The sequence below is a fragment of the Astatotilapia calliptera genome, chromosome 5 (genome assembly GCF_964374335.1).
Source record: "Astatotilapia calliptera chromosome 5, fAstCal68.1, whole genome shotgun sequence".
Taxonomy (NCBI): Eukaryota; Metazoa; Chordata; class Actinopteri; order Cichliformes; family Cichlidae; genus Astatotilapia; species Astatotilapia calliptera.
Genome location: NC_137426.1, coordinates 21517657 through 21588254, shown reverse-complemented (window position 1 = coordinate 21588254; position 70598 = coordinate 21517657). Strand labels below are relative to the sequence as shown.

The window sequence follows — 70598 nt, the reverse complement described above, 5'->3', positions numbered from 1 at the left end:
TGTATGACAGAGAGAGAAGAAATAGAGACATAAGGCTTTGAAAAGTCAGACACTAAGTAGCTAGAAGTCATCGTTTTATTTCAAGCAGCAGCTACATTCATCTGCCAAAAAAGGAGCAGTTATGGCACCCAAAAGACAAATAAAGACATTAAAAAATCTTTCAGAATGACAATTTAATCACCAAACCTTTCTTAAAATTTATGTTGCTTGCATTTACCAATGGCTTTTTGAAATTAATTAGCGACTAATTTTAGCTCCAAGGCTGCAGTTATAATTAGCCTCAATTAAACGAGCAGACACAGGAATGTGTTTGTCTAACCAGAGAGCAACAGATAGGAAAGCCTTTAAGTTGATAAGTTTGGAGTATTAAAAAACGATAAGTACAACAAAAACGCATTATAAGCATTTCTTAAACAGCTGTTGTTTTATTCTCAGTCGCATGTTGTTTAGAGTTCAGAGCAGGTCAGTCTCAAGTTTGTTCTTGCTGTTTTTCTCCTCAGGGTTTGGTTACTCAAAGTATTATGCTTTTTAATAATGCCAGTTAATTGTAGATCAACGTCGAGTGGCACAGTGTACATGTGTTTTATTTATGGACAGAGGAATTTTCAATATTTTCCATCCATTTTACAGACCACTAAGGAGAGGAGTTGGCTGTAAAAGTTTGCAGAGCTGCGCAGTTTTCTCCGTCTAATTTAAGAGCACCGGCGTTTAAACGTCCTTAGATTCTACTTTGTGCATTAATGCCAACGCAGTGAGCTTCTTTGTCTACCCTTTAAAACAAGAGGCTGCTGACAGAATAGTTTTTTTTTTTCACTATGAATTAAAAAAGTGAAAAACTCAAATTATCACAAAAATACTATAAACAGAAATATGTTACACTGTCCATTACATTTATTTACAGGGCAAATACCTTCAGTACTTGCCGAGCCCCATTCTTAACAGTAGCATTGAACCAAGTCTTTCTAATGACTAACGAAGATTTGCATTTTTGTCGCTAGCAGTGTCTGTGTGAAATAACTAAATACAAGTTCAGGCACACACCCAAACTCACAAACTGCTGTGCTGACAGGAAGTTTGGGTTATTGGCCCTTGTTCACGTTTAAAATATGACTGTTTCTCCTCAAAGCTCCTGTGATGTTGTATAGCTTGTGTGTCGATACAGCTGTCCTCTTTTTTGTGGACAGTTTCATTCCTTGCCTTTTTAATCACTCTGGCATTGTTTGACTTGTGTTCATGTGAGCTTCTGCAGTAAACGTGGCCCTTAGGGGCAGCTGTGATTAAGGGAAATAACAAATATGTATGTGTCTCAGGAGAAAAATCCAGCTGGGGAAAATGCCTCCTTTAAACATCAGCTTCTGCGGGTCATCGTGCGTGTGGCTCAGTATCGTATGCTCCTCACGGGTGAGCCAAATTTTAATTAAATCAGGACAAAGCGTCCGTCCTACAGTATTTAGATAATATCTTACTCAACATTGTTGTCTTCTTTACTCTCTGGAGGAATTCATTTCTTTTCTTTCTCTTGCAGATTACTTGAACAATCTCTCCCCAGATTCCAAGGAATATGAAGACACTCAGGGTACAGTAAACATATCACAAGAGCAGGCAGCAGTGTGCACAGAGGCTGCAAAGTTCACACTCTCTTCTACTCACAGGAGAGCTTTGCCAGCTTCTGTTTGTGGCTGTGTGTTTAGAAAGAATTTATTCGTGCTCATTTGGCATGTAGAAATGGTCAAGAGAGAGCCAATTTAGATTTCTTTGTTTTTGGTGGTAACCCACCGAGGAGTCATTCGAAGTATTTTCTGCCTGAAGACAGTAATGTGTAATTCATGAGAAGGCACGTTGAAGCAACACTATCTCTTGCTGTATCTCCCATAAGGGAGCCACCTAGTCCAAACATGCAGACACTTCCAGACTCCTAACTTAATCACTTTGCACACAGAAGCAAGGAAAAAAGATCTCATGAGTTATACAAACCTTTAATGTGATTGTGGTCATGACTGAAACGAAATAAATCCAGTTCAGCTTTATTTATGCGAAGTCACAATAGTACTGACACCTTAACTTTATGATATTGTAGAAAGAAACCAAACAATCCTCTCTGACGTCTCTACCCTGATCCCTCTGTCTGTGTTTGTTTTACTCAGCTGCCGTAGTAATCATGTCTGACATCGCAGATCAAGTGAATGACAGCCTAAAACATGGGGTAAGGGTCACACGTTAACTCTTGTACACACAACACCACCTGTGATGCAGAATCACACTTTTTAAAAAATCTTATTAAGAGCACACACACACAAATGCAACATTCATACAGGAGTACAATCAATGATACTGGTTTATAGACCTAGTTGAGAAGGAAAGTTCACTGCTCCCTTATTAATAGTGTCACTTTTCAATGTGAATGCATTATTAAATGCACACATTTAATAATGCATTCAACCCAAGATATCATCAAAATCACACTGTTTAAACAGTTCTCTTCTTTCTCATGTTGGAATATGAACAAATATCATTTAATCCTTTCTTATTGTCATGAAGACATTTTGCAGCCACACTAAACTGAGACATATTTGGTGATTCCCAACCTTTCCAGCTTTTGGAAGGAAAAATCTGATATTTTCAGTCAGAAGCAAATAAGCTAAAATTTCAGGAAATCCCCCCCAAAAGAAATAAAACACGTTGTGTAGTATATATTTATTTATTTCTTCTAATCTACATCTACTTTATCCTTTTACCCTTTGTGAACCGTCTGAAAATACCTGAAAGTGCAACAACTGCTGGATGTACTGACAGGAAACTGGGCACACTCTTCCCCACCTTTAAAAGCTGCAGCTGCGCTTTGAGAGTGAAATCTTAAATCAAACATTCATAGTAATAAGAGTCATAAGTAGAGACTCAAATCAGCATCCAGCTACAACTGTGTAGTTGGAGTCACATGTCTGGCATAATGACATTTTTGATTGGGTATGGTCTAAAGCGAAACATATATGGTATGTTTGTCTGATTTAAGAGATAGCTCCACTCTGGAGTCAGACAAAATATAAAAATATCTTGATGTTGTCAGGAAAATGACGATAATGCCCTTTCATCCATCCGTCTCTTATTTTGGCGTCTCACCCCTCTCCTTTCTTTCTGTCTCTCAGGAGAACTTGTTGCGTCTGGTCAACATAGAGTACAGTGTTCGTGGCCAGCGGGACTTGCTTCAGCCTGGCAGGGTATGTGTCTGATAACAGTATTGTTTCTGCTTAAAGCTTGCCAGCCCACCCTGTCTGTGTTGCACCACTCCTTGCTGCCCTTTACACAATCATTCAGCTGGGAATCCCCACACCGCCTGGTTAAATAACATTAATTACCGCAGATGCCCTCTTTGTGTCAGGATTTGATGAGTTGTGAAATGCTTGGTTTGATTAAATCATGTTTGTTTTGTTTTTTTTAACCGTCAGATTTTTGTGAAGGAGGGCACGCTGATGAAGGTCAGCAGGAAGAGTCGACAGCCCCGCCATCTGTTTTTGGTAAATGTTGTTTCCTGTTTGCAGGACATTGGTATTAAAGACTCATGTACCAGTCTCTTATTATACCAACTTTTTAAGATATGTGTGCTATTTGCTTAATTAGAACTTCTTATTTTTATTAAATGTGTAAAATGTAGAGTGAGGCATTTTCTGTCTGGTCTATTTCCATGTCCAGACTGAGCTATTAAGAGCAGGGTTTCCTGACAGGATGTTTCTGAATGCTGGCTTCCTGAGCCAGTTCTTTACTGACAGCACAGGGAAGGTCAACAAGAGCTCCTTAAAAGCTGAGCGATCCATGTAGAGTTTTACAAGGCTAATTGTGTTTGGTAAATATTAGACTAGCATGCGTTTAGCTCCTTCAGTTGATCCTTATTAAGTTCATGCGATATGATGATAAAGAAGTAGAGAAGGATGTCATTGATGAAACAGAAAGCATAAACTTAGTAACCACCTTAATACAATTGCTCTGTTTATTTACTCTAAAAATTCAGTTTGAAAAATCAATACAAAGATATGAAATATGAAATACTGCAATCAAGAGAGGTTGGGAAATTAAACGCCTTCGCATATTATCCATAGAGCATGACCGAGGTGGATTGTTTTTCCCTCCTGTGGTGTTTTTGAAATTTGTGGTCTGAGCTCGACACTAAAAAAACCCTCGTAAATGTCTCTTCTGGAGGAATATTGATAATCATCACAGCATAACTTTTATTTCCAAGCTTATTGGGATTAATGTTGGGGAGAGCATAATAAAACAAGACTGCAGGAGCTGGCAGTTTCCTCAAAGACGGTACTAAAATGCAGAGGGACAGTAAATAAAATTATGTACTGGAAAAATAATAAAAACTTTAATGATGCAATTTGACACCGACTTTGATAACCGTTGTCTCAAATATCTCACATATGTATAATCATAAACATTTATAAGTAGGAGTTATCAATTCACAGATCCCCTGCAGACATGAAATAATAATCTGCATATTTTTATTGGTTGTCTCACAACTTTAATCCTGGATTTCCTCATTGAAAAATTGAAAAATTTGGTATTTCAAACTGCTGGATATTGTTTCATTAAAAAACACATTGGAAGCACAGGGAAACTTTCCCTGTTAGGAGATGAATCTAAAAATGATCTTCTACTGTCAAACTATGCATGTACGTTGGTGTTCTCATTGGAGGGCAAACATACAGGGGACATGACACATGAGACGCAACCTACATAGAGGGTGACTTCACAGTTTTATTTACCATGTTTCAGAATAACCGATAAGTTCCTAATGAAGTCAAAATCGATTATTGGTTTCTTTTAGAAGAGGGTCTGATTGTGTTTTCATGCATGAGAAATTATTGTTTGTAAGCATTCAAATACACTGTGACTGTTTTTACTTTGTGCAAGAAAACGGCTGATAATTAAAAGGGAAAAAAAAATCCTGTTCTTTTTTAAATGTGAACACGGTGGTCAAGTTTTGCATTAGAGTGACGCCTACTGGAGAAAAGCTGCATATACATGAACGATGAACTGCTCAGCTGACTGTTTTAACTGCTGACTATTGTTTTTATGCTTCTAACAAAGCCTTTCATCTACACTCACTAACTGTGTCTCATGTCTGCCTGTTGTCAGATGAATGACGTGCTTCTTTACACCTACCCTCAGCAGGATGGCAAATATAGACTGAAAAACACTTTGCCCCTCACTGGGCTGAAGGTCAGTCTTAAGATTAGAGTCAGTAATGCTCAATCGCCGGCTTACATGCAAGTTACATCTATAAAAGCACATGGATATTTCAAGAATGTGTTTGAATTTCTTGTACGTTTTTTCTTCATGTCTGGATGTCTGATCTTGAATGATTGCTCAGGTCAGTAAACCCATTATTGAAAATGTCCAAAATGCACTGAAGATAGAGGCAGCAGACATCTCCATCACTTTGTCTGCAAGGTGGGTCACAATATAGAGCATCCTGTAAAAATGATCGATAATATCTGTGGTACTGATGGTGGTGAAAAAAACAAACAATGATTTTGCTACCAAAGAAGTCTAAAACCTTTGAAACTAAAGAGATGAATGTGGATACTATCACATTAGGTGTCTAGTTGAATTGAAGCTTGTTTTGAGCTTGTCTGTATATTTTGCAGTTCCTTTTTTGAAAGAGAGGACTGGTTTTACACTCTTAATCGCGCTGTGACTGAACATATGAGAGGCTCTGTGACATTCAGCAGTTGCTCTGGAGAGGTGAGCAAACCCTGCTTCCAAACAACTGTGTTAATACTTTACTGATATTTCTTCAGTCATGCTTAACCGCACCAACCACAATGAGACTGATATATCTGTGTGCTTCTGTGTGTGTGTGTGCCAGGCCAGAGATCGCCTCCGGCTGACTCTAGGAGAGAAGGCTCCCACACTTGTTCCCGTCTCACAAGTGATGATGTGCATGAACTGCACCTCAGATTTTAGTCTCACTCTTCGCAGACACCACTGCCACGGCTGTGGACGGGTGAGCCACATACAAATAAAACACTGAGCTTTAAGATAGTTTAAAATCTACAGTTTAGACAGGATGCAGCAAACTGTAGCTTTCACAAGTGTTAATCGTCATTAGAGCTTGTTTTAATGCGCTTTGTGGTTCCTTCGTATATTTGTGTCACAGATTGTTTGTCGGAGCTGCTCCAGGAACAGATACCCTCTGAAGTACATGAAGGATCGCATGGCCAAAGTGTGCGATCACTGTTACAATGAGCTAAAGAAGAGAGGTGAGAAAAATGTGCTCAAATACATTTGAATATCATATATTAAGAATTTCAAACTCAGTTTACATCATGAGTCACATGCAGCCGACTTTGACCTCAAATGGATTAGAACAGTGAAGCCCCCCCCCTTTTTTTTTTAAGTATAAAGAAGTTTAATCACACATTAAATCCCTCAGTTATCTATATATAAGAAAAAGAAGTGCTATTTCAAAAACATGTCCCAGTTTCTCTACATGACAAAGAAATACTTACATTGAAATGTACTTTAATACTTTCTGTTGTAGTTAAGTGAATAATGTGAAACATTTCTTTCATTTAAATGTTCACCTATTACTTGATTACTGTGGTGTAGTACGAATGCCCCCATAGGGGCTGTAAAACTTCTGAAAATACAGTTAAAAGTAGAAAATCAATCGAACATGTGACGGTGCGGATTGGAGTCTTTGGCAGGCCGCTTTGGGGCACTGAGCCATATGTTTGACAACCATCTCCTTTGTCTTCACCTGTACATGCAGGTCCTTTTGATTAGTTAAGTTTATGCTCGGACTGAGTGTGAGTGGAGTCAAACAGAGCTGGAAGATTAAAATGTTTATTTTACCAAAGGTACAATACTGGGCAAGAGTCTTGAGTCGCCCCTCCTTTCTTTATATTTTGCCAGAAGATCTGAAATAGATGCATTGATTTAGTGAAACGTGTGCAAACAAACAGGAAAATACAGGGAAATATGTACCTTATAATATTGTTTAAAACTGCTGGTTCATCCCTTCAGTTAGGTGTCTTTGTATGCTTAAATGATTCATAGGTCAGTAAACAAACAAACAAATTAACAAATTCTCTCAAAAATGGTCAAGAACGTGGATGGGACTGAGTAAAAAGCTGCCAACATCCAAAGAACTGTGAGAAAGCCTGGAGAGCTAACCCCTAGCTCAAAACCACGACAAAAAACAAAAATCAAGAAAGTCTGGCTCCTCTGGAAGTCTGGAAGCAAAATATAAAGAAATGAAGCTCAGGACCTTTGAAATGTGTATTCGGAAAAGACAGGAAGTTGTACTATTGGAAAATAAAATAAACAATCTAAATTAAAGATGAAACTCCTGGGCTGCTATTATGTACAACAGCTTTTTTACTGTCAGCTGCACCACGGTACAGTTACCTGTTACAGGTAAGTGGTCAGACAAAATAATAAATGTGATTGTGTTATCATTGCATTAGTATATTACTTGAATTCACACAGTTGTTACTGTGCAGTTTTCATCGTTATTCGTGCACGTCTTCATAGTCACAACAAATATGCCTGTGCTGTGAGTTCTCATTTGATTGGGTTGTAGCAGCTGTCCTTCACGCTGGTTGAAAGAGTGTGGGCTCTCTCCACAGGCGGAGATGCTGCTGTGATGTCAGGGCAGACTAGCCCTCGGTCAAACCGCTCCAGTCGTCCGCTCTCCACCGTGTTCCAGAACATTCATCCTCCCAATATTTGGAGACATCGGAAAGGCACTGCATCCTTCACACAGGTAAATTCAACAGAGTCTGTGCATTATGAAGGTTAATGAATCGCTGGTAATGAAGTGACAGCTATGCCATTTTATTAAGTAAAACTGCCATTGTTACACAGGTGACAGTGTCGGAGGAGGGCTCAATCAGTGGCAGTCTACAGCGAAGCAAGAAGAGCAAAAGGAACTGGAAGAGACTGTGGTTCCTCCTAAAAGACAAGGTGCTTTACACCTACAGAGCCCAAGAGGTGAGGGGAAATATGCACTCCCCTTTAACCTAAACCACACATATTTTACACCTATACAGACTGCAATGGCGAGGTTTAATAACAAAGTGTTGTATGTTATAACCTGTTTAGTTTCCTCTGATTTATCTTCCATCTGCAGGAGAAGGTAGCGTCAGAGAGTTTACCTCTGTTGGGTTTCACAGTGAGGCTGCCTGACAAGCAGAGGGGAGATGAAGAGGCTAATGTCTTCCAGCTGTACCACAAAAACACTTTGTACTACACTTTCAAAGCTGAAGATAACAACACAGCCCAGAGGTGAGAAGCACATTTACCTGATAGCCCATAAAATGGAAAGAGGCTTAGCTCTTAGCCTGACTCAGTTTGAAACACAACAAGCATTACTGCTGTATGGATGCTGGTGTTGATCTTGGGAACTCACAGTGTCTTTGCCAGTAAAAATAACTAAATGATGGCTTCGCATTGACGGGTTGTTGCTTTCTGGGAGAACAACTTGACCTTAACCCACAGACCATCTACAGCAATTCTTCAACTCAGTTTAAGCATGAATAGCACCAAATTTGGGGAGAAAACAGAAAAGCTACCATCCTTGGCCAAGATAGACTAATATTAAAAACTGAGATATAAGACATAAAATTAGCTCAGTGAATAACGTAGCCACCCGATAGCCCTGGTTATTGTTAGGTGGTGCAGACTAAAATGACTCTTTTCTGATCTAAAATCTTTTCCTTGTGCAGATGGGCAAACGCCATGGAGGAAGCCACAGTTTTATAGAATAAGCTGAAAGAAAAGTCTGCCTTTCTCTTTCTACACACTTGCGCCCCTCAAAAAACTTCTGACTGTGAAACCACAGCGAAGAGGAACAAACACTGTTTTATTACTGCAGGTTTACAAGTTATAACTTGCCAGCTGGACTGAAGAAAAGAAGACATTGTGTTCTTTGAGAAGGGACATGATCACCTACTTTGTCAACCTCCAAGTGTTCCCTGCCTGCTGGTAGAGCAGGTGTGATGCTGAGAACCACGAGATGCACTGGCCCAGATACCTGACAGTGTGGAACATTACAATGATGTGACCTGTATTTCCCCCAGCAGCTGATCAGCGTCACTCCTCCAAATTGTGGTGAAATGCTGTCGATTATTTCCAAGTTTTATTACTAACAATATTTTGAATATGTTGAATACTTCAGAAGAGGCTGAAAAGATAATAACACCTGTCAGCTTAACTCAGAAATGGCCTCATCTTTAGTCAAACATGCATTATTTATGCCTTAATTTCAACATTTGTTCTTGCACTGGATCTCCATAAATATGCTCTGAAGCACAGGCTGCATCAAATAGGGAGTAACTTTATATGTATAATAGTGTCTATTGCTTTGCCATGTACTGTATTGTGGAGATGAACGTGAATAAGTAGTTTCTATGCCTTTTGCACTGATTTGAAAAAGAAATGATTGTACAAATGAGTGTCATTCATTACTGGGACCAAAAGGTTCAACTACTGTACTTAATATACTAGCTACTGGGAAAATGTGGAAAACTATGTCTTTAACATTTTAAATCCCTATAATAAGTATATTATAAATCCATGTTTGTATAAGACTCACTGAGCTGGAGCGGATCTGCAGACGTGGACTGAAACATGAATCACTGATTGCACTGATCTACATAATCAGTGTTTTGGACTTTGTACTGTACTAGATGTTTTCTTATGTTTATTTACAAGACAATAATTTTAAAACAAAGTAAAAGATACTATATGATCATACAAAGAGTCAGTGTCTGTGCTTTCTCTTCATTCTGCTCGTGTCCTCTAGATGGCAGGTGGACTATATTTTAAAGCAGGTGGCAGGCTGTCATTGATTTTCTGTTACCGTGTCCTTGCTCGTGGTTTACAACACATACTTTAGATTAAAATAGGAAAAATTCAACATGCAGCAGCTTCTAAATAAACCTAAAGGTGCCTGGGCTGACAAATAGTCCATGTGACGCTTGTTCCGAGACCAAGCTGGTCAGTTTTTCAGCTCACGTGCAGAGCTTCTCGGGAAGACACAGTGGGACTAAGTGATACACAGACCAGTGTGCTGTTGGGCCAAAGACAGGCCAGGCCTGTTCTGCTTCTCATCTACCCCTGAGGCTTCCTGACCCAGAATAATATCAGGCAGAAAGTTTGCTTTCTGGGGCTACTGAAAAGTTGCAGACACCTCGTCCTACATAAAGGAGAGACCATTCATCACTGTGTTCTTCCTCTCTAGCCCCAGTTCTGCTTTCTCCCTACTCTGTTTGCTTTCATCACATATCTTCAGTTGGGACTTCTCTGCCTACGTTGCATAGCAGTTGCCAGATGCCACAAGGAAAGCAGGGTACAAACCTAGTTTACCTAAATGTAGAACTTCTCTGTCAGCTTCCAAATGCAAATTTAGTGTGTCCGTATTTAAAATACTTCCCCTTAACTTTTTTTCCTTCTTCTAAAAACAGGAACTCATTGCAAGGGCATATATGAGGGCATATATGACAAGAACAGGTATATCCGGTGGCACTTTTAATGATTATTTATGTGCTAGTTAAGAAGCACAAAAAGAAAGCCTTCTGTGTGCTTGACGTGTCTTTTTCAGTGAGGCAGGAATGGTGTCATAATCCGGTCTTACTTCCACATTGCTGCAGGCGGGAGCAATGCAGAGTGAAGCAAATAATCAATCGTACACACAGCCTACTCAATAAGGTCAGATGCAGGCAGCTCTGTTATATGTGGTCTGTTACCATTAACAACTGATGCTACGGAGCCGCTTGAAATCTATTCTGAGGTGAGCTTCCTTACCTGTGGCTTTTTACTCACAACGCACCAACAGCACACACTCGACTTTATTTAACGACAAACTCACACTGACACGCTCGGACCGCCAGTCTTTGTCTGAGAAGGGAATGCAGCGTTTGCATTGATGTCGTGAGCTACAACAGGATAGCTTCTCATCTTTCATAGTGCTGTGTGGGCAGCATTGCCTCAGGGGAAAGGAAAAGAGTTTATTACGCAAGAGCTGGATGTTTAATAAAAAGAAAGACTCCGTCCCCTTGACATTGGCTTGACATTTCTGGGTTTGCACCTTGTGTTTCTCGTTCTCACTCAGAGATGGGGAGAGGAAGTGGAGAAAAGAAAAGATACAGAGAGGCTGGAAGAATAGAGGGACTCACTCTTATGTCCCACTTTGCAAACTCTTTGCAGCCTACACTGCCAAGTCAATGTTACACCTATTCCACCTCCCCTAAAGCTTTAAATAGCCCGCTTTCCCTCAAAAGGACAAACCAGAGAGAAACACACAGCCTTCAGCACACTCTGCACCTCCGACTGAACATACATTATTCCTGCTGCCTAAACGGGTAGTCTGCATTGTGCCTTCTGTTCTCTGGTGATCAGTGTGTCATAAACATTTAGAAAGAGATAATTAAACATATGTCAGCAGGACCAGCATCCAACAATAAAAGGCTTTGAGATATGACATCTCAGAGGAGGCTTTTGCAAACTCCAAACACTTTAAAAAATGCTTGTTATTTGGTGACCAGGCTTTAGAGCTGTGTTAATGAGAGTTAATTTAGAAGACTGACATCACACTCGGGAATTTCCATTTAAAGTGGATCTTGTTTTAGTTTTTTTTAAATTCTGACCGTAGAATCACTTTATTTGAACCATTGTAATTAATAAAAATAAAGAAAAGCCTGATAGGTTAAAGAGTGTGACGACTGGGGAACAAATAGATTTTCAAAGCAAACAAATAATACCTTTCAAATCTATGGAGCTCACTAACAAGAAATGCAGAAGTGAAAAGGTAACCTTGTCAACAAACATCACAATGTTTTACCCTCATGCCCTTCATCCAGACGTGAAGGCTTTATTTTTTCTTTTTGTGCACTGCACTTCAGGTGTAAAAACATCAAGTTGTAGTTTGCTTGGAGTTTATTTAGAAGACCATGGGAATCAAACATAAGCTTCGGTGGCCCAAATAGGACTGGGCCAACACTCCACTGAACTGAATTTGTGCTTTTAATAGTATTTTTTTTTTAATTTTTTATAAATAATGCAACAGTTTTCCAAACAATTAATTGCCAGTGACAGATAAATTCTTGTTTTTCACTATCTACTATGTAAATGGCTGAGCAATGAGTAATTTTAAAATGTAAGCCCAAAGAGTAGTGCTGGCAGATTTCTTTCATTTACCACAGTACCATATCTGCATTATGCAGAAAAACTAAGACATACTGGTCAAATTTCACTTATTTTTCTGATATTAAGATATTTCAGGGAGCAGATGTGTAGGTAAAATTCATTACACTGACAGAAAGCAGAGTTTCACTGGTCCAACCCAGATGGTGAATTTTGGGTTGTATGAATCAGACATCTCTGTAACAGACAATATATTAGCTGGAGGAAATTGCAACCAACACAGAGTTCAAGCACCCGCTGGTTTATTCTATATAGCCTCCATAAAAACGATGAAGCACTGCTTTCAAGTCAAGTTGTGGTGGAGTTTCCGCCACAAAAGCAAGAAAGCTGATGTTACACACTTATCCCTTAAACATGGGAAACGATCTGTTTATCCTAATACTTGTAAATGGAAATGCTCTAAATGTCTTTTCCACAGAGCAATCGGGAGATGCTGCTGTGTCTCTCTAGCATTATGCATGAAACTAATTCATCACACAGTCTTTATCTGCAACTGTCAGGCACCCCCAAATTTTTTTCTTCCTATTTTATAGCTGATGCTATTCTGCTTAAATCAGCAGTTGTGATGTGCCTTTTTACATTTGATTTTTTGAATTGTACAAAATAGAGAAAATAATATTTTCTAAATTTAAAATTCAAATGTATCCTCTATTTACAGCAACAAAAGAAGCAGCTTTGAATAACCTGACGGCCAAAACAATTAAAAAAAAAAAGTCTAACACCTGTAGTTGACCATAATAAACATTTAAATAATAAACTCACAACTGAGTATGCACTAAAACCCATGAAAGAAACCTCAGCTTCAAATGACGAAGCCTCTTCCTTAGCTTCCTAGCCCACAGAGCCACATAGCCATATGCATTCATCTGCATGCATAAGGAGTTTCTATGTAGATGATCATTCTCTCTTCCATCTCTGCAGGCTCAATTTAACATCCGCCTGTTCTCCAGCCTATGAATCCCACTGGTGGATCATCACAGTGTGTGTATGTGTGCATGTGTGTGCTGGAAAAAGAACAGAATAACAGGGTTTCTTGAGCTTTGAGGGTGCCTCAGTGAGAGTCAGAAGAGTCGGTGAGCATTGAAGTCTTTAGTGCACACACCTAGTCTGCAGACTTCCTGTGTCTACCATGAGTCAGAATCTGCTTGTTATGTAAATCCACAGAGAAGTGAGGGGGACACCGGCACACCTGTGCCCTGCCAGCCTGCTCCTGTCCAGGTTTTTTTTCCTTCCCTTTTGACACAGAGCAGCAATTACTTATTGCTCCCAGTCATTGAACTATGACTCATCCTGGAGGAATTAGGCCCTCAATCAGCCAGTATGTTCTATAGCTGCCTCTAATCAGATGACGATGAATACCAAGTTGGGCTTAACCCCCCCTTACTTGTGCTGACATACAATTATTTAGATCTATGTGTGCGTGTGTGGGGGTGAACACAGGCATGAAACAAATAAAGAGTGTGGATAATCTGGAGTGCCTGTTTAGAACAAGAAAAGATCCTTCTTGGTACCGGAGCCAAATCTGCCACCTCCTCACCAGCAAAACCTAGCGCAAACCTCAAAACTACCCCCGCAGCCTACAGTCCCAGCCACGTGACCCCACCCCCTGCCACACAAACACTTCACGTGGAAAAAAAAAAGACTCTTCCCCCACATACTGTAATCTAGGGCATACTCACCAGCAATGCGGATCTTTATGCACAGTTATAATGTGTTGGGTCGCTTTTTCATATTTATAACTCATATAGCCTCATATATGATCAACAGGTCTGCTGTGACGAACACGCCCGTTAACTTCAAACAGGCTTACATGTCAAGTGACACGCGTGACTGAAAAGTGATAGACTATGTGTGTATTTGCCTGCATCTGTGCTGTGTTTGTGTGTGTTAAGGGAATACTCCCACCCCTGAGGGGGGAGAAAAAAAGAAAAAAAGTATTATGGTAAGTGGCACGGCCCTAAATTCAATGAGGGCAGCTAAGTGTACAGTGCCCCGCCACCGCTTCACAGACTACCCTGTGTGAGTCTGTGTGTCTGAAAGAGAGAGAGAGGGGGGGAGTGAGTGTGTGTGTCTCTGTGTGTGTTTGTGTGCATACCAGGTAAACGTCACAGCTTGCAAAGAAAGCCCCTGCGCTGCGAGCGCGCGCCACACTTCCTCAATCGACGGAATCACAGAGAGAAAAAAAACACTAGAGGAAGAAAAAGAGCAACTTTCGTCGAGAACAACCGCCTGGTTTGCAGGACAAGGTGAGTCTGCCATTACAATCCTTTTCAGGCTTCAGTCGAGTGGGTTTTTAGTAGCAGAGTACGGGTTTTACGTCTAAACTTTACAGAAAGTTACAGAAAACAGTACCGTTTCGTCTGCTTCTTTCATCCTTTGGAAAACCTCACTGTGAGGGTGAGGCGAGTAACGCTAAACCCTGGCTAACTGGTTACAGTTTTTCTTCCTCGCTGAAAGCGTTAGCTGTTGTAGCGCAGTGAAAGTTTAGCCAGACACGTTTCATTTCTATGAAAAGTCAACAAGGCAGCTGGCACTACACAGCTGTTTTGGTTAAAATAATAACCCCTGACAACTTTTCCGAGTAGCGACTGGAGCTGCTTCAGTGAAACAGTGCACAGGAATCCGTGACCCCGTCACACTTGCTGACGCTACGGGGTCACAAAAGGTACTGACAGGTGAATTATCGCGACCTACTGATCTATACCCACCTGGACTGGAACATCTGCAAGCATCTGCGGCCCTGTCTTAACACAGTCGGTAACTGCATGCAGTATGTCGGTAATTCTGCTTATGTGGAATCCGTTAAGTGACAGAATATCACCAGGGATGAGGAGGAATGTGAGCAGGTCTGGACAGCAAGGATGGAGGAGTAAAGATAAAAAGAAGAAAAGGGAGAAAAGGGAGAAGGAACAGTTATTTACTTGTCATTAAGACAATCTGGCTGCAAGCTGCTGTCTGAGTCAGACGTGGGGTGACATCTGCGTTCAGCCAACTGACAATCGACCACATCCTTTAGAGAATAAAGAGAGAATCAGATGCACTGACTGATTCTCGGTGAATGTGACCGTCAGAGTTTAGTTTTTCATTATGCGCAAGACTCAAATCTAGATAGGACCTGTGTCAACCTCAGCAATGGTTTAGGTGTTCTGCGCGATCACATGAGGCGTTCAAAAGTGTTTATGAGGGGGTAATTACGTCGAGGAAGAAAGGCTCTTTTCCATACCATGATGAAACACAGTCAGGCTCTCAGAATCAGGTATTATGTTACCATTTCAGTCAGTAAAAGCGATGTTAGTATTCTTCTGTGTGGAAGAAAATTAAAATTTTAATTGAACTTTAAATTAAGCAAAGGTTCAGAGGAGAGTACAGCCATCAAATTATGTTTCAGTGCTCAGGGGTTTATTTTTTGTAATGATTTTACCACATTGCCTTTGTGAATGAACAGCGTGTAATGGTTTTTGATACAATTATTAAGCAATAATAACAGAAATCAGTAATTGTGTGGTTTGTTAGGTCAGACATTAGGAAGTAGACAACATAAAGTTGAATAACAAGCCTCTAGAGGATGTTTACCAGTTACAGTATGCTGGGGAGGTAACTAGACAGGACAATTTGAAACTGCTCACAGCTGGTTGGGAAATCAATCACTATTGGCCTGAAACACACAGCATGCCTGCTGTTGATTAACTCCCAAAAGCCCTGGCATCACAGCTCCCAGCTGCAGTACGTGAGTGAAACTGGTTGCATGCTTTTTTACTTGCCTGCATCTTTTATTCCGTCTTACTTTTCTGAGTCTGAGTGTAGGTGGTTACAGTTTCAGGCTTGTGATAGCAGCTAGGCTTTCTTTGGAGCACAGCATGCATTTGGATCAGTGACATGTTGAGACTAGCTCTGACTTTGTAGTGCTAGGAAACACCTCTGGTGTTGCAGCTGCAACCTGTCAGAAACTGCACGCATAGTGATAAGGAACCAAACAAATGTGACTTTGTGCTCACATTTTAAATGTGTATCAGTGGCAATAAGAAAATAATAATTAAAGACTCCATGGGTATAACAGTTAACAGGGGTTACCTAATGTATTGCACATACTGAAACTAGTGGTGTTTGGGTTGTTATAGAGAAAAGTTGTGGCACTGTCTGCAACACTTGTGGAGTTATGCAAGCAGCAAATCATGCGTGAGGTAACAAGCACCCAGCACAAAGGGGGACATTGATCGCTCATTATGTGTCACCACTGGAATTTCACTTCTAATGCAAAAGAAATCCAGTTATTCAGGTATTTCCTCTGTAGGTAAAAAAGTGAATGATTTTTTTCTCTTCAGTTAGGAAAAATATGGAAAATATATACATGACATAAAATTCAGGTCATGTACTAAATGTGTGCGTAACTTGCTTCCAACAAGTAGTCATTTGGATTAATAGCCAGTCCACCATAAAAAATTGAGTCAGAGTAAATCTTGCAGTGAGAGAAAGCAAAATACAAATTTGTGCTGCAGCCAGAGGCAAATTTTGCTCATTGCAGGTGTCTCGCTTAGTGACAGGAAATTCTCAAATACCAGTAAAAAGACCGCTTATCTTATCTTCTGTCTTTTTTTTGTTTGGGGTCAAAATGCTCAGATAGAACTTAGCACTATTGCTTGACATTTTGCAATATTTTGAGACAATGCGATGATGCACTTTAACAGTAATAAATTTGTGGTTGTTCTTGTCTGAGAACAGGCGATCCTGGTACTTTCACCATGGCTCCTTTCTTGAGGATTGCCTTTAACTCGTACGACCTGGGTATCCTGCCTCCTCTGACTGACCCACCCTTCTGTGCTATCAAGATGAAGGAAGCCTTGACAACTGGTGAGATCATTTTTTTGTCTTTTGCAGAAGTCTCTACTTCTGCTCAAACAACAAACACAAATTATGTTATCTTATTTTGTTTAAATTGAAAACATGCCAAAAATATTTTTTCTACTTCCTCTATCTGCCCATCTGCTTCTCAGAAAGAGGGAAGACCCTGGTTCAGCGTAAACCCACCATGTACCCAGCCTGGAAGTCCACTTTTGATGCACACATCTATGAAGGTCGTGTGCTCGAGGTACTGCTGATGAAGACAGCGGAGGAGCCACTGGCTGAAGTGTCTGTCGGTGTGTCTGTCCTTGCTGAGCGCTGCAAGAAAGCCAACGGGCGTGCTGAATTCTGGGTAAGTCATTACACACTGTCCTTTGTCTTTAAGAGCAAATGTCAGGATCCTGTTTAACTGTACTTATATTTTGTGTTCAGGTGGATCTCCATCCTTCAGGAAAAGTAATGATGGCAGTGCAGTATTTTCTGGAGGATGCAGATGCAGGTGAGATTAAATTACATTATATTTTTATATTATTTATTTTTATTTTCTCTTCTATGCACTTCCTTTTATTTAAGTATGTTTTGCAGCCTCTTCAAAGACAGTTAGAGGGGTATCCCCCTCACCCACACCAGTCATCTAACTTGGTTTTCAGCTGCTAATTTAATGTAGTCCTTACACACACTTTAACGTGTGATTCCCTACTGCAATCATAAGGCTATCAGTCTGTAACAAATCTGTAATATGACCTCTCTTTTTCTGTCACAGTGTTGTATATGACTGACTTGTTTTTCTCTCTTTATTTGGAAGAGAGCAAGCAGCCTGTGAAGGAGGAAGCTCCTACTCTGAACCGTAGACGCGGGGCCATAAAGCAGGCCAAAATACACTTCATCAAGAACCATGAGTTCATTGCAACTTTCTTCAGACAGCCCACTTTCTGCTCTGTGTGCAGAGAATTTGTCTGGTCAGTGCCCGTCTAAAACTTTCATCAAATTAGGAAACAGGATATTGAGAATCTAGTGTTCAGGAACTTGTGGATATGTAGTATTAGCAGACTTATTTCTGATTAAGACTGTAATTATTTTTCTAGATCACTGTTTTGTATGTGACACTTTTAATGTGAACAGTTCCTGGAAATATGAGCTCTCTAATTAAAAAAGAAGTGAGGACAATCCCCTGACATAGTTTGGCAGAAACTCTCAATAACTATTTTTGTTTGCCAGACCATGACCCAAGACTTTGATGACCCATTTTCTTGATGTTATACATAGAATGCTCATGTTTTCCTTTGAAGACTTTAGTTGTCCAGTTATCTGATATGAAGCACATTTTGATGAAATTGGAAATTTTGTGCAAAAAGATACACAAAACTACATACTTCATTTGGAGCCACATTACAGAAATGTACTATTTTAGGCCTAATATTAGATAAGCCTAACATTATTTTCCCAAATTGATTCTACAGAAGTAAAGTCTAAATATAGGAGGCATCCTATCTTATCTGACTTCACTTTATCTTATTTCAGATTAGGAAATGATAAATATACACCCCAACATCTCGTTTAAGCCCATTATTGACCACCCGCTGGTACTTTTCCATCTTACTGAGCTCCACACATCCTTGTTACAATTAGCTTTCTCAATGATTGCTGTTGCCACGTTAGTTAAATGAAGTTCAGAAATAAAGTACTACCACTAACCCCTTCCTCACACATCTGTACTTACTCACTCTACTTGATGGAAGAGGGATTGTTAGTGTAGCTCTAAGATTACCCTAAAGGTAGGAGACTTGTGCTTTTGGGAGGTTATGTTACTTGTGTTATGCACTTTAATATTCTTAGGTAGAGTAGCAAATCAGGGCCTGTTCCTATGAAGTGTTTTAACCTTAATGAGACTTAATCACCATCGTTACCACACAGTTAAGATAGAATTTACAAGTTATAAAGTGTATGCAATGCAGTACCTGTTCCTTATTGCTTTTGAGTGATAAACTGGGAAATCATTCACAAAGCCTGTCTTTGTCTCACACAGGGGACTCAACAAGCAAGGCTATAAATGCAGACGTAAGTGTACTTCATTAAAAAAATCTCAATACATTGTGTTATAGCTAAAACAGCAACATAGATGTTCAACACGTTCTCACTCCCAAAGCGTTACATTTTACGCTAGGTGACAAATCGTCTGTATATTACGCTTCCGGCACCCAACACGTCCCTATATTATGAGATCGGAAAAATGAGGAAACATGAGAAAACATGAGAACCGTTTGAAATGAATCTACACATGTACGTTCATTTTACTTAAGTTGCTTTAGAAAACACTATCTAATGTCATCAAAGTGCTGGTTAAGGTTCGGGATAAGTTTATGGTTAGGGCTGGAATACATGGCTGGAATGTGTATTACCGGCATTCTACTGGAATTCATCTATAACCAGGCGCGTAGCATAATACACGTTCTTATGCTTTCGCGTTCCTCAGGAATGCCTCGGGACTTAACATATCGTGAGTATATCACATCTCGGGAGTGAGAATGGCTGAGATGTTAAACATAAAAAATGTTTACTTAACCATAAAAGCAAACTGTGAAATGTACATATTCATTTCTTTTACCGTTATGCACTCAAAAATATGCTGATTGCTGAAATATTTCCATGTAATTTTTTTTACAAGGTAAAATGATAGATTTAAAGGAGTCTGGTCAAAAGAAATGTAGTGGACTACCATTTTCCTGCAAGATTAATTATATAGATAAATTTGATTTGACATATTTTCACTGAATTTTATTCAAAATCACTGCTTCATGTTTATGAAAGCATGTGTGTGTAAAAACTAAAAACTAAAGTATTAATCTGCTATATCGTTTCTTTTTCTCAGAATGTAATGCAGCCATCCACAAGAAATGTATAGACAAAATCATCGGCAGATGTACTGGTACTGCTGCCAACAGTCGGGATACTGTGGTGTGTAACACACATTTCTTCTGTACACCATGTACTGTTAGTGTTCGCCATATGTGTCCCAATTAGTGCGCAATAGTCAGTTTAGTGTGGGCTTTTTTTCCTCTGTGATTTACGATTTTGATGTATTCCTCCTTAGCAAATCAACAATGATTCGTTTATCAAATTAAAGTGTATAGTTCGGTCAGGGTTTAACACAAAGGCACATACCTGTTAGTTTCCACTTCCAGTGAAGCATTTTTCAATGTCCATCAATATTAGGGGATAATCAAAGTCCAGCTAACCTAGATAGCAGTGACAGGAATGAGCACTGCACCCCCACACATTGTGGGACTAACAGATGGGGTGTGGTCTTAGGGAAATACTTTAAATTCAACTAGCAGGGACAGATCTGGCCCACAAGTTGTAATCTCTGAGATTTTTTTTTACACAGTGCTGTAGTGACTTTTGACACATTGAAGTTAGAGAGGGAAGAAGAAGACAAGGGGGAAAAAAAGGATGAGGAAGGTGCGCAGGAAAGCTAGATGTTACAGGCCTGTGAGCGTGAGTCCTTTGGTCATACATAGCAATGATGAATCTTCTCCGTGCCCAAAGTTCCAGAAGGAGCGATTTAAAATCGACATGCCGCATCGTTTCAAGATCAACAACTACATGAGTCCCACCTTCTGTGACCACTGTGGAAGCCTTCTGTGGGGTCTGGTCAAGCAAGGCCTGAAGTGTGAAGGTACAGCAGAGACATGATTGACTGGATGGTTACAGGAGCGTGTGCTTCTGTACTCTACAGACTAAAAAAATATTTACGCCTAAAATGTTGACTTTAAGCAACTTAATTAAAAGTAAATTTTCTGTGTATTTTTTACATATAAAACATGTAAAACATTAAATTTAATGGATTTGGTCAAATTAAATTTACCGTATTGAAATACATTTAGTTTATCCTAAGCATATTTTCCTTAATGATTATTTTAAAAAATAACCCTTCAGTTTTATAGATTTCATTTTTATTTTACTCAAAATTATTGCTTCATATTTATGGGGGCCAAGAAAATTTTTTTCAGTGCAGACTTGTTTTTTCTCTTTGCAGACTGCGCCATGAATGTCCATCACAAGTGTCAGGACAAAGTAGCCAACCTTTGTGGTATCAATCAGAAACTACTAGCCGAAGCCCTCACACAAGTCAGTCAGGTGAGTTCAGTGAGTCATTCAGTGGATTGTATCTTTTGGTATTCAAGTCCACATCAAGATGGATGACATTACAATGAGAAAGAAGTGTGACTCAGGTGTCATTCTACTAACGCGACTTTGCTCTTGGAGATTTTGTGACTCCGAATGATAATGAATAACAAATATAGATAAGCACTTTATTAAATTTTATATAAAAAAGATAATTTAAAAACTGGTTGTTGCTGTTCTGTTTTCTATGTAGTGGCACTTATTTGGATGTTTTCCAGAAATATTAGTAAACATATTAGCAGCAAATTTCTTTATAACTTTATAAACTTTCTGAATAAAATGAATACTTAAGCCTTATAACTACATCTCTATATTTTATCATCATTTAAGAAATGAAATAGCATTTAAATTCTTGAAGTATTTACATTATTTATCATAATGTGTAAATGTTTGTTTTGAAAGGATAGAGAAGATTCAAATAGATCTGAAATCAAATCTAGGCACTTAGCTTGCAATGTTGCCAGTACCCCGAGATGCTTGTGTTTGTTGGCTCAACAAAACCTAAAACTGGTTATAGAGATAATGGGTGTCATGATAACAGTTATCAACTTTCTTTGTTTACCCAAACTTTCCACTTCAGGCTTCTTACCTGAAGTGGAAAGATAACAAGCTGATTAATAATAACTAACTAGCAAAAAAGTATCTTATTTGTTTCACTTGAATGTGAAACTCAAAGTTACTGGTGTGTGTTGACCTAATTTTCCTGCCCTTCTGTGCTAAACGCCTGACTCATTCTGTTCTGTCTTTACAGGCCTGTCGTTCAACCCAAAATCTATTTAGTTTTGAAGACAGTTAAAGAGAGAAGAATCAAACAAGTTTTTGACTCAAATGTACCACGGCTGTTAGTCGACCATTGTTAGGAAACAGTTGTTTGAGTTCTTCATGTTTATTTTTTGTTTATGTGTTTATTTTTCTTCCTTTTTTCCATCAGAAATCATCCACTCGCCGTTCAGATCCAAATCTGCCTAATCTCCCGGATATTGGAATCTATGACGAAGTGAATAAACTTGCTGGACTTGAGATCAATGGTGAGTGAGGCTTTATTTGTTGGTGCTTTTTCCTCCAAACATTCAAGCAGAAAGTTAAAGTTCTGTACTGATAGCAAATGCTATGCAAATAAAAACTGCAGAAAATATGCAAAGGTTTGAGATAATTGTGTAAATATGTCATTTCTGTGTGTGGTAATGTATTTGTCCATTAGATGGGTCGACATACGGCAAACTTTGGGAAGGTTCCATCCCACGGGTACCGTCTCGTCTTACCCACTTAACCAAGATCAACATGGACAACTTCATCTTCCACAAAGTCTTAGGAAAAGGCAGTTTTGGAAAGGTACGGAGCAATGACGTCAGTGTGAAACGAACTGTGAGACTGCCATCTTAAAAACTAGAGAGAAAAAGAGAGAATATAAATAAGTGAACCAACAACACTCAAGTCAACCCATATCAGCTGTCATCATTACAATGGAGGCTGTAGTTCTCTTATAGAACTTATTACATGGACTGTGGGTGTTTCATCAACCAGCGAATTAAAATACTAATACTTCTCTTCTCTTCTCTTCTCTTCTCTTCTCTTCTCTTCTCTTCTCTTCTCTTCTCTTCTCTTCTCTTCTCTTCTCTTCTCTTCTCTTCTCTTCTCTTCTCTTCTCTTCTCTTCTCTTCTCTTCTCTTCTCTTCTCTTCTCTTCTCTTCTCTTTGTAGGTCCTGCTGGCAGAGCTGAAAGGGCGTGGAGAGTATTTTGCTGTGAAAGCTCTGAAGAAAGATGTAGTGCTTATGGATGATGATGTGGAGTGCACGATGGTAGAGAAAAGAGTCTTGGCTTTAGCCTGGGAAAACCCCTTCCTCACACACCTTTACTCCACCTTTCAGACCAAGGTACTTCCCCTCCATGTCATTAATGACTGTATTTTATTCTGCATCAGTAGTTACATTACATTACATCGTTGTGCCTTTAATAGTAAAAAATGAAATGTTTCTCTAGGAGCATCTGTTCTTTGTGATGGAGTATCTGAATGGAGGTGACTTGATGTTTCACATTCAGGAAAAAGGGCGCTTTGAGCTCTACAGAGCCACGTGAGTTCCACCTGTCACACAGCCATCATGACATACTGTACGTTACTCAGTGGAAACACAATCCCTGCCATCCTTACTCAGTGTTCACATGCTTGTCTAGCTGCCCAGAGACTCACATTTACAGAAGATACTTGTAAAGATGAGCATATGTTTATTGTCTCTTTGTCACTTTTTTAGCCTGCATCTTGTTTTCTTTTATATGATGTATAAAGTCTGAAGGACTGGGGCAATGCTGGCATCTATTAGCTCCTGTTCTTTAGAAGACAGGCCTTGTAAGGAGTGAACAGCTCTTAATGTTTGTGTATGGGGAGATATCAGTTACTACACCCACTTCTCATCACACTATGGGAATCTCTCCAGAGAAAAACAATCGCAAGCTGGTGAAATAAAGCGTTATGAATCCAAAATCTGGCGGCACCTTGACTGCCAACTAAACTTTTACTTTTTTAAATTAAATTACACTTTTACAAACCTGCTGACATTTCTTAGCAAGTGCTAAGGATTCAGAGAGATTAATATGAGAGTAATAATCATGTTATGTGGTGTTTAGAACCGATGAAATTCTTGCTTTTTAGTCAGTTATAAATTTAATTCACTGAGTGCAGAAATCTTTTGAAAAGTAATGTTTTGGCTGAAGAGTTTTGACAGAATTTGGCTGTATGTAGCAGAAAAATACAAAGAGTGTACAGCCGGGTTTTAAGACTGAATGCATTCGCTGGATTTTTTTCTTATGAACCACTGAAATGCTTCATGTTCTGCTTTCTAACTGTTGTGCTTAGTCACTGATCTTACATCTCCTGTAGTTAAATCAGCGGCTGTGTCCAGTACCTTTGAGATGACAGGAGTAATTTTGTACTTTGCAAACACTGACACCTGATCCTTTGTTGGCATCCTCTAGAATTCTCCTCACTCAGTGACTGTATTCACTCTGGGTAATTTATCCTCAGTGAGTGAGAGAGAGTGGGCTATTTTATTTCCCTACTATTCATTCCTTTACGTGTTTGCATCTTTTTTTATGTTAATGCTTAAAACAAACATGCCTCAACAAGACAGCAGAAATTCTGTGGTTCATAAGACCGAATTTAAGTCAATTCCAGCAAAGCAGTAAATTAATTAAACAAATTTGCTTTAATTTAAATGTATGCTTACAGTCTGTGGTGTTAACCATGCATTGTTTTTGAAGACTGAATGGTAATATCAGTAAGAGCAGCAAGTTCATGCTATGAGCTGTTGCTTTTTTATGCAGTGCACTTTATGTAAGTTAACTTTGGTAGTTTTGCCTATCTTGCTGACAAACAGCATAGCTCCACCATGACTATAACATTGCCTGTTATAGTCATGGTGGAGCAGGTTGGTTGTTTAAACTTAAAAAAAAAAAAATAGGATGCTTGTAGATGATGCATTTATACACATTTAAAGTGTTAAACAAATGAGGATGGATGGATTAAAATAAGGACTTTAATATTGTCTGCAGGGAAATTATTTTGTAACAGCTCTAATACTGGCGAGTTGTAAAATCCCACAAGCCTAACACAACACAGGACTACAAGAAATCACTGGGATGCATAGTCCGTAGTCTCAATGCAAGTGTGGATGATGTCACACGGAGTTGCCAGTTTGCTGGAGAGCGCGATGTAAACAACAGCCAATCTGGCATGTGAAAAGTCTGTGGGTATATAGTGTGGAAGTAGCCCCATGTTAAATATGTGGGCTGCAGAAGCGTTCCTTCACAGTAATGTGACAAGGGTGGCACCATCTGTTGTTAATAAAAGTGGCAAATCATCCACATCTTTATTTATTACGCTTGGATTTATTCCTGTTCACCCGAACTGTCTGAAAGCGGTTGATGGTAATCAAGGGATCTGAAATATACCCTGTTGCTATGTCTCTGTAAAACGTAACTGCACACTCATTAGGCTCATTTCCTTGTCAATCTCATGCCATTAACATAATTTCCTGCACTGTTAGAGGTGAGATATGGCTTTGATCCCCTCCTTTCATTTTCTTATCTATCTGTTCCTCCAGTGGCATTTCCTCTTATTTCTGTAGGAATGCTCATTATTGTTGTGAAAAAGACAAAGCAGTATTCTTCCATCAACCTGCACTTCCACCGCCATGCCAGTCAGGAAGTCGTCTAGTACCTGCAATATACATAATCTTCTGGTGACTTATTTATAATAGAATAGTTACTGTAAACTTGATGACACACAAGATTAATGTGTCTAAACTGTCGTGTTGTATATTGTTGCACAGGCTGTCACAGAATATAAGGCATGTGCTGGATCTGGTTATGCAACATTTTTCCTTTGGCAGTGACTGAACTGCAGAGTCTCAGTTAAGCTCGTTGCCACCACAAAGGCTGCTGCTAACCTGACAAAGACTAGTTTCATGCACCATTTCAACTTTCCTTCAGCTTGCATGCATATCGAGGTGTCCTCTTACAACTGTGTGTTTTTGTTTTGTTCTTCGTGATCCAGGTTGAGACGTTCTTGTACATATGCCTGTACTGTCTGACTCCTATTCTATGAGGACTGCATTTCTAATGATGTTAAGTGAGAGATATTGACAGTCTATTCAGTCCTGTTCAGCAGGTCATTTAGTGTCACTGTGCAGGAACTGGGCTGGAGAGATGGCTTTGTGTGCTCTCCGGACCTGGTTGTTTCACTCGACACAGATGACAAGAGAAGCAGGTCAGCGATAGGCTAATCATTCGGCTCGCAGCAGCTCTTGGGTTTCACATTATGAGAGTGTTATTCACCTGTCTCCTACTCCATACAAATGTCCTCTTCAATAATTCAGGTGTACACTGAAATGAGTCTGCAGTTACACCAGTGTTAAGCCTCCAGCTATGTACTGAGATAGCTCCGCACAGGCCTGTAGCTTTCCATCAGAGATGAGTGTCTGATATTTCTGTCTCTGACTCCTTTGTCTTACCAGGTTCTACTCTGCCGAGATCATTTGTGGTCTTCAGTTTTTACATTCCAAAGGCATCATCTACAGGTCAGAGCACAGAATAGGAATTTCACATGAATATAAAATACACTTAAAAATCTGTTTTCTTTACATTATTTTGTTGTTGTTTTTTAATGCGCCAATGATTTCAGTTGCAAGTGTAATGAGAAAATGAATTTGCAAAGTCTCCAATCTTGTTTAGTTAGGTAATCCCACGCATTTTTGACACTTTTTCCCCCTGAAAGTTTAATTATTATTGTGTGGCATGCATTGAGCAAGGGCTGTTATGAAAACTGTGGACTTGGATTCAGTACAAAAATGTGATTTAAAATTTTTTTAAAAGATTTTGGGAAGAGGAAAATGTAAATGTGTTTATTTGTTACACTGAGAAAACCAGACTCCTGACATTTCAGGACAACACAAAACTAAGATAACTGTTACAAAATGTCTAGTAAATGAACATAGAAACAGTAGACCACTCAATTGGACTGCATATCTCAAAGACCTTTCATATCTCTGCATAATTTTGTTTTTTTTTAATTATAGTGAAATCACCTATAAGTATAGTAAAAATTCAATATCCTCAAAGAAACTCATATAATTACTGCATTTTACAAAACTGCTGCTTTGTGTAGCGAATAGTAGTGTGTAAAAAATCTCACAGTTCAAAGTGCAAATGCATCTGTAATCAAACATTAATCCCCTTAAAATTTTATTTAACCTTTTATTGTAAGTTGTTATTTGTGTGGTAAATTCTGTTCTAACAAACACAAAATAGTTTTCTAAAACGTTATCATCACAATAACTCATGTTTATATCGTAACTTGGTTCTACTTTTTATTCATTTTCAGGGATCTTAAGTTAGACAATGTGATGCTGGACTGCGATGGGCATATAAAGATTGCTGACTTTGGCATGTGCAAGGAGAATGTATTTGGTGACAATCGCGCCACAACTTTTTGCGGCACTCCGGATTACATCGCTCCAGAGGTGCAGTCTTCTTCCAAAATTCTCTCTTGTGCTGAAATAATCAAATCTGCATTTAAAAACAAAACTTTTAAACGTCTGTCTGGTTTAATTGTTATTTATAATTTTTTGTTTAACTTTAGATTCTGCTGGGACAGAAATACTCATTCTCAGTTGACTGGTGGTCATTTGGGGTGTTGCTGTATGAGATGCTGATTGGTCAGTCACCTTTTCATGGAGATGATGAGGATGAGCTGTTTGAGTCCATTCGCATGGATACTCCCCATTATCCCCGATGGATTAGCAAGGAGTCGAAAGATCTGCTTGAGCGGGTTTGTATCATATCTTTAATACTAAATATAATAACCCCAAAAAGCGTTCAGACACGAAATGTCCATGAGTCCCAAAAAGTTGACTCTGTTCATCTGGACGTAGCGTTTTCAGTGGGACCAAGTGAGTTTCATGTGTTTATTTCACAAAGTATTAGGTAAACTAGTATTTGTGTCACTGGCAACAGACTGGACATTGAACAAGTCAGAAACATGAAAAGAAGCAGCTTGTAGATGCACAGAAACAGTGGGCAAGAAAAAGCTGCTTACATTTCATATCCTATATGAAATAACCATTTGAAAGGGTTTTAGGGTAACTGAGCTTAGTCCTCTGCTGGTGTGGGCTAATACTGGGATCAGCTAGTCTGCTGGGATTGTTCCAAGACTTGCCTTTGTGGGCCTGCCTGAGCTAAAGCTTTGCTTGAGGTTTAGTGAAATGAAATCAGCCTTTCTTTTGAGGGAGCATCCAAAAGCCCTCCAAATATTAACAAAAAGTATTTGGACAAGTTCTAATTGTCACACTTAGTGCAACATATCCATTGTTAATATGGTCTACTCCACCTGCAGTTACTCTGCCAGTTGTAAGACCTCGCAGAGTCCTGACCTGAATAACTTAGATTGTCTGTGGAGTAGGAAATGACGGTAAAAAAATTAGCTTGTTGATGCACTTGAGTGGAGGGAACATTAAGCACCAAGTTCAGTCCCTGGCTGGTACGGTCTGAGAACATAAGCAGTCCATTTAACTGAAAATCCTTTGTGTTTGACACATGATCACATATATTCCTTATGCAACCTTTCTGACCTTCCTTCCCTGCAGTTGTTTGAGAGAGACCCAACTCGCAGGATAGGAATTGTGGGTAATATCCGGTTACACCCCTTTTTCAAGAGCATTAACTGGCAGGCGTTGGAAATGAGAGAGGTTGAGCCCCCCTTCAAACCCAAAGTGGTACGTCACACACGTCACTGAGGATTTAAAAATTGTAGCTCTTGTGCTATGATTACATTTTGCTGAGATTTGTTTGTGGAAACTTCCAGAAAGCGCCGAATGACTGCAGCAACTTTGACCGGGAGTTCCTCAGCGAGAAGGCTCGTCTTTCCTACAGTGATAAGAACTTCATAGATTCCATGGACCAGTCGGCATTTGCTGGGTTTTCATTCATGAACCCCAAGATGGAGCATCTTTTAGAAAAATGATGTCATCCATGTCAGACTCATGTTACTCTCCTCATGTTTATGGAACAGTTTGCCTGCTTGCAGATGAGCAAGCTGTTTCACAATCAGTATTTGTTTCACCTTATTTTAAGCACAAACTATTCTTGGGTACGATCAAACAACAAACGGCCCGTGTACTGTATATATATATATGTGGATGTTTCATTTATGTGCATGCTTATTATTTGTATAGGTTATGAAGACCTGTGTGAGTAATAATATACTGTGGGAGTGGGAGTCTGAAAAATCCTTACATTCCACTTGACGTCATTGCTACCATCTGCTGCCATCATGTTTCCCTTTCATGTTGAAAATCATCTCCACTGGGGATAGAAAATATGAAATGGAGGAAAAAGGCTACAGGAACTAATTTTACTTCATGCTTCAGATATAGGTCGTATTTGTGAATGAGGTGACTGCATGTTTAGAGATTTGAGACCAAGAAAAATCCATCAATCTTAGCATTGTGGCTTAAATATGAATGTTATAATTTCAAACATCCAACTTCTTGCCTTTGACTAAGAAGAACTTGTGGTTGTAAAGTTGACTGAACAGTGCCATGTAATGATCAAACTTTAATGCTCCAGCTGTTTTCAGCTGTACAGAAAAGTTCTGTTTTGTGGATGGAGGTGCAATGAGTGCAGCCATGGGTACAAAAAGAGTAGTGAAATGACTAATTGGTGAGCCACTTAAACGCTGTATATAATATTTATGTATATTGTTGTTAACATGTATATTGGTTTGCAAAGGATGTATTTTTTTTTTTACTGTCTCCATATTTCCCATATGATTAAAAAAAAACATAAACTCCCAAGTCTGTGCTCCTTTTGTGTGATTTTGAAGTGCACGTAATAGAAAAGGTTTTAAACAAATTGACTTTCAGGAGCTGGACTGGAGGCGATCTAAAGCAATATAATCTTTATATAAATCAAATTAAAATTTTGAAGGCTTTTCACTTAAAAGCGTTTTGGATCTGATCAACAACCCATTATCATTTGATTAAATTTGATTCATAAACAAACCAAAACAAGAATCAGTATCAGTCGACAAAATATTTTTTTTTCTATTTGTTAATAAATCTTTTTATTTGGACAGGAAATATTAGACACATTTTCCCGTAACTTATTATTATTATTATTATTTTTATCAGAAATGCATATATGTGTTTATATAGAGAATATATTGAGACCCTATGGATGCTTGTTTCTGCCACTAAAACATCAACAACCAAGGTTTGAGTCAGAAAGTCGAATTTGGAGATATTAACTAGTAATGCATTTTCCAGAAACACGTGGTCCACGTGGACCTGTAGTACATAATAAATTCCCGAGCATTAATTTTTGATTTCATCTATAGATTTTTCCTAAGCATTATGACGCTATCTAGTGGCACTAGGGTGAAAGCAACGTTGCGTGACGTCACTACGTAATGCGCTTGCGTAAAATGTCTACGGAAGTATTGGTGTACGATCCACAGCTTTAACTGCCGGGCACAACTGACAGCTCATAGTTGCTCTACTGGAATAATGTCTGGTGCCGCCGGTTTGTAATGCGGTCGAGATAAGAGTTCCCACACTATGGCAGCATTATGATTCTTCTTCGTAGAAAGCAGCGGACACCTGGTATACTCCACACCTGACTACAGTTTTCACAGAGCCAAAGGAAGATCAAAATGAGCTCTCAGGACATACTGCAGAGTGTGTCCACTCTAGCGTCCTATAATGTGTTGCTACAGGTAAACAAACACGGTAGTTGATGTGTGTTGAACATTTACAGCATTTTTTTAATTTATTTATTCATTTATTTGTCCGGTTTTATGTCCTCAGGTAATGTTCCGTGTGCTCACCTTTCTTCTGAATGCCTTTACGCTGCGGTTTGTGTCCAAAGAGCTGATTGGGGTGGTCAATGTCAGGTAAAGTTTGCAGGAAAACAACACAATGGTTTTCGGGCTCCAGCCGCTGTAACATGTGTCCTTACGTGTGTCTTTATTATGCAGGCTTACACTGCTGTATTCCACATTAGTGTTTCTGTCCAGAGAGGCTTTCCGGAGGGCCTGTCTGAGCGGGCAATCGGGCAAAAACCACAGCTGGAGACCAGTTATCAATCTCCTATGGATGACGTGAGTTGATTAGATGATAAAATAGGCATTCTGATTTTCAGTTTTTGATGCTCACATGTTATTTCTACTTTTTCAGGGTACCCCTTGGTGTGTTATGGGCAGTACTTCTGTCATATGTGTGGCTTTGGCTCCTAGAGGTCCCAGATGCTCACACTGTCCCTTACTACAGTCCTGCTGTGGTGCTGTTTGCCTTATCTGGGGTGCAGGAGCTCCTGGCAGAACCCTTGTGGGTCTTGGCTCAAGCTCACATGTTTATCCGATTGAAAGTGGTGGCTGAAAGCTTGGCAATGATCGCAAAGTGCAGCATAACTGTGGTGCTGGTGGTGTTTTCCCGTGAATGGGGCCTTTACATCTTTTCTGCTGCTCATGTAAGAAATCAGCTGAAGTATCAGCTGCTTTATTTCTGCAGATATTTGTTTGAACTTTTCACGACTTTGTGCTGTGTTCACTTTTTCTAGTTGGTGTACACAGGGATCCTGGTGCTATGCTATGCTGTTTACTTCATTCATTTCCTGGGTTCCAAAGAGGCAGCGAGGAATAGTTTCCCACTGCGCCGTGTTAGAGATTTGCTGCCCCGCAGACAGTATGGAGAGGTACTTGACCTTACACGTCATTATGCATTACTCATCACTGATCCCATCAAAGTCACACTGAGTCATTGCATCTGAAATCACTGTGTGCCTTCTGCTCGACCATCTCCAAATTTGCATGCTAAATTTATGGTACAAAGTTTGGATGTATGTGATGATTGCTGTGAAATATTCGCACTGAAGATCAAATCATTCTCTCTCTCTCTCTCTCTCTCTCTCTTTTTCTGATTTATGAAATTCCTAGTCGCAAAAATTAAGAAAATGGCATTACCATTCAACTTTCATGCTGGTAGAGCAAATATGACAATTTGTACCACAAAAACAATAGCAGACAGTCTAACCTGAATAGAAGAAAACTCTATTTTGTGCAAAGTTTACATTTTTGAGACCCACTTTTAAGGCATGCACTCTGCCCTGAAGGAATCAAATCATTCAGATTAGGTTTAAAATAAATGCAACAATGTATCATTTTCATGTATATTATAATATCATAGACAGCAGCCTTCGTTGCAGCAGTCAGCATGATGATTATCTGATCCCTGCTTGCCTGTGGAAGTTCTGGCGTTAAGGTTAGGTTTGGGTTACACTGCCTCAGATGCCTCAGGGAAACAACACCCTGAAAGTGGGTGGATAGGCCATTAAAAAATCTAGAAAAGCATTTAGCATATAAAGCTAAAAATTTATATCCAAGCTTTGTGCTATAATGTTTTAGGTAAATTAGAGACAGTCAAGCAGAAAATGTTGTAAAAATCTGATTATTTGTGATTATTAATTATATTTTGGTTACTATTCACGGCGGATATTCTTAACCTTTTTCTGTGTTTAAAGCCGTTAGTCGACAGGAATCTAGCGCGGCTCACTTGGAGCTTCTTCAAGCAATCCTTCCTGAAGCAGATCCTGACCGAGGGTGAGCGATACGTCATGACCTTTTTGAACGTCCTCAGCTTTGGAGATCAGGGTGTTTATGATATCGTCAATAATCTGGGCTCCATGGTGGCGCGCTTCATCTTCTTGCCAATTGAAGAAAGCTTCTACATATTCTTTGCCAAAGTGCTGGAGAGAGGGCGCAATGTCAAAAGTCAGAAACAGGTCTGAACTGTGGACGTTATCTCAAACAAATGTTTGTGAGTGGCTATGCTGGAATTGTTGATTTGACCTCTTTTTGCTGGTTTTTGTTATAGGAAGAAGTTGCCATTGTCGCAGAGGTCCTGGAGTGCCTGCTGAAACTGGTGCTGGTGATTGGTCTGATTATCACAGTGTTTGGTTATGCATACTCTCACCTGGCTCTGGATATTTATGGTGGCTCTCTCCTTAGTAGTGGGTCAGGTATGTGAGCTACAATCCGGTGACAGGAGACACCAGTATATGACATTTTGCTTTGCTGGGAATTTGTAAAATGTGTTTCTTTATTTTTTAGGGCCCAGTTTGCTGCAATGCTACAGCTGCTATGTCCTCCTGCTTGCTGTGAATGGTGTAACAGAGTGTTTTGTTTTTGCTGTCATGAGCCAAGAAGAGGTTGACAAGTGAGAATGCAGAAACACATATATATGTATATAGACACACAGTTATTTTATAGCGTGTAAACTGTCATTTAACACTGAGTTTATGTCCTCAGGTACAACTTCATCATGCTAGCCCTGTCTGTCTCCTTCCTCTTCCTTTCATACGTACTGACAAGTTGGGCTGGCAGTGTTGGCTTCATACTGGCAAACTGCCTCAATATGGGCCTCCGTATCTTACACAGCCTGCTTTACATACACCGGTACTTCCAGTTGAGTCGGTGGAAACCTCTGCGAGGCCTGTTGCCCTCCCCTCTCATACTGCTGGCGTTGGGCGTCAGTGGAGTTGTCACAGCAGTTTCTGAGGTTTGTTTTTTTCTCAAAACAGGAACTTTTGAGCTGCGCTTTTAGTAAACATACTTATTATTATTTTTATTCTGTAGAAGTCTGTGATCCTAACTGGAGCATCTGTTTTCTTGTCTCCAGGCTTTTTTCTGCTGCGACAGCGGCTTGCTTCTGAGGCTCGTCCATATCGGCGTGGGGGCAATATGTCTGCTTGGTGTGGTTGTAGCTGTTCTTCTCACAGAGACTAAGCTTGTTCAGTTTGTGAGCACTCAGCTGCTGCCTCGATTCAGAAAGAAGCGCACTTAAATTAGACGTAAAACTGTTACACCTGACTCAAAGAAGTCGTGCGTTTCCACTACAAACTGAGCCGGGGAACAACCTTTTCTTTCTAAGGACCTCACATGTGTCATGAGCGTGTGTGAATCTGTGAGTTTTATATAAAAAAATGAATGAATTTAGTTGTGGGTTTAAAAAAGTGGATGTATTTTAATAAAACTCTTTATTGTTTTACACCATGACCACTGTATTTATATCTGTGGTGTTTTTCCAGGAATTAAATGGAAAAAAGTTTGGTTTTAAATGCTGCGTTTGTGTTGCTCACCTACCTCTGTAGCTGTTTTGGTGAAACAGTTGTGCACAAACTAAGGCAGGCGCTCTCAGTGTTGACTGATTGGAGTAGAGTTGTATTTAAGAAGCAGTACAACATGTTTACTAAAATGAAATGAAATGCTTGACTTCTGCTACCTTACCTTGACCAAATATTTTGTTTATATTGTGAGAAGTAGTTACGTTCTTGAGCCTTGATTTGCACTAGTATTTTTTTTCCTTGTTTTTGAAAGAAAAGTTTGAGTTCAGTGCTTAAGTCAACTCAGCTACTTTGTAATTGTTTCCCTGTCTGATAAGACAGCCATTTAATTGCTTTTCTTGCCCCTAAACTAATTTCCACTGAATTTGGGGTCTCCGTGGGGTTGAATAATGATGTAATTATGGAAAATGAACCTATCCCATCAGCCCAGCAATTTTTTCACAAAGATGGATGGATGGGTGTGTGGGTGGGGTGACATTCTTTTACAGCAGGAAAAATTAAGTCTCCTCTTAAGAAAATCAAGTACTTATCTCTTGATTCACATCTTATAAACTTTGAGTTTAATTTGCATGGTTTGTTTATTGTCAGCGCTGTTAGAAAGCAGCTGCCCAACCACGCTTGCAAGATTCCTACACCGCCGATTTATTCGACAAAAAGTAATGCCACAAGTTGTAGAAGTGTTTCATTTTCTAAGGAAGAAGCAGACCCTGAGAAAAATAGGAGGGAGAGATCAAGAGGAGGAGTCAGTTCCCTCATTACGTCATTTTTTATGTGTTAGGAACAGAGTTATTGCCCACTGGAGACTGACTCACTGTTAGGTTGTGTATATATATGAGAGTGTGTGTTGGGTTCGGCCTGTTGGAGAAAGAGAGCCCGCTGAAAGAAAGAGAATTTATTCCAGGCCATCTTCAGCTACTCAACAATCATGTCTCAAGTAAGAGCAGTGTTTGAGCTTTCAAAGCAGGGCATAATTGTTGCAGACACGGGGACTGTCAGTAACCTCTGTGTTTTACTTTCCCTTTACTGCCTTTCAGCCTAATCAGGAAGATGAGCAAATGCAGCGTCCTGAAGTGAGAGAAGAAGACCTGACTGAAGCAAAGAACAAGCTGGGTGCTGCCGGGCCTCCCAAGAGCAAGACAATGGAAGTAATGGAGGAGTGCGGTAAGGACACTAAACCAGCAGATGAGAGCGAATGAAACTATTCTGCTTTCTGTATTTGGTTAAGCTAAGACCACACTGCAGCCGTGAGTAAATGCGAGGGGCGTTTCTCATGATGCTCAAGTTTCCATTCCATATACAGAGAAGAAGAAAAAAAAGAAAAGAAAGGGGTTGTAATGATGGGAGATTCCTGTCACAGTGTTCCCTCTGACACGGAGCGGGACACAATGTACTTACAGAGCAAATATTTGTCTTACATAATCCTCTTTACTGCTGCATTTACAGTGAGATATCCTACTGCTGTTTCCTGTTCTTCACAGAGAAAATGGGTAAAGTTGCGCCCTCTGTGTTCAGCAGAGCGAGGTCAGGAGCAGAGACTGCTTTCAACACTCGCTCAGGCCAGCCAATCAGGAAATAGGAGAAAACCTGACCGTGGCTGAATCACACCTGCTCCATGTTCATGTGTTTGGATCAGCTGTTTTCTTGTCTTACTTCAACCCAAGGAAAATCTTGTTTAAAGCCCATTTTTTCTGTATTTCGTTATGACAAAATTTTACACTAGATTTATATTGATAGTTCCTTGAATTTTAAGAAAGGTGCCTAACTGATGAACTCAGTTTCAGTGTTTAAAACATATTTGTTGATCTGTCTGATACGACTTTTTGTTACACCGGAAGTTTCAGAGTGGGAGTATAAAGTAGTGTATGCAGTACACTTCAGAAAAACCTTAATGATAATAATGATAATAATGAACAGAAAGACAGATTTATTCAGCAACGATTACGAAATTACTTTGCAATAAAATCTCTTGAAATGATGCAAATTGTCTCTTCTTGCCTGTCTGTTATTACAGTGAGATGCTAGTAAACTTTACTACTAAAATCCAAAAATAAGAGGCAAAACTAAGAAAATTTAATTTTTCCTTTTTTATTTCAAAACTTTCCATTGACAAATGGAACAAATAAAAATTCATCTGAACAAAACTACTACAGAAAGCAGAGGCAGGGACACCGGAGTGAGTTACAGTGAAGGGCAAAGATGATAAAATGCAATGAACGTTAGAGTGAAACTAGGATGGACAAATACAATGATCACAAGTTTTATTTCATAAACTTGTGATCCTGATCTTGGAGGATTTTTGCTGAAGACTTGGCGTCATAGAACAGCTCATTGATCTCTTCTACCTGCTCCCTCTCCACTGTTTCTTTTCCCTGAACGCGGCCCAACAGACTTGCCGGCGTCAGCAGCTGTACAGCGTATCTGAGACAAAACAGGAAATAGGAAAGACTCAGTACACCCACACACACATATTTATAGTAAACCTGTTTATAGCAGAAGATAGTTTAATGGGTGCAAATCCTACAAGAGCTTTACTACAGTATACAGTCTTTTATCTGTAACTTTATACATGTTGGTCTCAGTGACGTAGCTGACCTATTCTAATCCCTTTGAACAACGTTTTTTTTTTTTTAAACATCTGGCAACAGTTATGGCTAAACAAATTTATTACGGTACGTCAAAAATAGAAAGAGTACACATGAACTTTTAGATTTTGTTGAGCAAACCGTAACTGAGTTGAGGCATTTCATTATAACACACCCACACCCAGAGTGTTTGGCCGTACCTGAGGGTGGTCTTGGTGCCAATCTCTGCCAGGTGTGTAAGAGCCTCCTCACTGATGCTGATTCCTTCGGTCTGAGCCCGAATCTTGATGATCTGCAGACCACAGCCTCGTTAGTGACGCATGCACAGACAGTTTGATGTCGCACATCACATAATCCACAGAAATTGGTTTTCAGACTTACCTGCTTCATCTCCTGTGGTGTGTACAACATGGTGCGAATGATCATGACTCTGTCCAGCAAGTCCAGAGGAATGCCGTGTGGAGAACTGATGTCCTCTGTCCCCCTGGTCAACAAAAACTACTTAAATCCTGAAACTGTTTTGTTTTACCTTAAAAATAAACAAAAACAAAATGTGCTTCTCTCCATAAAGCACTTCTCACCTGATTAAACAGTTTCCCCTGTTAGAAGCGAATACGACAATGGGGGCGATGCTGCTTTCCAGTGCTCGATGGAGGTACGTGAAGCATTCAATGTCCAGCATGTGCACCTCATCCACGAACAGCACGCCGGGTACGAGCTCAGCTATACCTTGGTCTATGTAGCGGTTCACCACCTTGTTGATCTCAGCACGCAACTTATCTGCAGCGAGAAATTGGCAGTGGGTCAAGAACTGAAGACAACTTGAGAGATTTAGTCTGAGTTAGGTGTTACACCGTCTCTACCAGTGATTTCTGTCTTTTTGGGCTTCATCAATTGTCCCATCATGGAGAGAATGTCCTGGCCTCCCTGAGATGAAACAATGAACCGTTTATAAAGAGTGCCAATATAAAAACAATCAAATTTAAGATGTATACAGATGTGTTTATTCCAAACCGATGCTACTTTATTATTGCAGTTATGTACCTGGGGGCGAGCATTTGCAACATCCAGGTCATGCAGTGTGACATCTTGGACAATCTCCTTCTTTTTGTGGACATCACCTTTGGGCAGCGGAACATACTCCTCTGCCTCCAGGTCAAACTCTGTTGCAAAGGTGTCACAGCGGCCTTGTCTCTGCAAAGGCACAGTAATAGAAAAGATTAATGTCTCACATTGCTGCAGTCAACAATGAAGGGAAAGGTACCACACTGCAGGAGGGAGAGCAGATGTATGACTGAACTCAGTGCCAGCCCACTGCAGAAACAAGGGCATGTGGCTGAAGGATGAAAGAGGTTCAGAAGGAAAGTCATGAGGTGGCTGTCAACAGTAACAAATGTGTCGCCCAGCCCTCCTCCTTTACCCTCTGACTAGAGCCGACCTGTGCTTCTGGCCCACCTGCACTGATTAAAAGAACCGCTCCTGCAGCCTTTCAGCACAGGCCGCAAGCCCCACTGTTGGTAAAGAGGCACTGTGGGAGATGGAGAGATAAATGGAACATGAAGAGCCGCAGGAATGAGAGGCTCATTCCAGAGTACAACACAAATGCAGCAGGGTGGAGAGAGATGAAAGCATGCCACCATGAAGGGTTGAAGAGGACAAGCAAGATGGAAAAACCCTCAACTTTGACCCGACTAAGACGTTTTTTGGAAAAAACATTTTTCATCTGTAAACTATACACAATCTGGTAAATGAACAATCAGCCATGATCAGTTTCTCGCTTTTGCCAAAAACCAAAATGTGCTGCAAATGTAACATAACAGCATAAAAGTAAAATAGTTTACCTTCACGGCTCCGCTGTTAGCTTCAATGTAGATGACGTCTCCCACCTCCACACGCTCTTTCTGAAGACTCTCGTAAATACTGGGATCCAGCTAAGGAAACACAACAACTTTAAATGTTTTAAAGCAAAACGCTGGCCTAGCTTTGGCTGTCAGGGTTTTTTAGGGTTTTTTTTTTGGCCTTTTTCAGCTTTATTGACAGACACAGTGAAGAAAGGACAGGAAAGCTGAGGGGAAAGATTAAAACTCTCAGTCTGACCTTGAGCTGCTTTGTGCCTTTGGCAGTCTTCAGACCGATGATGACGTGGCTGATGGTTTTGCCGTAGCCGCCCATGGGATTCTCGGTCTCGCATGGGGTCAGCTCTGTCACCTCCCCTTCATACACCTCCTTTGTTTCTTTGATGCGCAATCCTGAATATGGCGCAGCATTACAGTTACACATTTACACACATACAAACTTATGCACAACCTAATCTGGTCTTTATATTCCTACATGAGCTAAGCCGCAGCATCCATTGGGTCACCGAGCAACGTATTTTATTACAGAAAAGAAACATGTGTCCTGTGAAATGACTGGACATTGTTCAGTGTAACACGATCATGCTCTTGTTCCTGTTACATGCAGCACACAGGTGTCTAATCCTCGGTGCTGTGGGGCACAGAGCAGCTCTAAAGGCGGGGACTGTCCATCAGGGTGCTGTTATTGACAAGGTGATGACAACGTTCAAATGAAACCTGGTCTCTCTGAAGAATCTGCTCAAGGGGTGGAGTGAATGTGCTAATGACCACGTCTCCCTCCACCTTGGCTCCATTTGCTGCCCACTCAACAGGTAGCATCAGCAGTCTCAGATCCCCTTTCTGCTATTCCTTCTCACCACCTTTATAAATCTGCTTTACAGTGTTACCTTTCAGCTCATGACAACTGTGTGTGCAAGAGTTTCTTTCTCACTGCTAGTATGACCTGATCTTTTCCCACCAGTACAATAGAAGACACGCATAAAAATATTATTTTTAAAAAGACAAAATGCTTTAGGTGTATATCAATATTAAATCTAATTAAATCATTAGGCCAGTTTCTTATTTTCTTACCAATTAAGCCTTTGGTAATAGTAAGCTCATTTTCACTTCTACAAACTAAATGCCCAACAGGTCACAACCCATCGAGTAAACCTGGAGAACAGAAAACTAAAATCTGGGTTAAAAATCTATCCAACACTCACCAATCGCCCTCCTGAAATTCTCCATCAATACTTCTGTCTTCTTGATTTCAGATGAGTAGACCTCACTGCCGACCATGGGGCAGAATGGTACCTTGTTTCCCAGCTCCTGTGCCATAGCCAGGGCGAGGGCAGTCTGAAGGTGCGCAGGCAGGAAGAAATAAAGAGGCATGGTTAACAAACGCTGCAGAGATATCTGCTATATTAAATTAAACCTTACTGCTGAACACAGCACACTTACCTTTCCTGTTCCAGGTGGCCCTGCCAGTAAAATGGCCCTCCCTGCCATCTTTTTTGAGCGGATCAGCTCAACGATGATACCACAAGCCTGGAGAATAAGACAAATTAGACTATTATGCACACGCGCAAGGTTTAAATGCAATACAACTAACTAGCAAAACCCCCACTCCTGAACCCAGGCGTTATACAACCCTGTTGGAGAACTGTAAAGCACACGAGGCAACGCATCTGTTGTGGCTAAAGTCACACTCTGATACAAACGTCAGTTCCTTTAATGTGGCTGACAAAAACAATTCAATTCAAAGCCCACCGAGTGGAACAAGAATTTAGCAATTCACATCCGATTTAGTAGAGTGTTTAAAAGTTTAACAGCATACAACTGTCAAAAAGTACAATAATGTCATAAAATAAGATATACATGAATCTAAAATAAGGCATTAGCTCTTTTACTCTGTGTTCTTGGGGACAGGGGGGCTTTCTCTCATTAGTAGAAGGCAAAAAGAGTTCCGATGGTGTTATATCTCATGGATGAGGTAGATCTGCTGTGTGTTCATGTGTGTTTTTGTGCATCTGCGTGTTTAAGTGTGCTAGTGTATCAGTGAGTGAGTCTGTCTGTAATCCCTTTAAGGGTGTGTGGCATTGCTGCAATGAAGAAAAGCGAGCAGATCGACATTCTGAATGTCACCCTGAGCGCTGATGTAAACAAGATGTTATGATCATATAGATGCTATTAATAATGAAGTGTCCACCCTAACAGCACCAAGTCAGTGGTTTAGAGTTTTACTGGCACGTGGACATTTTTTTAGGCCTGAAGAAAAAACTTTTATATGGTTTTTATTAGAAAACACGATTTTATTAATAAACCATTTTATGTTATTAAAAATCAGAAAAATACTGTTACGAAAGCCTTGAAATAAATGGCCTAATATACACCATGCTCACCTTTAGATTCACCCCTGCTTGCTGCAGGTTTGTGATTGTGATTGAAAGTGCTGCTGTTGTGTTATGAGCTTTTTGTTTAAAAACTGGGGGCTGTGTGGATTTAATGGCTTAGTTTTTTTCTATTGCATCTCTATTTTTAGTCGCAAATATGAGTGAGATGCTGGGTGATGACTGAGAACAACAGAGCTGTGGGTTAAACAAAGCATAGAAGCAAAAACAATTTGCCCCAAGGATTTTTTGCTCTTTATAACCGAGTTATGCAAGTTATTCTGAATTGTAGCAGCACTACAAGCTGTGTCAATCTAGTTATAATCTGTGCAATCCTCTGTAGCCACTCACATTAACTGTCAGAGAAATAATAATGCATTGTATATTTGTATCAGAATAGCAAATAACAGCTTGCACAATTACTTAAGAAACGGAAATGGAAACAACTGGACTACTGCAATTCACTGTACATTGGCTTCAATAGGTCATTTGTTGGATCGCTTACAAATAGTCCAACCAGCAGCTGCGAGGCTACCTCCAAGTGTTCTGATGTGACACCCTATTTGACGTCTTCACCCTGGATCCCCATAAGTTCAGACTAAGATCTTTGCAATCATTTTCAGAGCCCTGCATGATCAAATGCCTGCGTTCATTAGTAAATGATTGCATCCATATACAGCATGCAGGTGATTGAGATCTTCTGGCCAAAACCTCATTGTTCTACTCTGAAGACCGAAAATGAAAGGAAATCATGCATTAGGGATCGAGAATGTACTACTATTACATTTAAAATCCGTGGACTCCAATGAAACTTTAAAGGAGCTTATTTGCATAGACTTGCTTTTTCCTAGTGGAAATCATTGTTGTGTTTTTATATCAGCATTGTTCTTTGTTGATTGTTGTGGTAAAGCATTTCATCTAGAAATGTGCTATATAAATATGTTTTACCTTCATTCGTTACAAAAACATCAGCACTGGGTGCAGCGCATGTAGCAGAGTACACATCGGAGGTGGGCAGGGTCAATGTAGGAATTTTAAGAATATTAAGAAAATAATTTCTAATATCTGTTTTTTTTTTATCTGTCAGAAATATAAAACATAAACAGATTTCCCTAACATTTGTTACTATAGTAATTCATTAATGCTCTGGTTGTTGCTTCTGTGGCGTTCCAAATTACAGGGAAGTTGCAGAGTGCCCTCTGATGGACAAACTATGCAGTGTCAATACGTCGTTCTCTAGTCTCCTCTTTATATTTTCCCTATTTTCACTGTTAAGGCAGTATAAATGCCAATACTAACAGACCACTAAACAGCTATTAACTGTTGATAAACCTACCCTGCTGATAAATGAATCAGGCTCTAGTCTACGGGTGTCAAACATATGGCCTGGGGGCCAAAATAAACCAAGCAAAGACTCCAATCCAGCCCATTGGATGACTTTGGAAAATGTGCAAAGTGGAATAAATTATTATTTTTTAAACTGTATTTTCATAGGTTTTACAGCTTTTTCCTGCTGCTAATGACATCCCTATTCATATTACACCAAAGCAACAGATAAGCAATTAAATGACAGAAAATTTCCAGGTTTTTTTTTCTCCACTATTTTCTAAAAAGGCTCCTTTTTTCACAGCGATTCCCAATTAAATATAATTTTTGTGACTTAAAAAAAAATGCTGTTTCATAGTTGCAGGTCAGTCTGAACAGGGAACTACCAGAACCTTTTCAGCAATTTTAGACATTTATTTCTTTCAGTTTAAGACTAAAGAATCATGTTGACAGAGTTCTTTTACTATTTACTACAGTAAAATGTCTATATCATGTAGAAAAACTGAGACATGCTGTTTAAATTGCACGTCTTTATCTTATGTTAAGATATCTCAGAGATTAAATGTGCAGTTATACACTGACGGAAAAGAGTTTCACTGGTCCAGCCCACTTAAGATCAAAGATGGATGTATGTGGCCCACAACATGAAATGAGTTTGACATCCCTGCTCTAGTCTTTACCATAACTTTGCTATTTAGTTTGTGAAAAGCTTTGCTGGGTTAATAATGAACCTGCAATGTTTAATTTTCAATAAAACTCACACTAACTGGCAAATATATCAGTTTGTACATTCAAATAAATGTTACTTACCAATGTCAGTGGCAACTGATCATTGAATTGGTGTGTTACATGAGTTTTGTGGGTGTACATTTTTTAAATATAGTGTGACACCCTGAAAGACTTTACACCACTTTTTTTATTAGTAATGATGTTTTTTTTTAAATTACCAGCACAAAATGGGAATAAATAGCAAATAAAAAGATAAATACAAAAAATTGACAATGGCCAGCAAGAAAAATTTGTATGCCATTAAAATTTGTATCAGCTCCCATAATTCACTGCTGTTCGGGATCATTTAATTTTCCACTTAAGAAAAGGGATATATTAAACCACATTTGAATGTTAAAATGGCTTTAAATAAATGTAGTTCATCTGGTTGTCCTTATTGTACCTGTACCCAACAGCAGATCCGTTTTTTCTCAACTAGATCCATCAACAACTGATACCTCCCTGCTTTCCGTTAGAAAACAGTTATTATAAATTCACAATTCATACTTTTAATCCAGATTAAGTTAAACTATAGGGATGTATATACCGTCTTCTTATAAGTTAGCGTCTCTCTGTCACAAATCGGACCCGCAAACGACAGCGACCCCACTCAATGCTAATAGGATTAGCTTGTACTGTAGTGCCTGTAAAGCGCTCAATTGTCCTCGTAAATATTCCCTTCTTACATAATATTCCCCCAAAAGAAAAAAGAAAGCAAATGACGTGAAACACGAATATTACCTCTCTTGCAGCCTCCTGGCCCACGAGTCCACATGCTGTCTGTTTAGCATTACCGGCCTCGTCTAGCCCCAGTCCTTTGACGTGACTGTGTGAAGCGATCCTCTGCGTTTTTGTTGTGCTTTTTACCTCCTCGATCTTCATAGTTGCGTTATTTGTGAAAATGTATAGTGTAAAGTCTGCCAGATGCGTTAAATACACATATAATCTCTAATACGAAATACCGCCTCAATCGGCGCCTAAACTCAAAACACAGGAAAATCTGTTTCCATGTGGGTTACTAGGGAAAATAAGCGGAAGTGATACCTTTAAGTACCGCCCATCTAAAAACTGTGGTAAACTATTGGGCTACGCCAAATATCCCTGAGCATTCATTGGATTAGAGCCTGTCAATCACATTTACACTCCAGAGCCCGCCCTTTTGTCGTTTCCCATTTCCGTTTGTGTTTCTGTTGGTTTGTCGTAGTAGAAACTGTCAAAAACTTGCAAATATATGAATTAAAATACAATATAAATGCAGGAATAAAAAAGGTGGACGGGTTTTAATAATTTCAAAATTAAGATGTGATTAAAGTGCTATTATGAGTGATCACTTTCCTTTTATGATTTTTGTCTGCTAATAAAAAACAGTTCCCCCTTAACATGTTGTCCCTGGGATAGAATACACTGACACTAGGGAAGACTTTCAACAGTTTCCTCGAAAGTTATGTCAGATTTATTACTAAACCACACGCTGTAAGCCACAAAGTATTCGTATATTTTGTTGCGGCTTTGCTAAATAAGCGCAGTCTGTGGCCATAAACTAGCCCCGCTTTTTGTCTGTTTTTGGAGCCGAGTTAAGCGTCTCTCCCAGAGTAGAGAAAAATACGCGCTCCAGGTAAGAGTTCAACAACATGTCCGAATCTTCTGACACCCGCACGAAAACGTTAAATTTCAACGTCGGCGTGCTCGGACATGTCGACAGCGGGAAGACGTCGCTCGCCAGGGCGCTGAGCAGCACCGCGTCCACTGCCGCCTTCGACAAGAACCCGCAGTCCCGCGAGAGAGGCATCACTCTGGACCTCGGCTTCTCCTCCTTCACTGTGGATCTTCCCGATCACCTGCGGGACAGCGTGGGGAAGCAGCCATATGACAGCCTCCAGTTTACCCTGGTGGATTGTCCGGGGCACGCTTCTCTCATTCGAACTATCATTGGAGGTGAGCTCTGATGTAGGAGGGTCACGATTTCCCATTTTAAATACAGGATTATCAAAAGAAATGACAACAACGATTTTATCGCGATATTTACAGAAAATGTAAATATGCAGTCAGTTAAATCTACTTTGTGTGTGTATGTGACTGCATGCTGTCTTCTTGGGCAATAAAATAACTTGCAGGAATCTGGGTACAAAAAGTTTGGATGTGAAACCACAGACATAATTACCTTCATAAACCTCAATTTCACATAATTTCCTTATTGATGCATGCTCAATCATCCAGGTAAGTAAATCCCCAAAAGTTGATTCTGTTCATCTGGGCGTAGCGTTTTCAGAAGGAGAAACGTTTCAACACTCATCCAAGTGAGGCATTTTTTAAAAAACACCACGTCTCAGTGGCTGCACCTTGGTCCACCCCAAGGATCTGTCCCCTGACACAAACAGAGAAATATAGTGTAAGTGTTAAGTGCCAGGAGGATTGGCAGGATTTATACATCGGGGAAACCAAACAACCTCTGGCTAAGCGGATGGCACAACACAGAAGAGCCACTTCGTCAGGCCAGGACTCAGCAGTCTATTCACACCTACAGGCCAGTGGACACTCTTTCAGTGATGAGGATTTACACATCCTGGACAGGGAGGAATGCTGGTTTGAGCGTTTAGTCAAGGAGCCCCTTTACGTGAAAAGGGAAAGACCATCTCTGAATTGAGGAGGGGGCCTAAGGGTACATCTCTGCCATCTTACAATGCTGTAATTGTAGCCATTCCCCAACTCCCTGTAAATGGTACTCATGGTCATTGATCAATGGGCTTTGATCAGTGGTTGTTGTCATGAGAATTTGCATATTAATTGATCAAGGAACTGACCTCCCAGCCCATTGTTCCCTCAATGGTGCTAGTTTCAATCATTATACAAATGTACTATTTATAAGATTGGGGAAACCTGCAGTCAGCTGAGACTGAAGAATTCACTTGGATGAGTGATGAAATGTTTCTCCCACTGAAAACGCTATGTCCAGATGAACAGAAAAGGCATTTATGCAGGAAAAACATTCAGAATTCACAAATTCTTTTACACATATTTGACTGACTATGACTGACTCACTGGGAAATAGCCTTTGAAACAGAGTGGACTACAGGCAGTCACAACATCACCCAAGTTTATATATAACCATCAAATGAAAATTGGAAAAAGTAAGTGCTGGAACATCATAAGATTTAGTGCTGATCAGTCACGAATGAACAAGTTTGTACAAAACAAGTTTTAACAGTATGTCCATAAAAACATTAAAACATGTCTGGGATGCCTTCAGTAGCACAAACACTGACAGTGTTTGGTGTAAGGGTGTACATTATCAGACTAGTATGTTTGTATCAATCACAACAGATCATTCTTTCAGATCTTTGTGAGGGCTGCAGTCAACAGGCCTTAATAGGATAGTAACTACATCCTCGCTACATTTGAGCTTCAATTTGTTGTCCAGCAGAGGGCGCCCTCTCTTTTTCAGCACGCCTCAGTGGGTCTGTGTGTGTTTAGTTTTGTTTTTTTCAAAGCTTGTTTGAAAGTATGTTGAGTTTAAAGGTTGGAAGTATTTGGAGAAACAACTTTAGGATTTGCAGATGTTCAGAGCAAGAAGTCCTGTTTTCTTATTTACTGAACAATAAAAGGTTGTTTTAGAAGCCCATTAAACACTAAATGCATTTGCATTGTGTGACCAGCACTGTAAAAGAAAAAAAAAATGCAAGAGCCATTTAGGTGGCACATGCTGTAGATTATGGAGGAGCAAAATTGTGTGTGGATTGGGGTCTATATTAAACTTCCCCTGTAGTCCCAAGTGGGGCGAGCACAGGAAAGAGAGATTGCCAAAATCAGGAAAAGAAAGAGGGAAAGGAAAGACAACCAAGTGAGCTGCGGCTCCAGTTTCAACCCTCTAGCCTTTTATTCTCTCTTTGCCTCTGTGCACCCCCTCCCTTTATTTCTCCTCTTTTTCTCCTGTTATTTTTGGGTTTCCGTGTCCATTCCTGTTTGCATTGCTGTTGTCGGCTACATAGCCTCTAAGCATTTGCATCTTTTTATAGAGCAGGAAAGCTGAAATGCCTTTAACACAAAGCACTGCATTGTTCCCCTTCAGCTCACTACTTTTCTTTGACCTCTGTGACATCTGCCTCCTCTAGGTGCCCAAATCATCGACCTGATGATGCTGGTGGTGGATGTGGTGAAAGGGGTGCAGACTCAGACTGCAGAGTGTCTGCTGATAGGGGAGCTCACCTGCCCTCGCATGGTTGTTGTCCTGAATAAGATTGACCTACTGCCACCCAACAAGAGACAAAGTGCCATTGAGAAAATGACCAAGAGACTCCACAAAACACTGGAAAGCACCAGGTCTGCAATTATATCTAAAATGATAATTGGGTTACACAGCTGCATAATGTAGAGCCACACATTAGTGGGGTTACGGGGATCCCAAGTACTTGCAGTAATCACAGATCTAACCCTCATGTCAGCTCCCTCATTTATTACACTTCATATCTCTCCCTCTGTGTCCAGAGTTAGTCTGCTCAGCCTGCTTATATTTCAGTGATGCTTTAAAGAAAACAACACCCCCCCCCCCCCCCCCCAAAAAAAAAAAAACAAAAAACAAAAACATTGAAGCATGACATGATTCCACCTTGTTGTTTTTCTGTCGGACAGATTTAAGGATTGTCCTGTGATTGCCGTAGCAGCAAAGCCAGGGGGTCCCGAGGCTCCTGACACAGAGGAGCCACAGGGAGTGCCACAGTTAATAGAGGTAAAAGAGACTGGTTCCACTCTGTTGTTACTAGTTAGTCAATAATAAATGAGTGATCAGTAATTTACTATGATTACTTAATTGATGTGCTTAAAAATGAGTTGGTCACAGCAAGTATTTCTTTAATCACACATTCTCAAAGTACCAAATTCAGTGAGTTAACATGCGTGAAACATTTTTAGATATTATTTAGAATGTGTCTGCTGAGTTTGGATTTATGTTGATAGGTTTTTGTTTTGTGCTGATTCATTCATTCAGTCAAGTGAGTGGAAGAGTAATACAATACAATATAACTTTATTTATAGAGCACATTTAAAAACCAACACTTCACATAAAAGACAGAAAATAAGACAAATATTCTAAAAATTTAATATTATTAAATATGTAACATATAAAACATATTAAAAGCACAAAGCCAGAAAAGATATGCATAAAATGTAAGAGTAAATTTTACCTTTTATACATGGGAAGTAAAGCTTCCTGTGTCTCATTGAGCACAGTATATCATGAACTGTAGGGTTGAGTATCACATACTTGTGGGCCACATTAAGTGTCACCACTGGCTCACGGGATGTACATGAAAATTAAATAATCCACAAGGAGCCATAGCTAAATAAATTCTAACTAATGTAAATAAATGCTGTCAACACTTGTCTGTAGTTCTGCCATGAGATAAAAATGTGATGATAATGTTTTAGGCTATTCTTTTTTTTATGCGTATCTAAATTATAAATAGTTTTGAAGCCATTATTGTTAGTATTTTTTTATTTTCCTCATTGTTTTGAAGAGACAAACGTATGCAATAAGAGCAACATTTGACAGCTGGAAAAGAAGCTCAGTGCTCTCTGGTGGTCAAACTGTAATGGAAACATTACTTCAGGCACATCTGGAACGTGGAGTTTCTTTACTGCTCACTGATTTCGATAAACAATTGGTTGATTTTACTGGTCAAACTAAGTCAAGTGTTCAATAAAGCTAAATAAAACGTAACCTAAGGATGGTACTCTGGAGAGTTAATGTACATTTTCCTGGAGTGTGAAAAACTGCTGAGTCGGATCAACTCTGTCAACATAAGAGGCCGAGCTTCAAAAACAGGATTAATGAAGACAAGATATGGATCTCATTAATGCTTGTATGTGTCCGAAACCATAGACGTGACCTTCAGATATTTTTTCAAATCGATTAGAGTGTCTTTTTTGTATTTCATTTTGAATATGTGCTTTCTCCTTCTAGCTTTTGAAGAAACAGACATACCTACCAAAGAGAGACCCTGGAGGTGACCTCCTAATGGCTGTGGACCATTGTTTCTCTATCCGTGGTCAAGGAACAGTCATGACTGGGACCATCCTGCAGGGGTCACTGGCCATTAATGACACTGTAGAAATCCCAGTGCTAAAGGTGTGTTCCAAAAAAATGGGCACGAATTTGGAATTTCTGATATGTACAAGCACGAAACATTCCCGAGCAGTGGAAAAACATTCGAAGGAACCGCAGTTTCGGAAGTTCAGAAGTTGAGTTGGCTGTGGGCAGAAAAAGGGACGGCTTGCCGGCTGGGATCAGAGGATGTGTCAGTTTAGTACGAGGGAAGGATGGGGGGACTGGGGGTGGACTGGGAGCACAGGAGTTGGGTAATTTAGACCAGATGCAAACTATGAGCATGTCTCAGTGGTCTTGTGTGCAGTCATCATGGTCACCTCTTGGAGGCAGCATATAGCTAGATTGATAGCCACTTGTTAAGGAGCCTCAATCCAGCTTACGGGTGATTTTGTCTGTGTAATAGGCAACAAACACAACCATGAAATTCTCAGTGTCAAGCTAGGGATCGAGAGTGTGGTGTGACATATACGTATACATAGATGCTCATCTGGACACCTTTAAATCATCCATGTGTTCACCTGTTTTTGGAGATGCGTATTTGGTGTAACAAAACAAAGCTTGGCATCTATTTTTCAATCAGTGTCTTATTTATCTTCATATATATTCAAATATGATTTTTACTCTTCAGGTCCTTTTCTCAGAAATTAGTCATGTATAATATTTTACACTTTAATGGGACTTTTTAAATATCCAAGAAGTTTAATTATTTGTCTTTGCATTTATCAAAGCTAATATGCTGACAAATAGTTCTTATCTTTTAGAGATGAACAGTGCACTTTAAACTGTAACTTATACAAGCTTTTTGTTTACATGTGTGCATGTTTTATTGATAAAATTCCGTTAAAGGGCGTTTTTGTGTGTTTTAAATATCAGAGTACAGGAGAAAATGATAACTATTATAACTGATGTTTCATTTCTTTTTAATCTCTACATGTATTCTGGGTTTGTTTTTCAAATTTTACCTCTAAAATGAAAACATTGATAAAAATAAAAATGATAAAGGGAATATAAAACATTATTCTCTTTCAAAAGGAACCTATAGGGAGTTAAATTCTAAGCTGTAAACTTTACTGTAGAGCCCTAGTATGCTTTCTCCTTCTCAGTTTTGCAGTTGTAGCTTTGTATCTGTTACATCTCAGTCTCTTATTACGTTTACATGAGGAAACTTTATTGTTTGTATTTAAATGTGTTTTGAGCTGTGTTATTTATTTCTCTATGCTCTCTGACATCAGGTGACCAAGAAGATAAAGTCGGTGCAGATGTTTCGGAAGCCCGTGTCTGGGGCCATGCAGGGGGATCGGGTGGGTGTGTGCGTAACACAGTTTGACCCTAAACTGTTGGAGCGTGGTGTGGTGTGCACCCCTGAATCCCTGCGCACGCTCTTTGCAGCTGTCATCTCTGTAAGGAAGATAGGCTACTTCAAGGGCTCTCTGTCCACCCGTGCCAAGTTCCACATCACAGTGGGTCACGAGACAGTCATGGCAAAGGTGACCTTCTTTGGCCTGCCACCTGTGGGTGCCTCAGAGCCCCCTCCAGACTCTAAGCCGCCTCCATCAGAGCCCTGCTCACTGGAAACTCCGTTCACCTTCGACAGGGAGTACTTCTACCAGGATGAATATGTAACTGGTCAGGGAGAGGGGAGTTTGGGGCCTGACCCAGAGCAGTGGGCTCTATTGGAGTTTGAGCGGCCAGTCACGTGCCCTTTGCTCTGTCTAGTAATTGGCTCAAAGCTAGATACAGACATCCACGCCAATGCATGCCGGCTGGCTTTCCAGGGCCGTCTGCTGCAGGGGTTTGAAGATAAAAACTACGCTGAGACCGATCTACCTCGTCTGCGCATTTACAAAACCAAGCACAAGGAGGGACAGGTGGAGAGGGTGAGTGCACGCTCAGCAGTTTGTCTCTCATTTAAAATGATCAGTGTGGTGACCTTTCAGCCTTCTTTGGAGTCCGCTCCTTGCATCTCTGCCCGCTCTGTCACCTTGCGCTCCTTTTGCGTGCTCTGAATCTTTGGATGTTTCTCATTGCTGGTGGCACTGGAGCGTGTCGCAGACAGAGCCCCTATTGTATATTCATAAACAGACACGTACACACAAACAAGCATGCATATGCAGCTCTGGTGAGCAATATTTGAGGCATGGGATGGGTATGCATGCCTTAGCATGTGCTGTGACAGAGGTGTGCGTGGGTGGCCGCCTGACGCCACTAGTCCTGTCTAGCTGTCAGAGGCTGGCGCTGTTTGGACACACCTGAGTGGCACACGAATATCCACATCCACTGTGAACTAGCCTAACTCTCCCTTCTGTCTGCCTGGGCGTCTTTCGCTCTCATTCTCTTCCTCTCTGTCACATACTCTCGCCACCTTTATTTTCATATTTGTGTGATTGCTTTTTCATTGTGTCCTGAATCCCGAGCCGCTCTCTCTGTGGTTTTCATCAAACATCTAACTGACTTAACTTGGATTTGTCATTTTTTCAGAAACTTAACAAGTTATATTTAAATTTTTGTTCACACTAAGTGTGATGTTGATAATAGCTGTTGTCATTCTGTGTGTTACATTCTGTGTGTGCAGCTTCTCTGCATGTTTCCCTCATAGAAAGGCAGATTCAGGTCAGGGTTCAAGTGTGTGAATTAGTTTCCTGCTTTAGCACCTCAGGCTGTTGACAGCTCCACTCGCTAACTCAGGAGCAGAACAGCATGTGCACGAGGTCAGATGGTGGTCGTGTGACGTTAACGTTGTCACTCGTGTGTCTCCCAGAATGCAGCAGTTATGCTTCAAACTTAAAGAATGTCCTTTTGGTAAAAGAACACATTAGTGGCATTGTTGAGATATGACGAACTCGAACAGCCACAATTCAGACGGTCTGTCAAACGACGTATACAGCAACTGTATTTTTTTTTTTATCAGCTCATCAGTCACGCTTGCGATACATCAGGGTCAAATGTTCAAGAATGAATGAGGGTTAAGCAGAAGAGAAAGGAAGAGCTGGTGATGAGGGCGAGTTGGAGACAGAGCGGTGCCCTCACGTTATCAGATTAGCAGCGGGTTATATTGACTTAGTGATGGATGATAATCGAGAAATAAAAGCAAATATGCCATTAAGTGCACAACCATGGAAAAGAGAGTGCGAGACAGCCAGGCCGCGGGACTCGAAGAATGCAGCTGGACGGTGCAATTGATGAGGATGTGGGACAGATCAGCTCTTTGTGACGGAGGATTAAGTCACCACAAGATGAGCAATAAATGAATTATTAGATCATACGCTGCCTTGCACACTGTTTGCATCATTGTTGCTCTCTTGTGCCCAGGTAACCGATGATTACACTGTGATTGGCCGCAGCCTGTTCAAGAAGGAGACCAATCTCCAGCTCTTTGTGGGGTTAAAGGTCACCTTGTCCACAGGAGAAACTGGTGTCATTGAGGGTGGGTTTGGCCAGAGCGGGAAGTTCAAGATTCGCGTACAAGGTAAGGATTTAGTGAAACAACTACCCTGATGTTTTCTGCTGCACATAACAGTCTCTCCCTCTTCATCAGTGCTCACATCAGGAGCAAATTCTCTGTCTTTCCTTGAATTTTTGGGGCTCACCGGACAGTTTTCAGGATGTGGTAAAAGTGGTAGGCCTGACATCCCGAGCCACATTCCCAGGATTCCTCTGGGGATTGCACGTGTTCCGGGGGAAGCCTGATCAGTGTTTATTTTACCTTCTGTTGCTCAAAACCCACGACTCCACACCAGGAGGGAAGAGAAAACAAAAATATCTAGAAAGAGAGCCTCACCTACATCCTTTTTGCTGCCTTACTCCTGCATAATCAAAAGTCTTACATATACTGTCACGCACATCTTCAGGCAGGAACATAACATGAGACATTCAGGGGTATAAGACAGAGAATGATGGGTTATGATCTGTTTGAGCAGTTGTACTCCTAACCCTCAAGTGAATCCATCATATTTTGTATAAGAATACTTTTTTAATGGCTTTACATACAGATTCTTACCAACATCATTAAGTGAGGTGGTCTCCTTGGCAAAGCCAAAGTCTGTGAGGAATACAGTAAGTTCTCTGGCTGCTGGGAGTATTCAGGAATCTAACAAAAAGATATGATTACAACATTAGTAACTAAATCACCCTCAGTTGAAAGAAAAATAAAGTAAATTTCTTATGAATAAGTATGATAAGCCAATGACAAATCGCTTGAGATCTCTGTGGGCGATGTTGATTGCGTGTAGAAATTGGATAGCCTCACCTGTGCTCTTCATGATGTTAGTAGCCTCTGAAGTGGTGAGACTGTCTGGTCTTAAAACAGATAATAAATGATTGGACTGAAAAGCTTGTCACCATCCATGCTAAAAATTCAATTTCAATTTGCCAGTTTGTTAATCAGTTCAAGTAAATCATTGCGATAAAAATTGCCACTAAAAACCTATTAGGAATCTACTAGGACCAGCCAGAGTCTCGAAAGGCACAGAAGGTCGGTTGCTATGGTTGCTTTCACGCTCTTTTAGTATAACTAAAAGAGAGATTAGCAGTTGATCATTTTAAACACAGGTCTAAACAGATCGTTAATGTGTTCAACAGCAAAGATGAAGGATGACAAACTCTCTTAATGCCCCCTTTATGGTTCAGAAACTTAACATCAGCATGCGGCATGTACAGACATACGTATGTAAAGTAATGAATCCTGGTTTTCAATATTTTTTATGCAATGAGGAGTTTCAGCATCCCAGTTCTACTAAATCTTTTCTCAGCTTTAGAAGGGATGTATTGTCCTCATATTCTCAAAAGCAACAATTTTCCTTGATCAAACAGATTTCCTCAACCAGCTCTGGTTGCTCTTGTTGTTCTGGTTGCTCAGTTGTCAAACTGCATGTACTTCTGGATATCTCTGATTCTCACATGGTACACCACAAAATATTAAAGAGCAATGTTTAGAAGCTGAAAAATACAGTAAAGACAAAGCTTATAATGTTAAAAAAACCCACATATATTTCAAGGGCCATAAATAGAAACATGTTCCTTATCTAACTTCCTGTAGGAAAAAAACCCCTGAAAAAATGTAGATTCCAACAAATTCATGATAGGAAACATTTTATTTTTAAATGTAATAAGCTTATAACAGGAGGAAAAGACGAATATGTAGTTGTTTGGAGGTTAAAGCAGTTTGTATATGCTGGAAGTCTGAAGTAGTTTCTTTCTCACTCAGTGTAAAAAAAACCAAAACAAAGCAAAACAAAGTATTGAAATGCTTTTACTCTAATACACAAGTTAACTTGTAAATATTATGAGCTCTCCTGCGGCCAGCACAGGTCTGTTTCTAATGTGTGTGCCTGCTTTTACACAGACTGCACCCACAGATTATTTCCTGTTCAAATCAGCTGTTCATACCTGCATTATTCATAGGGCTGCAACTAATGATTATTTTTATCATTCAGCTGAGCATATAGTCTAAGATAATATTCCTATAATTGTGTGTTATGTTAGAAATAGGTAAGAGGCCTATCCACAGATTTCTTGTACAGAGTAGAAGTAGTAGTGACCGGAGTATTACTGATTGTTACTACTTTTCTAAATATACCGACACAAAACTGTCAGTATATTTGCCACTGCACATGTTCTCCAAGCATGTGTACTTTACCACTGAAAAGCCCAAAAGAACTGTGTAATACATTAGGTTGCTGTCGTTGTATTGATTCAGTCACTTCGTATCTCCACAGAAAACAAAGTGATCTTCACACCAAAGACAGTTTTTATCCGTATTTTATGCTTTTTGCTTATTAACTTTGAACCACATCTGACAAATATTTTTTAAGTAAAAATCGTCATGCTTTGAGAGACGCTTTAAGTTTGTGTAGTACCTGTAAAGTTTAATTTTGCTGTGTGTGGAAAATGCCAAGACATTGGCAGCATTTGTGGGCAGAAAACAAAATAGCAATCCTCATGTGTCACTTGAACCCAAGTGATAGGGTGTGGGAGGGCGTGTTTTGTGGTGGCGAACGGGGCATTTTCAGCTGATCAAAGATAACAAGAAGAAATTTCTGGCTGCGCTGCAACCATAACAACCCTCACGCTGGCATAACGATAACAAGAAGAATGCTGGCGCCGCTGTACGTGAGGTCAGACAGCCAGCGTGTAAAGCAGTGAACTGAGACCATTTTTTACCTTCCGTGTGCAAGGCAGCAAGCAAACACGCATTCAGTTTGTTCCCTCGAAAAGACATACAGACAGACGACAAGATATGATAGAGAAGGACTTGCATTGCACGCCTAACTGGCATCGAACAATAAACTGAGCATTCGCATGGGTTGTATGGCTTAGAATAAGGCCAATATGAGAGGAAAGTGATGACTGAGAAGCTAACAGATAGATGCGACACAACGTGGAACTGTGTAGATTATAACTAGGAGCAACTGCGACCTGGTTTTCTACATACTGTCGTCAGTTACATCAGGAGCACGAAGGCATCAGTTGTTTTTGAGGTCAGCACATTGTTACAACATCAACTGCACACATAACTGAAAAGATCCATATCATGTATCACATATGCCATCACAACTACTGTTCATACTGTCGGACAGTATACAGTAACGATCTTAACGTTTTCTGTGTTTCCATCAATGCAGTTTTTAATACAGTTTGAGTTGACCTTGATGTTGATGTTTTTCTTTAGAGGGTCTTCGACCAGAAACCAAGCAGCTGTTTTCCTCCGCCTCTAAGAAGAAAGGGAAGAGTGGGAGCAAAGGTGCAACTGCAAATGAAGAGGAGCCCAGAACAGATTTTCAGCCTGTTAGCATTCACTTGCATTTCAAGCGATATGTCTTTGATCCCCATAAAAAGATGGTTCAGTCTTGACCTCTGCTGCGCACACTTATAGACAGACACCATTGGTGACAGAGAGTAAGATAGAGAAGTTGTTTGAGAAGTCTTGGCACAAAGAGAGGTGACTGCCAGGCTGTGTTAACTCTCATTGCCTTTCTTTTTTTCTGGAGATGGAGACAGTCTGCTGAAATGCAATGATTGTGGGACGCTAAACGCATGCAAAGCAGTGATTGTTTTATCTCAGTTTAACGAGCTGGATCTAATCCTGTTTGCTCCATCAGAAGGGTGAAAGCTGCTCAACAGATCTCAATACGTTTGATTTATCTTTGAAAGAAATCAAGGCTTTTGTTCTTCTTTATTGATAAAAACAGAATTGATTCAATCATTCTGACTAGAAACTAACTTTTGTCTTTGCTGTTTATGTGTGTGTGTTTAGTTTTTTTTATTTTAAATTTCATCTGAGAACTTGTTGGCATAAAGACTTTAGCACTGTAGGAATACTAAACTCACGTTCACTCAGGTCTTCTTTGCTCAGTGACTGGGTTTGGCTGCATCTTTAACTAATCGGTGATCATTGGCAGTTTGTATGATATTTGATTTCTGTTCAATATTGATGATCTCAGAGAATTAAAACAAAACTCCTGTTAAGACTGTTTTTTTTTTCGGGAGGGGGGGGGGAGTATTTATGCATAAAGTAGTACACTGGGGGTTCAATACGAGCCCTACTGTACTGTTTATATACTGATAATGCTCCAGCAGAGTGTAAGTTACAGAAATGACATTAGTTTTGCTAAATTTATAGTCAATAAAATATATAATGCACACTATATGTCGTCAAATAATAATGCAAGCAATCAGAATTGCTGTTTGAGTTGAAAAGAAGGAAGTCTTGTGCATTCTGACTCTCCAGACACAAGAAGAAAAATGGTTTGCACATGATTTAGTCTCCCTTCTTTAAACCCTAAAAAAAGGGACATCAGTGTTGCTGCTAATCAGCAGTTATCGAGAAGTTGCTGTTCAGCCACGGTCACGTCTCTGTGCCTGAGTATGCGTGTATGTACGTGTCCATCCTGTCAGTGTTATTGGGCGGGGCTGTGAGAATGCAGGACGCTCGATATGTAGCGGATGATGTCAGCAAACTGTTCCTGTGAACAGCGACTCTATCTCAGCAGGAATCTGTGGAAATTGGAGAGGGGGGGGTAAGGAGGGAGGAGGAGCAGCAGGAGCAAGAGGGGACACTGGAAGGATTGTTCCTCTGAGTGACAGTCCTTTTAGTCTTATCTCCTCTCGTTCCTCTTATAGAAAACCAGACAGAAAAAAAAAATCTGTCGCTTTTTACTCCTGGTCTCTCCAATTTCTCTTTCTTGCTCCACCTCCCCCTCTTTCATTCTGGTTTTTATAGAACCCCCCTCCCCTTTTTCTCTATTACTGGCTTCGTTATGAGGCTGTCATGGAAATTAGCTTTTTGGTTCCTAAATATTTCCCCAGTGTTACAATTAAACCGGCATACCATGACAGCGCACATATTTGCGTCATTGCCCAAGTTTAAGATCTTAAACGTAACAAAACAATAGTGTGCATGTTTGGTTTGTTTCCATATGTCATAATCTCCATTACTATAAGAATGTCCTTAAACAACAAAAGCATTCAAATCAAAACATGGTGGATAAAAGATAATAGATCGTGATTACCTTGATAAAGATCTTGTGTTTCATTAATACAGATGTGATAGCGAGCACACTGAACACCCCCCCCCCCCTTTTTTTTTTTTAAACATGCATGCTAATCCTGTTGTGCATGGATGAGACAGAGGGGTTACACTTATTCCTGCAACATTGTGGCCTACATCTCCTCATATTCTCTTTTCCCACACATCCTGTAATGTGCTCTCTTTAAACACCCCCCCCCTCCCCCCTTTCTGTTTTCCTCCAAAGAGATGAAATACAGCAATGACCATTTTCCCTTCAACACCCCTTTCCTTTTTACTGGTGACCTCCAGGTCAGACAGGAGTCGAGGGTCAACGTCTGAGCGTCTGATTGTTTATAGATGGAAAACATTCGCTGATGAGCGCTGATAACAAGCTGGGTAGGAGAAAGAAAAGAAGGAAGAGTAGATTATTGGCAAGGCAGAGGAGGAGGGCCGCAGAGAAGCATTTCAAGACAAGAGGAGCTTGAAAAGACTAATTAGCAACTATTTGATTGGTAAACGGCTGTATCATCAATTAACAATTAATCCAGGGAGGCTAGGGTAAATTACTAATTCTTCTGCATTGTTTTATATCTTATTTTCCTTGCAAGCAATTACAGATATTCTTTGTGTTTGTTTTTTTTTACATTTGTATTTTATTTATTTATTTTTACCATACAAATGAGTCTAAAATAGCTTTTTAAAGAATCTTTGCCATCAGACAGCTGCACCGTACTAATGAGACACAGACGGATAGAATCACCCTCGGCCTCATCACTCCTCTGAACCGTCACATGCAAATATAATTAGCTATGATTAAAATGAGCGGCGTTTAATTAATACCTCCGCGGCCTCTTTCTGTCGACTTTTCCATTTCCTGCGCCGCTTATCTCAGATCCTCCCATCAGCTGTGTAAGTCTTTCTAGGTGTTTTGTTCTTGACACGCGCTTTTGTAAAATATGGATGTGATCAGAGAAGAACATTAAACCTATATAAAGTCACAAGGTTTATTTCACTTCCAAAACAGTTTGAAGCACGTCTGCAGTAACCAGATGAGCACAATGTGAAAATGCAATTCCAAGTCATTTTTAAAATGTTTCTGACTTCAACAATGCCAAAGTCAGAACCACAAATATGCACACCTGACTATCTGACTTTATTTGATGTTCATGTACTCTTGCACAAGTGTTAATTTAACATGACTGAAATTCACTTAAATTACCAAAATGGTTGTGGCCACTTAATCTCACTTAATCTTTAGTTGTGGTTATGGAGGGTCTTCAATGGGCAAAAGAGATATTTAAATGATGCAAACTGTGGAAATATAATAATGGCTTATTTATTTATTTACTTTTAGCACATGTGATATATTGAATGCTATTTCAATAAATAAAAAGTAAAAATGTAAGGGTTAGAAGCCAGAAACAGTAAGTGCTAGGATTTGGGACACTCTGCAAAAAAGAACTTTTGGGATGTGTCCACTTAGAAAAGGAACATTTTTTATTTGTCGGAAAAAATTCCAGAACTCAAAAAACAACAAAACAAACATAAAACTAATACTAATACAGATAAATTATATATAATATAATAATAATTATAATAATACAGATAAAACGTAAATATTCCCTGAAGACTCCCTTCTTTAGATATGAGGAGCAGCAGGCACCAGCAGTGGTGAGTGCAGACTGCCTCTTTCATTTCAGTCATAAATCTGCTGGCGCTGTGAGCTGCTGCTCAAGAGTTTTTTTCAATTTTCATAAAAGTTGGGCATCCCTGTTTTGTTTGTTTTTTTCACTTTTCCTCTTTCGCGTCTGTTTTATTCATTTTAGTATTATTAGTCTCAGGAGTCAAGGGGAGGTAAAATACAGACTTCTGCATATGTGTTAGCATAATATAAACATATAGAGAGATTACACTTCTGGTATTGTATAATATAAAAGCATTCTTTTCTTATGGCCAACCCTCCTCATGGATTTGCAGTGATGTTCATTAATAGTTTGTAGTGTTGAGTTTGTTTTGTTTGTTTGTTTTTACCAGAGAAGTTTGTTTCACATAATTTGTTTTTAACAGTCATTATAGTTATTAATTGTGTCAGCAAGTTTTAGAAAAAGGCTTTTATTCATGTAACCAGCTTCTAAAACCAAATTCTTTATATCCTTTGCACATTAAAGAGCCCCATTAGCTGATTTATCCACAAAACTTTTTTAAAGCCTAAGCAGAACACCATAATGAAAGAAAAGCTTTTAAAACCACCATTGTTTTCCCATCATCACTGAGTTGTTTGCATATCTCTTCCTCTCTCATTTACACAGACAGAAAAAACATGCAAATTAGTGCTGGCACCTCAATAAAGCAATCTATTGATGTACTGTTTCCACACCCTGGCGTACACACATGCACACACAGTCTGTTTTTACCGCTGCTGTCATCGTCTCATCTCCTTCCTCATCTCACCTCAGGATGAGGGGACGGTCAGTGAAAGGCAGAGGCTGATGGCTGAAGAATAACAGTCGATCATTATAGCTGAGCTCAGCAGAGTCCAGCAGTCCAAGTCAGAGGCCATCTGAAGCATCACCTTGGTAAAAAAAAAAAACCAAAGAACCTTTCTGTGTGTCAGTAGATGTCAATGCACCTTCACACATACAGTGGAATGAGAGGAGACAAATATACACAAACACCTGCAGCTTTGATTGAGATTACTGTGAAGAGCAGTGGCAGTGTCTTTAGCTCTGTTTATTTATTTTTGTTAGCGTAGCATGGATGCATAGAATTATTGCTAGACTAATGAATTGCCCTATCCAGTACAATGGCCAGTATTAGGTTAATGATAATGCATGCATGTAAATAAGGGTCATGTAACAAGAAATTCAGAAACGCCTCAGGTAATTTTTAAGCAGTTAACAAACAGCATTGTCATTATGTAGTTTATTAATTAAGGATTTCTGTAAAGTTTATGTTTGGAAACATTAAGTGTGATGTGATTCCTGCTCCAAAAACGCTAAATCTGATTTGAAATACTGCTATCCCTTTCAGTGTTGTTGCATTTTCTTTTTCTTATCCAATTCAATCAATTCAGTGAGAGGCAGGGTGTACATCTTGGACAGGTTGCCAATCTTCCACAATGCTAACACAGAGAGACAGACAAACATTCAGGCTCACATTCACACGCATGCTCAGTTTAGAATCACCAATTAACCTAAAATGCATGACTTTGGTCTGTGGATGGAAGCCAGAGTAACAAGAGAGAACCCACACAGACACAGGGAGAATATGCAAGCTCCACACAGAAAGGCCCTAGACTGGCTTCAAAGTGGTAACCACCACAGCACCTTCCTGTGGGCTGTTATTTTATGATGTATATCTAGAAGTCCACTGCTGACGAGCTGCCAAGTGCTGGAGCTCTTCCACTGTGTCAAAAAGGGAGACCATTCAACTTTAAATGTGACTTTATGGGTAACAACGTCAAAAGAACCAAACATGAACAAGAGGGTGGCAAAATGGCACATGCCACAATTTAAGTTGCTAAATTTCCTCTCTTACTGATCCTGCTGGTCACACCTCTGACCTGATCCACCAACTCATAAGTTCTTCAATTAAAAATAGCAGTTCGGTAAATTAGATTTTTCTGGGCACCTCACGCGTTTGGCTGATTGATCTTTGTAAACAAAAATCTAAAGGTTGTCTGGAAAAATGACATTTGTAACAATATTATTACAATTTCTTTTATTTCATAAATATCACTGATCATACATTTCTCTCTTAACCCTCCGTTTTTAAAAATGTATTCTAACATAAAACATATAATTGTCATCAGTGATGCCGTTAGCTCTGTTTACAGCTTTAGCTATCACAACTATTGGCAGGATTTTACTTTGAGATCCTGTGTAGGTTTCCAGTAATTATGTTAAAGCAACATAGTAATGAATCTGAAGGAAAAGCCTGAAGCTGTTCCCATTCTAGCATTCTGTTACTGCCGAGGGGACTTTGGTCTGCAGGGAGGAGGGTTTAAAACTCGGGGTCCAGCAGTAAAATTGCTGCTGGTGGGGTCATGTGATGCGCAGGGTCATGTGAAAAGTCACTTGCACTCTGCATAACCTTGTAAAAAACGTAAAAGACATGTCAGCTATTCTTGGATCTTCATGCTTGTTTTACAATTGAATGAAATGTCTTCAGGGAAGTTTAGGGGAGTCCATCTGGCCTGATGTAACTCAGAGGTAGATGTTATGCTTCGATTAGTCACCAAACATGATAGTCCCAAGCAGAAGAAGCCAGTCCTAACTCATTCCTCATGTGTCACGCAATTTATGTTTGTTTCAGAAATCACTGAGCCTAAAATATCTTGAACTAATTTATTCATTAGTGAATGGCAAACAGCATCTTGTTCATGTTCAGGGATCTAAAATCAAAGTATCTGGTAAGCAAATAAATACATTTGCATATATGGAACAACATAAAGTACTGTGCAAGAGTCTTGAGTCATGTCTAATGTCTTCACATTTGCTAGGAAAATGCAAAGCAGATGCAGAAACGTGCAGACATGGAAATAAAGTATATGAGGCAAAAATAAGTTTGTACAGTTTTAACCTGCTGGAACATCAGTATCTGGTCATCTTCATTTTTCAACACGCACTGAACTCTCAGGCAAGATCTTGTAATTTCTTTAAGTGGTCTTCAGGAAAAGTTCTTCAGGCTTCTTGAAGGACATTCAAAGCTCTTCTTTGTATGTTTCTTCCTTTTGTCCTGTTTCCTGTTGAGATGATCCCACGTTGCTTCAATAATGTTGAGGTCCGGGCTCTAGGGAGGCCAATTCATGACTGATAGTGCTGCATTATGTTTCTTTTTCTATACTGGTATGCTTTTAATATTGGTAGTGGTTGGGAACATTGTCATGCTGATCATTGATTAACTGTGAAAAGATCTCCAACACCACCAGCTGAAATGCAGCTCAAAACCATGACAGACCCTCCACCATGTTTTGCAGATGATTGTCGACACTCACTGTTGTACCTCTCCTGACATCCTCCATACATATTGAGGATAATTTGGCAAAAGTTTCAAATTTGGATTCACCACTCCAGCACATCTGTTGCCACTGATTTTCAGCTCAGTTTTTGAGTAATGTAGCATACCTCAGCCTTTTCTCTCTGTCTGCCATATTTAAAAATGCCTTTTTGACAGCTACCCTTCGACTGAGACTAATTCTGATGAGGCTTTGGCAAAGAGTGGATGGCTAAAAAAAAGAAACTGAAAAAGAAAACCCTCATAGCTGCCTGTTAGCTAGGAACGTCTTCTTCTTCTGTTTTTTGATGAGTACAGTCTCTGGCTTCATGTGAAAATTATTTTTGATTTGTTATACTTTGTAGCAGCTTTAATTACTCTTTAAAAAATCTTTATTGAGAGAAAGTGTTCCAACAACAGCAGCGGGGAGAGTTGTACTGGACTGCTGTACTTGCTACTGTGGATAAAGCAAATATAAAATGTTTTTATATTTAAATTGTCCATTTGAATGCATTTGAATTTGACTTTTGCTGCACTGTCATTATGTGGGATTTGGAGGCAATGGAAAACCAGTAGCACACTTAAGAACCTCAGGATCTAAATTTGAGGAAACCACAAATCATTATTTAACTGCCAGTGAAAAGCTGTTTACAGATTTAGTGGTTCGTCATAGAGTAATACATTAACATTACTTTAAACCCACAAAAAAAAAAACCTCTAAAAGACTTTCTTTCTTGGGCAAACACAAAGTTATCAGATTAAATAATATTTATTGTGCTTTTCGGCCTACACTGTGTGTACTATAATGGACCAGTTTGTATATAGACTTAATCCAGGACTGACTCTGGGGTTCTGATGGGCTAGAGGGTTTTGTATCTTCGGGGGGACCCAGACATGGCTCTGGTTCTGTCTGGGACCCATCTGAAAGTACACTGTCAGGCTGGCCCAAACACTGGCTGATGGGGCTTTTAGAAGAGCAGAGTGAGTGACAGAAGTTTAGAGGAGATCTGACACTGCAGCCTGTGGTGCTGCTGTTTATGTATGTATGCTAGCCCTCCAAAACCAGTGTTTATGAAAACAGTGGCTCTCTGCCCATCAGATACAAGCTCGATGCCTGGGACAGGGTCGGCTCCTCCGAGAGCACAGAAAAGACAGAAAGACAGAAAAAGATAGAAATGTTCAAGAAGACAAGAAAACTGGACAGTAACACAAATGGAAAATATAAAAACCAGACAGGGGGGTTCATTTAATGCAAATGTGGTCAGAAATGACTCCCCAATGCTCTCATTGTCTGTCTTTATTACGTCCTCTGTCAGTTTCTCTCATTCCCTCTCGTTCCAAATGTTTTTGCTAAACTCTAGAAAAAGTACTTTGCCTTTCTCACTAATCCTCTCCTGCCTTTAATTTGATTTCTTCCCTCTGTTATGCCCCTTCGGTTGTCTTCCTCCTTAATTAGCTCATATCCCTCTGGTTTGCCAGATTGGGGTCGTTAACGTGCACACGGCACAGCCCCAAATCAAACACATACAGCCCTCCCGCTCCCGAGCATCACATGCACAAACTTTTTTTTGCTTCTTCATCTTCTTTCAAGGAGAAATAATATCATTACATCCTGTTTTTTTGGTGCTTTCCTCCAGCTGTTGCAGTTACCTGTTGTTTTCTGTTATGATGCGGTCAGGAGACGTGTCGTTTATTCAGGATCATTTGAACTGACCTTCACTCTTATTTTGTTTTACAGATGATATTCTATACAACCACTTTACTCAAAACACATTTCTTTATCCACTGTTGTTGCTTTGCAGCTATAGTATCCTCCAGTATGTATGATTTGTGCAGCTGCACACTCACACGCTGGCTCTCTAAGTTTATTTCACTCGTCCTTGATCATTTTTGTGTTATCAAAGGAAAGCCGAGAGAAAACTGCCTCTCAAAGTTCACATTTCAAATATTTTAATTGTTTTATGCAGCTTTCATTTATTTTTCTAATAATCCCCCAAGGCAGCTGGAAGACTGTTTACTGTCTTTGATTTGCAGTACTGTAGCTTTCACTCCAAGCGTTAATTAACCTTCAAATGGAGAATTTATTGTAGGCACACGTGTGTGTATGTGTGTGCATACTCAGGGAACACACACTCACACACCATCATAAAATCAACAATGGAAGAGACTTTTTTCTGCCTTTCATCTGAGATCTGTCTCCATGCTTCTCTCTCTCTCTCACTCTCTCTCTCTCTCTCTCTCTCTCTCTCTCTCACACACACACACACACACACACACACACACACACGCACGCACACACACGAACCAGACAACGTGCAAGTCGACATTTATTCACTCTCTTTCTCCTCGTTCCTTTGTGCTCCAAAGTCTAACTCACATCTCAGCTTCCAGATTCTTTGAACTTCTGTCAGCATTAAAATAACATTACAGGTTCAAAGACAACAGATATCTGTTTTCTGCTAAGAACCAGTTAATCTCCCTTCCTTTCACTCTGTTTGTCTCGCTTCAGCTCTTTTTTTATTGTCCTATATGTCATCCTTGAGGTTTCTTTTTCTGCTCATTTGTTACATAGCTGGTAAAAATTTCTATTATTGTGATATAGGTTCTCATTAGCTGTTCAGTTTAATTAAATGAGCTCATTCTTATGAAAATTGGAGGCTGATAGTGATTTCCTTCCCTAGCAACTATCGCTCACCTTGTACAGCAATTCTTAATTAGAAACCAGCTTGATTGACATTGGGCAAGCACTTACGCACGTATAAACATATATACGTGATCGCCTTCTTCATTCAACAGTACAGCTAAACCTGAAATCACGTTCCCATATATTTATCTTATCGATCAGGTTCTTACTTTTTTCATGATATTGGAAGTAAAGATGTCTGTCCTCTCATGGATATTTGACTTGTGGTACTGAAACTGTCAAAAAATATACACATAAGACTCAGCAGCAATATATCTTAATACATATATCCAAAAACCTTTTAATACAGTTTAATGTGGAACTGAAGAAGAAGAAGGAAATTTTGAGTGATCTGTCTGTAGCAGAAATCTTTGCTACCTGTGGGTTTAGGTCACCACAGACACACAGACAGAAACTTGTCCAAACTGTAATTCAAGGAAGCTCTCCTCAGATCAGTGCAGTGCATGAAAAAAGAGAAACTTGTTAACAAATTCACAGCAGGTGTGGCAGTAACAACTAGCACTGCTCCCTGAATCACTTTGCCTCACCACCTGCAGCAGAACCAAAAGCTACACCACACAGCCATATTGTCCTTTGGAAAAACAAACAAACCACCAGTTCATTTATATAGAGCCAAATCAACAGTCACCTCAAAGAGCTTTATATTGTAAGGTAAAGATCCTACAATAATACAGAGAAAACCCAGACAATCAGATCACCCCTTGTGCGTAATGACTTTGTAGACTGGGAAAAAAGTTCCTTTTAATAAGAAGAAACCTCGGGCAGACGCTGCGACCAGTTCGGGGTAGGGGAGGATGACAGGACAAAAGACACACTGTGGAAAGAGCCAGAGATTAATAATAAGTAATGATTAAATGCAGAGTGGTGAATAAACACATAATAAGAGAAAAGAGGTGAGTGAAGAAGACACAGTCAGTGTATTATGAGAAGCTTATTGTGGTTTAACTAAAATCTTTTTGGCTGGCAGAGCTGAGGTGATTTTTTGGCTTATTATCTCAAAATAATAATTTCCTCACCTAAGAGAAAGTTTTAATTTGAGAAAGTTTTAATTTTGAAAGGCTTTTTTTTCCTAGTTCAAGTTACTTGTTGCTCTAAATCTTTGAGAACTTGGCATCGTGGATTTAGGCTGCCTCAGACTCCTGTGTCTCTCTTCTTGTAATCCCCATGATACTGAGATTGAGGTTGTGTGGGATCATGACCATCTGCTGCAGGACTCCTGGTTCACTCCAGTTATATGTTTGGCACCATTGTCACACTGCAGAATAAATTTAGGACAGATTTGACTCTTGATGGTCCCTTGATGAAACTTGATAGTATGAAAAACTGCATATAGTGGTAAATTTATTCTGACCCTTTGTTCGTTTATTTCCTGCTCACGTCTCTTCTTGTGAGAGCACTGATAGGTTAATTTATGCAGTGTTTACTGTCCCGAAAAGATTCCCATCAGGCCTTTCTCTTCTCTGTTTCTTTTTGTCCCCGTTGCTCTTTTCAATGCTTCATCGCTGCATATTAATCATCAGGTGTGTGTACATAACATCATTTCACAGTGGCGACAATGCAGACAGGGGCACAGACCATTCAAGGGTGACAGTGAGATACATATGGCAGATAATGCAGAACAAAATATCCCATTCTTTTGTTTCTTCATCTGATTCCACGTCTGTGTCGTGAAGGATCGAATGGTCTATTTACTGTTGCAGCTCTCTAAGATATATTAGTATCAGTCTAGATTCAAGTTAGCAAGTGATCTATTGGTTGCAGATACTGTATGTATTTCCTTGCTTTTTTTTCTTTGATTCATTAACCATTAAAACTTTCATTGATCTTTATTAAATCCCTAAGAGATGTAAGTATTAAGAAAAAGTTAGTGAGCATTACCATAGGAAATACTAGATATTTACATGAAAAAATAACGCCGGTTGAAATAACTAAATAAATAACTAAATATCTCAGGAGAATAAATACTTATATAAATATTCATTCTGATAAGTAATGAATCCTTAATTCTTATAAGTAATTAAGTAACAATCAGTGACACCTATAGCGCTCACATTGGTTGCTATAAGTGTCTATACATCATCTATACAACTATAGTAGAATGTTTACAAAATGCATTTAAATGATGAATTACTAATAAAGTTTTCTTCATACGTGGAGGTTGGCCAGTCCCTTCCTGCTTTCTCAATTCAATTCTGCAATACCAACAATAACAAGAACATAAAAAAGCTAATTACCCAGCAAAGACTTTGAATTCAGAGTGTGTATTTAATATTTTATCTAAGTTTATCACCCATTAGGGTGTAGTGTTTTAATTTTTAGCTTACATTTTTACATCCTATACATTTATACACGAATTATCTTGTTAATAATTTATGCAATAATTTTATCCTCTGTTCAATACTATACTGCTGCTGCTGAACCCACACTTGTCCTTTTAAACAATATTAGTTCAGTGTTTTAACATTTTCGATTTGTTGCGTTTTATACTTTTTATATGCGCCACAATTTGTTTCTTGTTTAATGGTACATCTCACATGATTTTGGTATAAATATAATTTCATCTTGCTTGGTTTCCTATAAGAGGTGCTAGTGATGCTCAGCGATAGTAGATAACCAACAGCATTTTGCAGATAAAGATCACAGAATAATATAAGAATATTTAATTAATGGTTTAGGGAAAACACAATATATGTTCATGGGTATTTTTTGTAATAAATATGTATAATTTATAATAATTTATGGGCAATTAAAAATAGAAAAAGATTTTTATAAATTATTTAATTACAGATTTAAAATATACTTACAATGTAATTTAGTTGTACTGTTATACGACATTTTACCATAACTGTTACCTCTTATTTGTGAGTTTTGCATGTTTCAACGACTTAAGTTTGTGTATTCTCACAGCCGATGTGCCCATTCACACAAACAAACAAGCATGCAAACACACACAAACACACTGGTTATCATGTATTCAGCGTGTTTGGGTTGGTGGTTTTGCCTCCCCAGCCACTACCAAACTGAAAAATCAGATTAGACATACTCCTGGCTCTTGTTCCTGTTCGGACTGGTTGTGGATGGTGAGATTTAACAAGGGTTGGGGTTGAAGTTGTGTCTTCGTGGATGTCACGCCTAAGGCTTAAGGGTAGTTTCCCATGGAAATGAGCCATTAAAACTGAAGATTTATTTATTTTTCTCCTTTCTCTTTTCCTTGTCTGCATTTGGCATGGGGTGGAAAGTCAGGCAGGCTGTTTGGGAATGATGTGGGGGACAGGATGGAACGCCCCCAATGGAAGTCCGGCCCATGAGTTAAATTTCATAAATGGAAATGCTGCCTCGATTATCGGGTTTTATTATTTATTCAGCAAAATCTAAAAGGGGTTTGGTGTCTAAAGTGCTTCTGATTTTCTCCCAGTAATTAAAATGTGTAACTGGATGTCTTCCAGTCATAGACAGGGGTTACAGCAAAGGCATTAAAGCTGATAAACCAGTCTAAGAGGGGCCTTTTCTTTTCAGCTGTAGTTTTCCACTTCCATCCCTTCTCTGCCATGTTCTTCTGCATCCCTGAAAACAAGGCCAAGGCGTGCATGCACAGGCTGGTTTTAAGGAGATGGGACGATAGTAGACAAGTGAGGGATGTGGTTGAAGTTCTGCTGTTTTATCAGCACAGCACAAGGCCAGCATCGATGCACTGTGCCCAACTTTGATGTGCAGCCCAGAGACACCAAAACAAATTCGACCCTCATTCAAACAAAGCGAAAGCAAACCACAGCAAAGAGGACATGTTTGCTGCTCCTGTTCAGCAGAAACCTGCTGGAATTGCTTTGTTGTTAAGCTTAGCCTAATGCAGAGAATAAAGAGATAAATCCAGTTTTAGGTACTAAGGATGCTCTGCTTTCTTAAGTATCCATTGTTTTAAACTTTTGGACTTTGGGTCGAAAACTGCTGTTCTCAAACACCACATTAATTAATAGTGCAAATATTGAGAAGTTATTCAGAAGGTATAACATACAACCCATTATATTGCAACTGGAGCTTTAAAATTGTCATTAGCATTGCCTACAGTTTTATATAAGGAATAAAAATGTTAGAGGGTGTTTGTAGGCAAAACTAAACTTTTAACACAACATGTCAAACAGTTGTAACTCTCAGTTAAATCATCTGACAATCCCTCATCCAAGTTTGTCGATGTAATAATAAAAGCTGAAGAAAAGTCCCTCATTAATGTCAAATGGTTGTTATTAACTGTATTTTCAGTAAGCACGAGCAATAAAACATGGAAACACAGCCCTCGCCTTGTATTTTAGGGATTACATTCATCCTACATTGTACGCTTTTGTTTTTCCGTGTATGTTTTTGCAGCAGTGATACGAGCTCCCCTGAGTTCAAGTAAATACCAATGCTCCCCATAACTGTGATCATGAGTGTCTGCTCTTTCTGTGTATTAATCTCTGTAATCCCAGTGTTTGTTTAACAAAATATGTGGCTCATTTAGAACCTCTGTGGATTTAGAGGCAGGATGATATCATATGGAAAAGGTTATCTGGCTGGTTAACTCGTCTGGATGCAGTTTTGACTCAGTTTTAACAAACTGTTCCTATCATTTTTGTTTCTCTCTCTTTTTATTGGTCAGGTTTTCCTTCTTCTTCTTTTTTGCCGTATATTTTAATAGTCCACTGTTGATTAGCTATAATTTAACTTACATGACAGTTGCATAACAACTGTGAGGGAAACCCACCTCTTCACAGAAGTTGTGACTGTGAAGAGGTGTCACAGATATATATATGTGTGTATATATATATATATATATATATATATATATATATATATATATATATATATATATATATATATATATTTATAGCAGAGATAACATGGTAAATGGACTAAAAAGAATGGAAAACTTGGGTAATGCTATTAAAAAGAAAAAACAAACCTGAACATGTCACAGCTGATTAGGAAATCTAGGAACAGCTTACTAAAATGGTTAAAAAAAGAAAAAAGAATCCAACAGCTGAAGAAAAGTTTTTAATGTAAAATCACATATAATTTGGGGAAAGTTCAGAGAATCCAGAGGAAACTGTACTTGAAGGACAAAATGAATATTGAATGACTGCGAGCCACAGGTACTGCTTTAAAGGATGACAGGAATCTGCAGAGGAAATCAGTGAATGGGCTCTGGCTTGTTATGCACATCCAGTAGTAACAAGCAGGTTATAACATTTATTAATGGGGGTGGATTAGTGCACATGGCATGAGTAACTTGCATCTGTGAAGGTTAAAATTTAATGCTGGAAAAAATATATAAACACAATGAAACATAAACTGTAATTTTTGTGATTAGATGATGTTTTTTTGGTTTTGTTTTTTAAATTTGGAGAGAGCCTGCTTATTTCGGCAATGAGGTGCCAAACTACATTCTGAATGTATTACAAGAGACGTAAAGGTGCTTAATGGGGCTAAACCGACCTGATCTAAGCTTTCACAAAGGA

General features: G+C 39.5%; 5 protein-coding genes across 7 annotated transcripts in view; 4 read left to right on the top strand and 1 right to left on the bottom strand.

Moving 5' to 3' along the window:
- fgd5b (FYVE, RhoGEF and PH domain containing 5b) overlaps nt 1-9763 on the top strand; it is a 21971-nt gene extending 12208 nt beyond the window's left edge. Inside the window, exons 8-21 of one of the 2 annotated variants that reach the window (XM_026168021.2) lie at nt 1311-1401; nt 1526-1576; nt 2145-2203; nt 3144-3215; nt 3444-3512; nt 5134-5217; nt 5369-5448; nt 5646-5742; nt 5867-6004; nt 6158-6260; nt 7632-7768; nt 7870-7968; nt 8135-8289; nt 8730-9763. In XM_026168021.2, the coding sequence (XP_026023806.2) occupies nt 1311-1401; nt 1526-1576; nt 2145-2203; nt 3144-3215; nt 3444-3512; nt 5134-5217; nt 5369-5448; nt 5646-5742; nt 5867-6004; nt 6158-6260; nt 7632-7768; nt 7870-7968; nt 8135-8289; nt 8730-8766 (1272 nt within the window). In that variant the 3' untranslated portion in view covers nt 8767-9763. Of the gene's footprint in view, nt 1-1310; nt 1402-1525; nt 1577-2144; nt 2204-3143; nt 3216-3443; nt 3513-5133; nt 5218-5368; nt 5449-5645; nt 5743-5866; nt 6005-6157; nt 6261-7631; nt 7769-7869; nt 7996-8134; nt 8290-8729 lie in introns of both variants that reach the window. The other variant, XM_026168020.2, reaches the window with a different exon arrangement.
- Nucleotides 9764-14321: 4558 nt separating this feature from the next.
- Nucleotides 14322-33832, top strand: prkcda (protein kinase C, delta a). The gene is made up of 25 exons (XM_080301278.1): nt 14322-14453; nt 16927-17055; nt 17199-17398; nt 17479-17545; nt 17852-18005; nt 19073-19104; nt 19916-20001; nt 20593-20722; nt 21083-21183; nt 22163-22259; nt 22433-22563; nt 22932-23105; nt 23212-23303; nt 26241-26303; nt 27107-27245; nt 27365-27553; nt 30588-30673; nt 30758-30880; nt 30957-31248; nt 31339-31473; nt 32299-32559; nt 32652-32796; nt 32888-32993; nt 33086-33335; nt 33456-33832. The coding sequence occupies exons 2-25, from the start codon at nt 16947-16949 to the stop codon at nt 33618-33620; spliced, it is 3327 nt and encodes a 1108-aa protein (XP_080157404.1). The 5' UTR covers nt 14322-14453; nt 16927-16946; the 3' UTR covers nt 33621-33832.
- mustn1a (musculoskeletal, embryonic nuclear protein 1a) lies at nt 33577-35875 on the top strand. Of its 2 annotated transcripts, none has more exons than XM_080301280.1 (3): nt 33577-33740; nt 34935-35061; nt 35379-35875. In XM_080301280.1, the coding sequence occupies exons 1-3, from the start codon at nt 33723-33725 to the stop codon at nt 35474-35476; spliced, it is 243 nt and encodes an 80-aa protein (XP_080157406.1). In that variant the 5' UTR covers nt 33577-33722; the 3' UTR covers nt 35477-35875. The 2 variants fall into 2 exon arrangements, with proteins under 2 accessions (XP_080157406.1, XP_026023802.1); XM_026168017.2 differs by lacking the exon at nt 33577-33740 and adding an exon at nt 34646-34834.
- Nucleotides 35876-35969: 94 nt separating this feature from the next.
- On the bottom strand, nt 35970-43874 carry ruvbl1 (RuvB-like AAA ATPase 1). Its single transcript, XM_026168016.2, has 11 exons — nt 43543-43874; nt 39779-39865; nt 39541-39673; nt 38580-38731; nt 38324-38413; nt 37527-37676; nt 37346-37409; nt 37064-37262; nt 36864-36966; nt 36683-36774; nt 35970-36318 (listed from the first exon to the last, which is right to left on the bottom strand). Exons 1-11 carry the CDS (start codon nt 43681-43683, stop codon nt 36159-36161), a joined length of 1371 nt encoding a protein of 456 aa, XP_026023801.1. The 5' UTR covers nt 43684-43874; the 3' UTR covers nt 35970-36158.
- A 558-nt stretch (nt 43875-44432) lies between these two features.
- Nucleotides 44433-56365, top strand: eefsec (eukaryotic elongation factor, selenocysteine-tRNA-specific). The gene is made up of 7 exons (XM_026168014.2): nt 44433-44736; nt 46911-47118; nt 47428-47524; nt 48758-48922; nt 50134-50778; nt 52211-52367; nt 55569-56365. Exons 1-7 carry the CDS (start codon nt 44433-44435, stop codon nt 55748-55750), a joined length of 1758 nt encoding a protein of 585 aa, XP_026023799.1. The 3' UTR covers nt 55751-56365.
- The last annotated feature ends 14233 nt before the right edge of the window (nt 56366-70598 follow it).

Bases quoted from the DNA above. Each gene is read 5' to 3' on its own strand.
- eefsec (XM_026168014.2), top strand. From the start codon at position 44,433: ATGTCCGAATCTTCTGACACCCGCACGAAAACGTTAAATTTCAACGTC. The intron at 47,119-47,427 runs GTCTGCAATTAT...TCTGTCGGACAG, and splicing joins AAAACACTGGAAAGCACCAG to ATTTAAGGATTGTCCTGTGA. The intron at 48,923-50,133 runs GTGTGTTCCAAA...CTCTGACATCAG, and splicing joins TAGAAATCCCAGTGCTAAAG to GTGACCAAGAAGATAAAGTC.
- mustn1a (XM_080301280.1), top strand. The intron at 35,062-35,378 runs GTAAGGACACTA...TGTTCTTCACAG, and splicing joins GGAAGTAATGGAGGAGTGCG to AGAAAATGGGTAAAGTTGCG.
- prkcda (XM_080301278.1), top strand. From the start codon at position 16,947: ATGGCTCCTTTCTTGAGGATTGCCTTTAACTCGTACGACCTGGGTATC. The intron at 23,304-26,240 runs GTGAGTTCCACC...TTGTCTTACCAG, and splicing joins TTTGAGCTCTACAGAGCCAC to GTTCTACTCTGCCGAGATCA. The intron at 30,881-30,956 runs GTGAGTTGATTA...CTACTTTTTCAG, and splicing joins ATCAATCTCCTATGGATGAC to GGTACCCCTTGGTGTGTTAT.
- ruvbl1 (XM_026168016.2), bottom strand. From the start codon at position 43,683: ATGAAGATCGAGGAGGTAAAAAGCACAACAAAAACGCAGAGGATCGCT. The intron at 38,414-38,579 runs GTCAGACTGAGA...GTGTTTCCTTAG, and splicing joins AAGGCACAAAGCAGCTCAAG to CTGGATCCCAGTATTTACGA. The intron at 37,263-37,345 runs GTAGAGACGGTG...TTCTCGCTGCAG, and splicing joins CAAAAAGACAGAAATCACTG to ATAAGTTGCGTGCTGAGATC.